At 35.7% G+C, this 71,931-nt stretch overlaps 7 protein-coding genes, 1 non-coding gene and 1 pseudogene across 8 annotated transcripts; 3 read left to right on the top strand and 6 right to left on the bottom strand.

Annotated features, from left to right (window-relative positions):
- Positions 1–17,086: 17,086 nt before the first annotated feature.
- Positions 17,087–19,067, bottom strand: LOC131801520 (ATP-dependent DNA helicase 2 subunit 1-like). Its single transcript, XM_059120278.1, has one exon. The coding sequence runs from the start codon at positions 19,040–19,042 to the stop codon at positions 17,102–17,104; it is 1,941 nt and encodes a 646-aa protein (XP_058976261.1). The 5' UTR covers positions 19,043–19,067; the 3' UTR covers positions 17,087–17,101.
- Positions 19,068–20,514: 1,447 nt separating this feature from the next.
- Positions 20,515–31,703, top strand: LOC101893921 (HIG1 domain family member 1A, mitochondrial). The gene is made up of 3 exons (XM_005181599.4): positions 20,515–20,708; positions 31,010–31,196; positions 31,318–31,703. The coding sequence occupies exons 1-3, from the start codon at positions 20,621–20,623 to the stop codon at positions 31,334–31,336; spliced, it is 294 nt and encodes a 97-aa protein (XP_005181656.1). The 5' UTR covers positions 20,515–20,620; the 3' UTR covers positions 31,337–31,703.
- A 1,309-nt stretch (positions 31,704–33,012) lies between these two features.
- Positions 33,013–36,213, bottom strand: LOC101893752 (large ribosomal subunit protein uL3). Its single transcript, XM_005181598.4, has 6 exons — positions 36,074–36,213; positions 35,533–35,725; positions 35,154–35,322; positions 34,411–34,546; positions 33,671–34,060; positions 33,013–33,466 (listed from the first exon to the last, which is right to left on the bottom strand). The coding sequence occupies exons 1-6, from the start codon at positions 36,074–36,076 to the stop codon at positions 33,119–33,121; spliced, it is 1,239 nt and encodes a 412-aa protein (XP_005181655.2). The 5' UTR covers positions 36,077–36,213; the 3' UTR covers positions 33,013–33,118.
- On the bottom strand, positions 35,402–35,482 carry LOC131801528 (small nucleolar RNA U43). The gene has a single exon (XR_009341852.1). It is a non-coding gene; the product is annotated as a small nucleolar RNA U43 (small nucleolar RNA).
- Positions 36,214–37,525: 1,312 nt separating the features above from the next.
- Positions 37,526–38,687, top strand: LOC131801519 (armadillo repeat-containing protein 7-like; annotated as a pseudogene).
- LOC131801518 (small ribosomal subunit protein mS33-like) lies at positions 38,587–39,197 on the bottom strand. The gene is made up of 2 exons (XM_059120277.1): positions 38,977–39,197; positions 38,587–38,909 (listed from the first exon to the last, which is right to left on the bottom strand). Exons 1-2 carry the CDS (start codon positions 39,097–39,099, stop codon positions 38,691–38,693), a joined length of 342 nt encoding a protein of 113 aa, XP_058976260.1. The 5' UTR covers positions 39,100–39,197; the 3' UTR covers positions 38,587–38,690.
- A 1,175-nt stretch (positions 39,198–40,372) lies between these two features.
- Positions 40,373–45,114, bottom strand: LOC131801517 (protein CLEC16A homolog). The gene is made up of 11 exons (XM_059120276.1): positions 44,688–45,114; positions 44,404–44,543; positions 44,193–44,341; positions 43,988–44,130; positions 43,844–43,930; positions 42,940–43,784; positions 42,569–42,682; positions 42,024–42,491; positions 41,387–41,966; positions 41,124–41,321; positions 40,373–41,058 (listed from the first exon to the last, which is right to left on the bottom strand). Exons 1-11 carry the CDS (start codon positions 44,888–44,890, stop codon positions 40,725–40,727), a joined length of 3,261 nt encoding a protein of 1,086 aa, XP_058976259.1. The 5' UTR covers positions 44,891–45,114; the 3' UTR covers positions 40,373–40,724.
- A 1,290-nt stretch (positions 45,115–46,404) lies between these two features.
- Positions 46,405–48,013, top strand: LOC131801516 (queuine tRNA-ribosyltransferase catalytic subunit-like). Its single transcript, XM_059120275.1, has 2 exons — positions 46,405–47,170; positions 47,237–48,013. The coding sequence occupies exons 1-2, from the start codon at positions 46,582–46,584 to the stop codon at positions 47,887–47,889; spliced, it is 1,242 nt and encodes a 413-aa protein (XP_058976258.1). The 5' UTR covers positions 46,405–46,581; the 3' UTR covers positions 47,890–48,013.
- On the bottom strand, positions 47,925–51,729 carry LOC101892845 (replication factor C subunit 1). The gene is made up of 9 exons (XM_005181592.4): positions 51,578–51,729; positions 50,853–51,525; positions 50,670–50,782; positions 49,976–50,607; positions 49,782–49,915; positions 49,149–49,726; positions 48,945–49,096; positions 48,198–48,879; positions 47,925–48,140 (listed from the first exon to the last, which is right to left on the bottom strand). Exons 1-9 carry the CDS (start codon positions 51,584–51,586, stop codon positions 48,033–48,035), a joined length of 3,081 nt encoding a protein of 1,026 aa, XP_005181649.1. The 5' UTR covers positions 51,587–51,729; the 3' UTR covers positions 47,925–48,032.
- Between the last annotated feature and the right edge of the window lie 20,202 nt (positions 51,730–71,931).

Genomic DNA, 71,931 nt, shown 5'->3' with positions numbered 1-71,931 from the left:
TCGCCAGTTATGGCGGCCCACACTATCACCATGGCCCGCGCTTGAGTTCTGGTGGACAACCGAAGGAGCACATTTTCAGCTGACCTCTTTGGCAAGTAAACACGATCATTTTGCTTGTTTACAAAATGCTGGACAGCGAATGTTTTCTCATCGGAGTAAACCAAATTCGGCAGTTCACCACTTTCGCCCAAGCGAAGCAACTCTTTCGCTCTTTTGAGTCTATTTTCTTTCTGTTGCGGTGTAAGTTCTTGCATTTTTTGGAATTTCAATGGCTTTACCCCGAGCTTATTTTTCAATATTTGCCGAATGGAATATTGCGATATGTTCAGCTCACGAGCCATTTTTCGCTTCGCTTCTTTATTTTTCGAACCATTTCTTCTTGCTCGGGCTATGCTACCCGCACCACGGTAACAAGCGATGGTACGATACCCAAAAGATTTATTCACATTTAAATGCTGGAGTGCTCTAACGATAGCCACTTGTGGTTTTCCAGCCAAATATAAAGAAATCACACTATAACGCTTGAATTCCATTACGAATAACTTTTTTTCTGGAAAATTCACACAAAATGCTTTTGTACGCTTGTAAACAATATAATAAGCTGTCACTGGAATAATTTTAACAGCTGTCGGACGAATGGCTTAGAAATGACAGCAGTCTGAAATTGGTTCTAGTTTTTCATCTCACCCTGTATATGTGAAATTTGAAGAGAACCGGATGCTTATTTCGGATTTTATGATCGTTTTGTTTATTCAAAATTTTGTCCCTTTGTGGGGGAGGTACCTGAAGAAATGGTCCTATCTCGACCATCTTTATAACAGATCTTGTGTTGATAGAAATTTTGAAATGTGCCAAGTCTTAATAGAATCGGATGTTAATTTCGTGTTTTATGAGCTTGATGATTGTTGAAAATGTTGACCCTTTTGTGGGGGAAGGAGAGGACCGATATGTCCCATCTTCACACCAGACCTTGGGTTAATAAAAATATTGTGTTGTATGTAATTTGAAGACAATCGGACTCTTATATCAAATTTTTAAGAGTTATAATTATTCAAACCTCGACCCTTTGTGGGTGGGATACTTAATGGAGTGAATCCATAGTGTTCATTTTCGCAATTGACCTAGCACTGATGAAAATGAAGGAAGGAGTGGTCCTATGACCGAACTCGATCAAAGTTTGATAAAAATATTACGATATACCAAGTTTTGGATCAAATCGGATACTCCCTTCGAGAGTTATGGATTTGGTCATTTCGATGAGGCATATACCATCACTTGCCAAATGGCTGAGGGTATAAAAAGACATAGGTATCAAATGGTTTATGGCCCTTGTAGTGACAAGTCTGAGGGTAGGTGTTTAAAATGCCGATCCTATTTTAACAAAAATGATTCTTTAATCCTTACTCTAACAACATAACATTCCCAATTTTTTCAAATATATTATCCATTTTTAAATTCTCTTTTATATTCACAAAAAAATACCTAAAATCTCATTTGAATACATTTCGGCAAAGACAAAGTACATTTGCACATCTTCTGTGTGAACGCCAAGACAAAAAAAAGAGACAAAATAAAACGAAACAAAACCAGTTTTTTTTCTATTTTTCATATTCAATGGAAAATGTATTACAAATTTGAGACAAATTGTAAAGAATTACTTTGTGAAAACTTTGTCAAACTATGTTTGCAACACACACACACAGATACCCAATAGGAAGGATATCTGTGTGGTGGTGTATGGGTGTGGGTGTGCTTGTGTTTCATATAATGGTGGCTGTAGCATAACGAGGATATGCGTATTACCTTACAATGTGATCATGTGTCTTGCTATCTATCCATCTATGAATGTATATATCTTTAAATGCTTGTGTGTATGCTTGTGTTTATTTGAGTATCTTTCAAAGATGTCCATGAAATAACAACTTGGAAATTGTTAACAGTATCTGCATCACTATTGTTGCAGCCAACACCATCCTCCGCCCTCTGTAAAATCTTTATTATTATCATCAAAGTATTTCCAAAATAGAAAAAAAAAAATAAACAGAACACCGGATGCTCTAGAAATACAAAAGACTTAGGAACCGAAGAAAAAAAGCCACAAAACAAAAGAAATAAAATGCTCGTCGAAGAAGAAGAAAAAAAGTCAACAGAAAAGAACACTATCGCAACGGAATGGCATTTTACTAAGGCATTTTAAGTATTTGTCAGTTTATTTTATTATTTGGTTTTTCTATTTCTATTTCTATTCTGTCTTTTGCTCATTTCTTCTCACACACAATATACAACTGCAATACAGACATCCAAACACACATTTATATAAATCTACATGCATGGGGACCTTTAGTTTTTCCCTTGATTCTGCTGTGGCTTAGGAAACAGGAAAAATATTGAATTTAATTAACTTTATGTGTCATGCAAATACAACATAAATAAAATAAAATAAAATATGCAGTCGCTTACCCGAGTTAAATAAAACCCACAATACCAGTTGGCAGTCGAACCAACATCCAAATATACATAACTACTGCCGAACATTACTGGCGTTGGCAATATCAAATGCTTGTTGGTCTATGACGTTTGTGGTAGTTGGTTGGTTGGATGGGTGTGGATGGAAGTTTCCATTTTCTTGATATTTTTTTTTTTTTTGTATTCAATTGAAAAATGCTATTGCTGTAATATATATATGTTTTATAAAAACAAAAACCTGCAACGAGAGTCGAGCAAAAGCTGTTGTAATAACTAAAATAGAATCACTTTCCGGTAAGTCATTGAATAAAATAAAAAGTATTAAAAATAAAAAATACACTGCCGGATATTTGAAAGAAGAAAAACAGTGAGGTCCCACCACGTAAAGACTTAAACTATCGTGAAATCAATTATCTAAAATTAGGGACAAGTTTCAGAGGCCAAAACTTGTAAAAACTTCTTTTACGGCCAAGACCTTTAAACTGCTTATAACCTTGCAGGGTATGGTCTATCATGAAACATATTATCTTGCATGTGTGAAACTAGTAAGGTACAATTGCACCTTACTAAGTACAAAATGGTATTAAATTTGGTATTTATGGAAGGGATAAAGCTAGAACTCTGAATTTTGGAATAAGGGTCACTGGTGGATACGAGTAGAAGTACCAAAATTTTGAAAATTCGAACCATAACTGTTCTTAAAGTACTAAAAAGCAATAACCATTTGGTATTATGTGAGGGTATAAAACTATAATTTTGACTTTTCGTATAAGAGTTATATCTGGGAAATACATTTGTTAAAAAATGTGATTTTGGAAGTGTAAGAACTGTACTAATTGGTACTAAATTTGGTACAATTCGGTCTTGGGTGAACGAATGGAGCTGGGAATTTGAAGTATGGATATTGGGGTCGCTGCTTGTACTGTTGTGTCTATATGTACTCCATTTCCTAAACGTATGAGTGATTTTGTAAACTTCATATCACTCATACGCAAAGTTTTCATACAAACGATTGGAGTCCACAAAATTAGTTCGTTTAATCGAACTTGATTGGCACACCTGCTCGCTAGTGTGTAGGGTTTTTTGAAAATGCTTACAATAAATAAACGAAAGGTACTTCTTGGTACTAAATTGGATATAAAGTTTAAGAATATGGCTGAACTTATGAAGTTTGCAACAAGGATCACTATGGGTTAGACAATGAACAGTTTTTGGAAATATGATAAAAAATATAATGAGATAAAAAATATATACAGGGTGAGAAAACAAAACTGCAACAAAGTATTTTAATGAAGACAAAAAACGTCGGAAATAGCATTAAATTCTAGAACAAGTTTAGATTTTTTCGAATTGGTCAACTTTGGAACGAATTATGGCCTTCAAACAGCCAGTGAAACCGTCACACGCTGCCCGAATGTTGATCTTGGTATTTTGGCCCATTTCCGGTGAAGCGCTTGCTTGAGGTGATCGACACTTTGGTATTTTTTAGTGCCAACCTTGCTTTCCAAAATACTCGAGACACAATAGTTAAACGGAGTGGTGTCCGAAGATTTTGGTGGCCATTGTGCGCTGGAAATGAAGCGAGGAAACTCATTTTGTAACCATTCTTGGATGGCGCGTACTGAGTGCGATGGTGCTGAGTCCTGTTGGAATGTCCAAGGCCTGCGGCCAAAATGTTTGCGTGCCCAAGTCTTTAATACACCCTCCAGAAGATTTTCGCCATAATATTCGGCATTTATTGTGATCCCATGGTCGATTAATAGGAGGCCCACAACATGACAATGACCGGCGCTTGAGTTCTGGTGGCCATCCAAAGGCCGACCTCTTTGGCAATTAAACACGATCATTTTGTTTGTTTACAAACTGCTGGACGACGAATGTTTTCTCATCGGAGAAAACCAAATTCTTTACCCCGAGCTCATTTTTCAATATTTGCCGAATAGAAATATTGCGATATGTTCAGCTCACGAGCCATTTTCAGCCAATGCGACGCGGGTTGCGATCAAGTCGCTTCTTTATTTTTCGAAACATTTTTGCTGATGTTGCTGTTTTCTTCCGTCCACTTCCTTAACGTCGGGCTACGAGCGGTGGTACGATACACAAACGATTTGTTCACATTTAAATGCTGCAGTGCTCTAACGATAGCCACTTGTGGTTTTCCAGTCAAATATAAAGAAATCACACTACGACGCTTGAATTCCATCACGAATTACTTTATTTCTGAAAAATTCTCTCCAAAATGCTTTTGTACGCTTTTAAACAATCAAATGAGCTGTCACGGGAATAATTTTAACTACTGTCGCACGAGTGGCTTTGAAATGACAGCAGTGTGAATTTGGTTGCAGTTTTTTCATCTCACCCTGTATATCTGCGAATCCCACCCACAAAGGATCGAAATTCTCAGAAAAGTGAGGCTGATGTTTTGTTCTATAGAGAAAAAATCCTCGGAAAATTGAGGCTGATTTTCTCCTATAGAGAAAAATCCTTAGAAAACTAAGGCTGATTTTTTCTCTACGCAAAAAATCGTCAGAGAGACTGATTTTTTATAGAAATATCAGTTGTGAAGATTATATATATATCTGCGAACCCCTTCTGTTACCTCTCCCACAAAGGGTCGCAATTTTCAATACTTTTGCCAGCCATAACACGCGTAACAATTCATCGATTCTTTACAACTTATTTTTATCTAAATATTTCTCGCAACCAGAAACTTAGGATGAATATGGATTTTATGATTTCGCATAAAATTGGATATAAATGTTCGATTTTCTTATAATTTTGCTCATACCAATTTTTTTATCTGTATTAAATGAAGTATGAAAATGGAGAAGTTCTGTCGACTATAAGTGGAACCTTACGCCTATTTAAAATAAAATACTAACATACCTCATATAAAGAGGAGGAAGTGGTCGATATAGGCCAAACCTGGCACGTCGCAATAATTTTATCATTTTTATTTAGGTCTGGTACGAAGTGGTCAATATTGGCCCATTCCTTCGGAACCTGTGCCAAAATATATTTAAATCATCGGCCATTGGCTGAGGGTATACATTTGTCGGCAAACCGACTGATACTTTTTAACTTGTTAAAAGGTAACATCGTTTAAACTCAATAAACGCACGTCAATTGGCCAAACTATTTATTAAAACTGTGTTGTATTTTCATCTTGAATTTCTCCACTCGTATTGGATGTTGGATGTTGTTGGAGGAGCTTCACCGACATTGTTCACCAAGTCTGTATAGGGCGGACTTAACAGTTATCGTGAAAGTTTTGTTACCATATTCCTATTTAAATTTCTACTGCTGTTCCTACTTAAATATCTCACAGTGTAATTGAAACTGTAATAAAAACTACAAGCAACAATTGTTTATGTTACACGTTATTGTTTTACTTTGTGGCACAAATCCATTCTAAAAAATGTTTTTATTTTGTAACACATATATATTTTTATATAGACAATAAGTTGTTCCCTGCATCCGCACACACACACTCACATATAAAATGACACACTTCAGATACAATAACAGAATTACTTTGTTACTCTCCAGGTCTTTTGTTGGTGATGGATGCAATTCTTAGTTAAAAGAGAATTATCATATGTATTTGAAATTTATTTGAATGTTTTTTTTTTATATTCAAGGATACACGTAGATGTGTGTGTGTGAGTTTGTGCAAATCCTTATGTATATTTTATGAACTTTAATTAATACCTGTATTTGCATTATATTGCCATTAGAAAAATATATCTGCCTTTCTATTCTTTATTCAGAGAAATCAAAGAGGGAAAAATATTTAAGTTTTATCATATCTAAGGAAGTAATGTATCTTTATTCTGTGGATATATTGTTTAAAACAAAAAGATTATTATATTCTATGTCTTAATTGTCCGTTTAAGAAATATTCTAGGTTAAGAGTTACACTTAAGCTGAAAATTGTTTATTGTTACTAATGTTAAAAAGTGTCGTCCTTATGCTTTTTGTACAAAATACAGATTTTGTAAGAATTCTTTGTCCAAGGGTTCTATACAAAAATCCTGGGTTTTTATTGTTCGGAATTTTTATATTAAATTTAATTAAGGGAAAAAACAATTTACCCTATTTCATTTGTTTTCAACTCCTTGTCTTCTTCACTTTTGACTGCAGGAAAATTATTTTCTAAAAGTCCACACTTTATTCGACCAAGATTAAATTAATGAACATGAATCATGAAATTCTGTTACAGCTTTAAATGCCAACAACAACTACTACTGTGCACACAAACATATGTAGAAATTGTGGTGTTTTGCCAAAAAAACAAAAACGAAAACAGAGAGAGACGACAAGGACTTATGTTCGTGGGACAAACACACAAACAGATTTTAGCATTGTGTGTATGTGTGTGACTTTTTGATACGTAGCCAGAGACCTCAACACATATTTCGCGCTTATCTTTTATATACACACACTCGCACAAATATACATACACAAACAAATGTGCAACAAAGCTTTACATTCTACACAGGATAGGAGAAAGGAGTAGAATAACAACGCACCAACAAATTGAGACAAAATCGCATATAGAAACAAATTAAACATAGACCCCCACTCACACACACACACACACCCAGGGCACATACAAATGCAAGTGTATTTAGGAAATAATTGTTCAGTGGCGGAATTCGAAAATTCAATGTCTTGTAATATGGCATTTCCGATTCTATGGAGAAATCGTAAAGACCCCTACATTTATGCTACACGATTTTGAGAATTTTCAGGAATTACCCCTTTTCAGGCTATTGGTCCTTCGGATTTTCAGTAGACATTAAATCTTTAGAAATTAATGAAATTGGGAACGCTACAAATCAAGGGTCTTTTAAAAGCATCCGCAGGTTTGCTATAGACAATAGTTCTTCTATGAAAGTTTCGGTAAATAAAATACCTACTGTCAATCCTAAAACCTTCCACAAGCCTTCTATAGATAAGGATCCCGTTGAGATACTGCTATTTATCATGCTATTTACAGCTCTTTGTCCTAGGGTATACCTTCTTTATAAAGAAGTTAAAGTATTTGAAGGAGCTATTCTGGTTTAGTAACAACTCACCGATTTTTTTAAATATTTTCTAAAGGTATATATTTTTCCCAGATTTCGGGAAATTATATTAACCCATCTGAGATATGTCCAAAACCTGCTATACGAACGATATATTTAAAACATACAGCTTTAGACCCCAGGTCACTTTGGACCAAATCCGTTTCTGTACATTTGGAGTCGATCTAACAATGTCCTTCCGTCCATCCACATGGCTGGCTGGTGCGCACGATAACTCTCGCACGGAGTATCCGATTTGATCCAAACTTGGTACATCGTAATGTTATTGTCAAACTTAGATCGAGTTCAGGGATGGGCAATGTCGGTGCACTCCTTATTATAACTTCTTTTACAAAATGACAACATTTTCAAAGAAAATAATTTACTGCACAGAAAGAGAAAGGATAATCCGATTTTGCTCCAACTTTGCAAAGGGTGAAAAGTTGAATCTTGAAGCTCATAATACGCGAAATTAACATCCGATTCCATTCAGACTTGATACATCTCAGTATTTCCATCTACACAAGATCTGTTATAAAGGTGCTATGTATCGGAGTATTCCTTCTGGTACCTCCCCCACAAAGGGTCAAAGTTTTGAATCACCAAAACGATAATAAAATCCGAAATAAACATCCGGTTCTCTTTATTAACTTAAAGTCTGGTATGAAGATGGGATATATCGGTCCACTCCTTCTGGTTGTGGAGCTCATAAAACCTGAAAATTAACATCCGATTCCATTTAGACTCGGTACATCTCAATATTTCCATTCTTTACATTATTTCAAAATCAAAACTTCAGCCAATCAGAAAGAAGCTGGTAATCATTTTACTGAAAGAAAGTTGTACAAAGGGTAAATGTTCTATATTTGTGGGTCCTCAGGTTAACCCTAGCTGAGACTAAGCTTACATCAGAGGAATCACTCCCCCAATCCATGTTCCGGGAAGATTTCATTCTCGACATATGATTTAATAAAAATTATTTTAACACAAATATCTTTACATCGGCCCCTATGGTCCAGCCCTGTCACATTGATATGCAAATGTGTATAGAATTGGTTATAAATACAACCAAAAACCAAGTGGACCAGTTAAAAATGTACGAAAATAACAACAACAGCAAAAACAAAAACAACACCACCAACAGTGGCGAATTTGCTAAATAAACCGCAAATACAAATAAAGCTTTACCACCACTATCAACCAACCGGCAACTACAATACCAACAATAAGTCACCAACAGACTAGAATTGTAAACAACACACATCCCCCCTCACACACACAAAGTCGCATGCAAGCATGTTGACGTGGTTACAAATGCCACAAACACAGTCACACCGACCGACAGACAGACAGACACCTTCCAATAGCCATACTAAGATATCCTGGCAAACAAATGCCAGCAAACACTTGAAATTATTCGCCAAAGGAAGCGGCGACGAACACCGAACCGACTTGTACCCCCACATCCAGTCTTTCCCCCACTCATTCATACATTCGTACGCAAATCACATCTTATGCATATTAAACAGTTAACTAACGGTTTTCGGTTATTGCCTGTTGGCAGTTGAAAACTTTGCTATGTTTTTGTAGTCATTTCTTTGTGGTGTTGGCCGACTGAGGTTGGGGCGGGTGGGTGTGCAGCAGATATCAGCAGAGACGAGTAGACGTAATACATTTATGGTTTAACGAGTGGTTTGTTCAAATGCCGATAACTTTTGTGGTAAAAACTATTGTCAAATGAACGTGAGCAAAACTTCACCTACACACCAACACACACACACACTGTACCCACACATATTCCATCAATGAAACAAAACCGAAAACAACAACAACAGCAGCCGAAGCTGCCTCCGACAAAATTTCCAGATAAAGTTCTGCTCTTCACAGAATTTTATATGGTTTATAACCGTAAGTATGACACCAAATCAAGTTGTTAAAATGGTCGCTTTCCTTTAAGGAAAGCATTTCCATACAGCCAAACGTATGTATGCCTGTGAGGGAGTGTGTGTGCCTACGTGTGTGGAAAGATTTTTAGCATATTCCAAAGATACATGACAAATCACCAGATTTGACATATGCTCCTGTTTTTCCACAGCTAGCACAAATTGTTTTGGTTTTATGCCTGCCTTTCCGATAGTTTTGATTAATTGGACACCATTGGAACAAAATACGGAATACGAAGAAAGGTTGGTGATATTTTTATAGCACGTTTCCATGTGAATGAATTTCGTTTTATTACTGCAACTAGAGGACACAATATGGTGATGAGGCCCACTTTCCACTGTCTAATTGATTTAAGGAAATAATTGATGAAAGAATTCGATTTTCCCGGTCGAAATACCATTTGGCGCATCACAGATGTCTAAAATAGTTATGGTATTAAATTAACCAAAAAAAATCATAAGCCGATAATTTCCATTTTTATACCCTCAGCAATATGGATACAGAGTGTAATATCATTTGATACGGCCAAAACGTGTCTCATCGAAATAACAGTTTTAGAACCTAGGTCTCTTTAGACAAAATCCGTTTTAGGACATTTGGAGTCGATCTAGCGATGTCCGTCCGTCCGTCTGTCTGGCTGGTGCGCACGATAACTCTAGAAGGGAGTATTCAATTTGATCCAAACTGGGTACATCGTAATGTTATTGTAAAACTTAGATCAAGTTCGGAGATGGGCAATATAGGTCCACTCCTTCTGGTACCTCCCCCACAAATTACACACATCACAATATTTTTATTAACCCACGGTCTGGTATAAAGATGGAATATAACGGTCCACTCCTTCTGGTACCTCACCCACAAAGGGTAAAAATATTCATGAAGCTCATAAAACACTACATTGACTCCCGAATTCATTCACATACACATATCAATTCCATTCAGATCTCAATATTGCCATAAGCACAAGATCTGTTATAAAGATTGTAGAGATCGGACTATTCCTTCTTATACCTCTCCCACAGAGGGTCAAAGTTTTGAATAACCAAAACTATCATAAAATCCGAAATAAGCATTCAGTTCTGAAGCTTATATAACGCGAAATTAACATCCCATTCTATAATGACTGGGTACATCGCAATATTTCCGCCAACACGAGATATGTTATAAAGGTGTTAGATATCGAACCATTTCTTCTGGTACCTCCCCCACATAGTATTCACGAAGTTAAAAAAACAAATTGGCAAAGAAAGCAAAATAAGCATCCAACTCTCTTTTAATTTCACACATACACACATTTTTGCTAACAAAGTTATCTTGTGAAGATGATATATATCTACCAACCCCTTCTGGTACCTCATCCACGAAAGGTCACAATTTTCTATACTTTTATATTTATGAATATGGAATTTTTGACTTCGTTTAAAATTGGATATAATTGTTCGATTTTCTTGTAATTTCGCCCATACCAATATTTTTATCTACATACACGAAGAATGAAAATGGAATACTTCGGTCCGCTATATCTGGTTCCTAATGCATATTTCCAAAAATTTGCATATATCTCATATAAAATATAGGAAGTAGTCGATACAGTCCAAATCTAGCACGTTGTAATTCTTATATCAGTCTTAGGTCAGATACCAATTGGCCAACTTTTGTCGGAATCTCCCCCATAAAGGGTCAACAGTTTCAATAATCATAACTCAAGGCTGGGGGTATACATCTGTCGCCAAAACTGACTCTTACTATTTTACTTGTTAATATATAAATTTCGAAGATATTTGTCTTTAAAACGATCATACTTAGTTACATAGTTTATTCTGGGACTTATTGGGAAATTTGGTGTAGAATATTTCTCTTTTGACAATTTCTGTTTTACCCGATGTTTTACGTAACTTTCATGCATCATCTTGATCAAAGTCTTTTGTAAGCAGAAGAGATTTTGTAGATTAAGAATAATTCAATATCTTCTATGGGCTTCTTTAAAATAGGCTGATGGCTTTTTTGGGATGGGATGTGGTCGTCCAGATAAAGAATGCCATATTTTAATCTGCAACAAATAAAATAGATGTTTTAGGTCTTCTATTGATCACTAAGAGGAAAATAAATATCAATAAATATAAATAACTATCAAAGTTCTACCATGGCATTGAATATTGTTTGGCCAAAGATATATATTTTCCCTACTACAACAATACAAAGTTAAATTTTCAACCAACTAAACTTTTCCACAACTTTCCATTAAAATCGTACTTTTTTTGTCTCCTTCATTGACTTTGTATTGGTATGTCTGTGACATTGAATGTTTTTCACAATGCATAAATAACTCACCAAGCCAGTGTCGTATGTCACGTCTAACAGGATGTTAGTCATGTTTGTTGGTAGGCCTGTCCATGCACAAGTCTTATTGTTTTGGTCAATTCCTTTCAACATACGAATAATGCCAGACCACACAGACCATGGGGTGTTTAGAAGGCACACGACACATATTCACACTCGAACACACATTCATACTTCTCAATGGGGGGAGTGGAGAGGGAGAGAGTCATAGCTCATTCATTTATGGGCGATTGTGAAAAATTGCGCCAACAATACATAACACACATACATATGTATGTGTGTTACACGCCATAGCTTCTTAGCATGCGGTATAGAATGCACGTTCCTGTTTAGGTACCCCATGTATACACGTACATATGTGTGTATGCAAATTAAACAGGAAATGAATATTTAAGTGTAATTTCCGTTTTATTTATATGAAACAGAAACACAAACACACACACTCACACATAAAACAAGAAATTGAAATAGACATTCAAAAGCTAAATATGACACATGAATGGTTGGAGTACTCCCGGGCTCTGCATGCCATGGATGACACGACACGAAGTTAAACACTGGCGATTTCAAAAAAAAAATACCATGTCCTGTATACGCCTCATTTTATAAATGGCCAGATAATTGTTATTAAGTACTTTGGCTAACAAGCCGCACGGACTTTGTTGCAAGTTCAAAGAAATAAAAAAAAAAACGTTTGAATTGAAATTGACTGTAAGCGAGCTTTATTTGATAAAAGTTCTTTATGACTCGAAGGGGAGGGGTTGGCGATTTCCATTTGAAGAATGTTAGAAACAAATAGAATAAATGGCTAAGGTTGTTGGCAATTAAAAACAAATTGTATGTGTTGTGAGAGAAAATGTTGTAATTTAAAATGTTTTGCGCTTCTTTTTTAATGCTTTGAAAATATTCAGTTGATTTGGTCGGAAGGTATTTCTTAGTGGCCATATTACGACATATATGAGGACCGTAACGGAAGGTGTGTAAATCAGTGGCCTATCTTCAAATTTGATCTTAATTTAGTACTAATCGAACCGGCCCACAAATACCAATTTTTAGACATATTTGTAAGAAAATATGGCAAAAATCATCAAAACATCGAATATCGGGAGGTACCAATATATGGGGCTATACAAGAACGTGAACCTATACATACAATGTTTCGCCAAGGGAGCCAGAACCCATTAGGACACACAAATACTAATTTTTAGACAAATCCGCTAAGAAATGTGACAATAACCATCAGAATACCGAATATCGGGAGGTACCATTATTTGGGGGCTATACCAAATCGTGGACTTATCTTGCAATGTTTCGCCACCGTAGCTAGAACCCATTATGACTAGCAAATACCAATTTTTAGACAAATACGTGAAAAAAATGTGGCAAAAATCATCAAAATACCAAAAATCGGGAGGGGCTATAACAAAGCGTGGACCGATATATCTCATTTTCAATACCAACCATCCTAGACACAATACAAATTGTTCTGTTAATTTTAACCCACTACGTCAAATAATGTGGGCTGTATCGTAATTTCAACAGACAGACATACGGACATCGTTAAATCGAATTTTATGCTGATTATGAATATATATACTTTATGGAGTCTACGACGAATATTTAGGGATGTTATAAACGGAATGACAAAGTTGGAGGATATATTAACTTTGTCATTCCGTTTTTTCCAAGGTGGAGGGTATAAAAAGAGGGTGGAACTGGTTCATCACTGGTTTCCCTCTTTCAGAAACTGAATTTGTATTCCTTCAGCTTTATGTCGACAGAGGACGAAAATGTGTCTTGGGACGATCCCATTCATCCGTTTCATGATATATGTAGTCCATCCAACCAAATACATCCGTCTATCTTGGTGACGAGCTGGTGTATTTATCTTATATCATAATATTTATAATAGACGGTCATATGCTAAAGGCAAATAATTGTAGGCAAAACGATAGGTGCTATCTAACTTGTTATTCATTAGAGTATGCACAGTAGGAGATGATTCCTACCATATCATATTTATACCATATCATATTTATACAAAATTAGCGGACGAAAGAATAGGTATTATGTATTATGAATAAAAAGAAAGTAAATAAACTTATCGGATTGATAATTTTCCAAACTTTAAATATTTGGCAATATAGGTACATGAAGCTCCCAACATTTCTGGTTTGTAAAAAAGCAAACTTTTCATATCAGTACATTTTTTGGTTCATTATTGCCCACTTCCGTTTCCGACAACACCATAAATTGTGAAAGAATTTCAACAATTACAACAAAGATTGTACGCACAAATAACACGGAACATTGTTAAAAAAATAAAGTTAAACCGTGTGACGCTCTCTCATAAGTGAGTGTTAATTGCTTAAATTACCCACAAGCTCATCCAGGACCCTGTTATACACTTGCTGTTATATCCACACGCATACATGTGTTTTCGATGTAATGCTATTCTCTTCACACACACAGACGCGCGCACGCTCATAGGCGGATATGTGGTTAAATGCCCCCAAGCTACGACAGCGAGTTATTAAATGCAAGTATGAGATACCATGGAACAGGAATACCTACACCAAAGGTACAATGTAATTATATACTCAACAATGAGAATGACCATAAATGAATGACAAATTACTGCAATAAGGTAGCAATTAAAACATTCACAATTATTCAGAATGAGTAGCAGGTATGTGCAGTTTTTTGTGAAGATCCATGGAGTTGTAAATGAATGCCGTTACCAAACAACAAGAATCTTTCAAAATCGCATCAGAAAAAGGGGAAACAACAAGGTTTGGGGAGTTGGAAAAACTTGTAACCTGAAAATTATACATACAGGGTGAGATGAAAAAACTGCAAACCAACTTCAGACTGCTGTCATTTCTAAGCCACTCGTCCGACAGCTGTTAAAATTATTTCAGTGACAGCTCATTATATTGTTAACAAGCGTACAAAAGCATTTTGGTGAGAATTTTCCAGAAAAAAAAATTAGTCGTGATGGAATTCAAGCGTGATAGTGTGATTTGTTATATTTGGCTGGAAAACCACAAGTGGCTATCGTTAGAGTACTCCAGCATTTAAATGTGAATAAATCTTTTGTGTCTCATACCATCGCTCGTTACCGTGATACTGGTAGCGTAGTCCGAGCAAAAATGGTTCGAAAAGTAATGAAGCGACTTGATCGCGTCGCAGTGGCCGAAAAATGTCTCGTGAGCTGAACATATCGCAATATTCCATTCAGCAAATATTAAAAAAATAGCTCGGGGTAAAGTCATTGAAATTCCGCAACAGAAAGAAAATTTACTCAAAAGAGCTAAAGAGTTGCTTAGCTTGGCCGAAATTGGTGAACTGCCGAATTTGGTTTTCTCCGATCAGAGAAAACATTCGTTGTCCAGCAGTTTGTAAACAAACAAAATGATCGCGTTTACTTGCTTAAGCGGTCAGCTAAAAATGTGCACCTTCAGTTAGCCACCAGAACTCAAGCGCCGGCCATGGTGATGGTGTGGGCCGTCATAACAGCCGATGGTCGCTCTCCGCTCGTAATCGACCGTGTCATCAGAATAAATGCCGAATATTATCGCAAAAATATTGTGGAGGGTGTATTACAGCCTTTGGCACGCAAACATTTCGGCCGCAGACCTTGGACATTCCAACAGGACTCTGCACCATCGCACTCAGCACGCGCCACCCAAGAATGGTTACAAAATTAGGTTCATCCCTTCATTTCTATCACACAATGGCCATCAAAATCTGCGGATAACAATCCGTTGGACTATTGTGTCTGGAAATCAAGGTTGGCACTAAATAATACCAAAGTGTCGATCACCTCTAGCAAGCGCTTCGCCGGGAATGGGCCAAAATACCACAGAGCAACATTCGGGCATCGTGTGATGGTTTCATTGGCCGTTTGAAAATCATAATTCATACCAAAGGTGACCAATTCGAACAAATCTAAACTTATTCTAAAATTTGATGCTATTTCCGACATTTTTTGTTTTCTTTCAATAAAATTAAAAAAAAAATGTAAAAATTATGGCGTTTGACTTTTTTGCAGTTTTTTTTATCTCACCCTGAATATCTTATATATGTCATTTCGAACAAATCTAAACTTATTTTAAAATTTGTTATTTTCGACATTGTTTTTATTCAATAAAATTTTAAAAAAATGTAAAAATTATGGCCTTTGACTTTGTAGCAGTTTTTTTATCTCACCCTGAATATCTTATATATGTCTTGTCTTAAGGATGTTTTGTTCCCATAATACAGTTATATATGCCCAATGTAATGTCATTGCTTGAATTTCATTAATATTCAGTGACCAGACAAAAGACTGAAGCTTCAATCTTGAAAAGTTGCAAGAGGATAACTCTCGGTGTTTGTGTGTAATATGGCTATATGTTTGAAAATTCGTACTAAAATGTAAGCAACATGGGGTTTAATTAAAAAAAAAAAACGAGGTATTAAAAATCGCTAAATATTGTACCATCGGAAAGATAAATTGTTATTCCTAGCACTCTCACAATGAACGAAACAGTATACAAAAGGGAGCTTGAAGCATTCAAATAGTACTCAGAGATAAGGAAACGCTTTGCTTCAATGGTGTTTCGTGTTGTCTACAATACCTATAATGGTATACGAACAAGTAAGAAAGTTTCAGTGGGGTGATGTACATGAAGAGATCGGCCAAACTTGTCCATATTTGTACCTAGCCTAAGTCTTATCTAAATATTACGATGTGCCAAGTTTAAACCATATTTGGTACTCCCATCGCTAATATTTATATTTGATTTTTTCCTAAGGTAATGTTTATGTGGTACATTAATAATGGTTTTTGATTATTTTTTAAATTTTCTACAATTTTTTGTCTTTTATCCACCGATTTTGTTAAAAATTATTATTTCTAACATCCCACATTTGTTTAAACATTTTCTTTTTGCGAAAATCATTTCAAACTTGATATCGTTTCAAATATTAAGGATAATCTTTGCAAAGTAAGCCTTAAAATTTACTTACCTTTTTATTCTTGATCCATTTCAATTTTATAAACTAGTATTCCCATTTCTTCATTCATTCATTCTTTACTATGTGACATTTGTAAGCAAAACTATTCGAAATGCCTTTTTCAGAATCCTCCAAGGACGAATTTTCAAAATTGCCAATTTATTCTGGGCTTTTTACTCAATATCGAATCTACTTATCCATTTCCAATTTAAGACCCAATTCAACTAATTTTTTCTTTTGAAAAAAAAAAAAATAACAAATTCATTTTTATTTAAACTCTTTTAGTTATTGTAGATTATATCTAAAATATCCTGCTTTTTAGTTGACTTGGCAACTTTTCTGTTGTAATGTTGTTCCAAAATTTGTAGCAACTGATCCTTAGTACAGGAATCCAGTGCCTTTTTGTTGGCCATATCCAAAACATAATCTTTATTGTTCAAATTGTCTGCCGACAATTTTGGAATTTTAGCTGCATTTGAGCCATCTGCCTTACTGGCGGGGGCTGAACGTTTTTTGGCAGGTTCCTCATCTTCACCAAAGAGCTCTTGAAACTTTGGTAGAATTGATTCAATACGTTTATCTTGCATTTCTGCGTCGGGAAAGTAGCGGCTGCCCGTAGATTCATTTGTAACATTAAATGCCAGACCCAATAGTTTGGTTTGCAGCTGATCTAATTCCGGATCACAGAACATTGTTGGATCGTAGCCCAGGCGGAACTTCTTTACAATTTTACTGCAAATATCAACCTGTTCACTGGATGCACTGTTCTCTATAGAATTCCATTCGGACGGATCCAATTCGCGCACATACGATGCACAGGGAATGTAGACTATTTTGAAGCCATCATTTGTAATTAAAGAGTAGTGCGATCCGCTCTCTGCATCTTCTCTGGATTCTGGCACCAGGGCCACATAGCGGGGCATTGATTTCCGTTTGCTCATAAACAAACATATGGCAATCTTATCTCTAGCCTTACAACGTTCCCAGAGAGCACGGAATAAACGTTTAGACCCAACAATATGACTATCATCAGGATACATGAAGTTACACGTTTTAGAATATGAGAAATTATCCAGACATGAACGTGGCTGAAATCCCAACAACATCATACCAGGCTGATGTAGATTACGGACACGATTGACTTGTTCGTAGGATAGGCGTATGGGCGTATTGCCTAAATTTATTTCGTACCAAGCGTCGGTAATGTTAATCAAGCGTCCATCAGTTAACTCTTCCGTTTCAGGGTCCTTTTTGAATACTTTGGTGAGCCGTTTTCTCTGTATTACTGCATTGTCGGCACGGCGAATTAAAACTTTACGAGGTCCTTTAGCTTTCTGGTAGAAGTTAAAGTATTGAGCAGAAAGCGCCAAATCAGGGCCCAAAGTTAGTTTGAAGTGTCCCAACGAGCGTCTAACAAAATTTTGTTTGAATTTGCGATCTGCCAGCATTTCTCTTGAACGTTGAGGGTCCATGGGCTCAAATGAATCTAGCTCAATGTTATGTACCAGACATATAAATTCCTTGTAAAATACATCATAGTTAAATTCATCCCACATTGGAATAATTTGGAATTCCACCTCTTTGCCACTCAAATCAGAAGCTTTCTGTAGTGCATGTCCATATGCCTCGGAATTAACTGGATGAGGCGTATCTTTATCGGTTAAATAAACGATTGTGGTATTGTCTACGGAATAGGTGCACTGGTCAACCAAATCCAAACATAAACGTAAGACGTGAGAAAAGTTGGCACCATCATTTTCACACACACCATAGATTTCTTCAAAATCTTCGGAAACAGTTTCCAGAAATTCCAAATAATGTTTAACAATGGCCGTATTCAATTGACGTGGAGGCAGGAATACTGCGCAATTTTCGGGCATCACAATGGCGTCCAAACAGTTGGCTTCATTGGGTTCAGGACAATTTTTAGTATTAGTCAATATTAAAGCCATAAGATCTTTGTCATTCACAAGCAGTCCCGACAAAAATGCTTCCCGGATTAAGGAGAACGCTGCCATCAAAAAATCCGGTTCATGGTACAAAAATGCATCAACCACAAAAACAATGGCATCTCGGCCATGAAACGCCTTCTTCAAGCCATCGTCCTCGTCTTCGGAATCCGATATGGATATTTCATCTTCTGGATGCCAGGAACTCATCTCAACCGGTGTTTTTTCTGTTTCTTGTGAAATCAAATTAACCGAAGCTAACAACAAACACATACAACAGATGGTTGCAAATGAACACGTTAGTTCACTGGGGAAAAGAAGGAACAAGTTAAATATGCTTTGACATGGTAGAAGAATACAGGTAGTCGCATCGACACAGCTGCTGAGACAATGAACTGTCAAACCAACCAATTTTGGAATTGAAATTGTTGAATGAAAAATTATTCTAATTTGTAAAAATTGTTTAAAAACGGCATAGGCGATCAGCGCCGTATAGGAAAACATATACAAATCTACTTATTTTTAAAGAAATATTTATTGCGAAATAAATCTTTAAGGTGGAAATACATAAAGCGCTTATTTGGCAGGCTTAAGTTGAAAAAAGCTTCCTACCTGTATGGGTTATAATGTCAGAATTACTATCAACAAATGCAACAATTTGTCAAATAAACAAAGCAAGTTGTTGCATTGATTTTGAATAAATAAACAAAAAAAGCGAAAAATTAATGAAAGGTCAAATTTTCTTTTCAAAATCATGCTCTATAAATCTCTAAAGAAATACATAAAGCGCATATTTGGCTGGCTTAAGTCCTCGGCTGGCTTCTTCGTAGATGAACAAAGGAGTTTTAGGTTGACCTAGTTCGATTTTGGCCCTAGTCTCCTTTGTTCATTTCCGAAGAAGCCAGCCGATGACTTAAGCCAGCCAAATAAGCGCTTTATGTATTTCCAGCTTTAGTCAACGGCTGGCTTCTTCGGAAATGAACAAAGAAGGCTAGAGCCAAAATCGAAATAAGTCAACCTAAAACTCATTTGTTCCTCTACAAATAAGCCAGTTGTTGGTTTCGCCATTGGTTAAGAGGCTAAGGCTGGAAATACATAAAGAGCATATTTGGATGGCTTAAGTTATCTGCTGGCTTCTTCGTAGATGAACAAAGGAGTTTTAGGTTGACCTAGTTCGATTTTGGCCCTAGTCTCCTTTGTTCATTTCCGAAGAAGCCAGCCGATGACTTAAGCCAGCCAGAAAAGCGCTTTATGTATTTTCAGCTTAAGGGCCGTTCTTGAGAATGTAGTATTTACTTCTAAGGATGGGAATACATAAAGCGCATATTTGACTGGCTTAAGTCATCGGCTGGCTTCTTCGGAAATCAACAAAGGAGCTTAGGGCCAAAATCGAACTTAGTTAAAATAAAACTCCTTTATTCCTCTACGAAGAAGCCTGCAGATAACTTAAGCCACCCAAATAAGCGCATTATGTATTCTCACCTTAAGTTATTGCGAATGTGTTTGTACGAATTAAACCACGAACACCATCCAAGTCCGATTCAAGTTCTACTAGCAAATCCTCAGCCAAGTTTGTTCTTGTAGGGATCGCTCTTTTGTAAACGACAACTACATTGCTTCCATGGACAATACTGATAGTGTCTACTCTGCTATAGACTTTTCAAGTGTTATCGTCAAAACTCGAGTTACGTATCCCTATACTCTCTCTCTTTCGATTTGGTTTTATTTTTGCAAAACCAAATTTTTGTATTAGTTTGAAAAAAGCCAGTCAATGAGAGAGTGAACGGGAACGTCTTCGCTTATTTTTTTAAAAAAAATTGTTAAATAAACGGTTAAGTACCTGCCAACGTCATGAGTTCTAAATCCTATTTTGATGAGCCTGGAGATGAAGGTGGCAAATTGTCGAAAAAGGCCAAGGATTCCCCATTTATGGTTGTGGGTAAGTCACTTGTTTTGTTGCCAAGAGCTATCGAACCACATGATGCCAAATATCTGCAAAATTTGTTTCCGTAATCAAAGCACAAAGTGTGAATACTTTTTGTGACGTTGACTAGCTCTTTTGGTGAGCATTCTCTTTTCGCTAAATTTTTCCAATGGAAATTTACAAAAAAAGTGTAGTATCATGGTGGTGAATACACGCCACGGCCATGACCTTGATTGTATACATGTGTCATGTTAGACAGAAGACATTGGTCCAGGAATAGAAGGCATAAGCATTTGACTTAGGACTTGCACTTTTGTGTTATCTAATCATGAGTTGTCTGTATGTCTGACGAGCGAGAAATGACGCGCTAATCTCTTTGGTTGAACAGCCAAGCCATAATTTGTGTATGATGTAATTCCAAATAGAATTTGTTATTAATTACAAAAAAAAAGCTATAAACATGGATTTGCGTTTGGGGAATTGAAATAAAGTTGTTCTGTATTCATTTCTTTTGTAAACATTTTGATGATTGCTTATTTTTGTATATGTGTAACTACTAATTTTTCCAAATGATGGCAATACTACATGTAGTTTCACAATAATTTGTTGTACATATTTAATAAACCTCTGGTTCCTAGAGTTAGTATAATAATTTCACAATATTTAATATAAAAAAAATTAAATATTTTAAAGTTGTAGATTTTCAGCCCTCTAGCATAGTGATATGATAATTTTATATCGAACGCTGGACGCTGGGATTTACATTTTATACAACCAGTAAATTATTACATTTGGGAAATAATGAAAGCTACTGTACTTTACCTCTGTAATAATTTTGCAGGGGATTTACTTTTTGATAAATTCATTTCAAAGCTGATACTAGCGAATTTTTTCATATAAAATAGTTATATTTGGCATTTCAAGTACATATTGTAGGTCAAAATAATTTTTTGTTCCACGTGCAGCACGAAAGTCTGATTCAATTAACTTTTGATGGCCTTAATTTAAAGTAAAAAACATTGTGATAATTTTGGGTATTATTTTTTTTATTTTTTTTATTTATTTATTCAAACTCATTTGTGTAATACAGGGCCTCTAAGACCATAAAATCATATTACATAGCTAGCAAAACCTGAGTATTTAATACTTATAATTAAATACAAAAAAAAATTAAAACTATAAAATAATTTCTCTTCATTGGCTCCCCAGCCATAATAATATAATAAGACAAGAAAAATATAGCGTCCAAGCAAACAATAACTCAAATAATTGTAATACAATGCAATCAATATGAAGATCATTTCACCAAAAGTCAGAAAATCAGAAGCATGGCTATTTAGAAAAGAAAACTACAGCTCAAAAGAAGCAAAATGAATAAAAAGTTTCTTCCTAAAAACATTATTAGAGTGGGAAAATATCCTCAGTTCATAGGGTAATAGATTCCAATTCCGTGCAATTCTAACTAAGAACGATCTCGCACAAACATCTCTATAAATCCTTGGTATAACTATTTGAGGATTTCTTGTTGAATGAGAAAACACAAAAAGACTGTATAGAGATGTTGGTGTGCGACATTTGATAATATTATAAAAGGCAACAAGAATCCTATAAGACACAAAATCGGTAAAAGAACACCCCAGAAAAAGTTTAACATATCTAGATATATGGTTCCTTCGGGGAACGTTGTAAACAAAACGCACAACTGAATTTAAAATTCTCTGTAAACGTGTAAAACTGATCCCGATACAACCCGAGATTACTTCCAAACCATATAGAATGTTAGACATCAGCACAGCATGAGCTAAATATTTTCTAATACGAAGAGGCATATATAATTTGGCGGAATAGATCTTTCTCAACAAAAAGCAAACTCTCCCAGATAAAGCATCAATATGTTGTCTAAAAGAAAGCTCATTATCCACTATAACACCTAAAATTTTGTGGTGAGTAACAAATTCAATATTATTGTAATTTAAATGGACATTTATATCGGAAGCCATATTATTCCCCCTACCAAACATCAAAGCCTTAGTTTTTGACGGATTAATTGTAAGATAATTCGCCGATGCCCAATTAGAGAATTGCTGCAGACATTCATTTACATTGCTTTCGAACAAAGATAAGTTATCACTATCTCCAGTTAAAATGAAGAAAATGTCATCAGCAAACTGCAACGTTTCACAAGATTTGAACTGCATGGTATCACGCAAGTCATTAACATAAAGAAGGAATAATAGTGGTCCCAGTATAGAACCTTGCGGTACACCACTATTTAAACTCACTGGGTCAGATTGGTTACCATTGATAGCAACAAACTGTGATCTATCTCTGATAAATGAATAAATCAGTTTACAGGCAGTTCCAGAAAAATTAAAATTATCTCTTAATTTAGTGATTAAATGAGCAAAGTTAATGGAATTGAACGCTTTTGACAGATCAAGAGATAAAAGGACACTTAATTTTCGATCATTAATATTATGGCGGATGAAATCAGTGGCTTTTAAAAGTAAGTGTGTGGTGTTGTGCCTTTGCCGGAATGCAAACTGTGTGTCAGATATCATATTTGAAGTGTATTCCAAAATTTGATTCTTTAAGATCACTTCCATAATTTTTGAAATTGCTGGTAGGATTGATATTGGACGTAGGTCATCTGGACTATATACGTTTTTAGCTTTTGGTATAGGAACTACTCGGGCATTTTTCCAAGCTAATGGGTAAGAGGAACAAGTCAAGATGAAATTGACCAAATCCAAAATATAGTCATATATGTAAGGAATGACAAGTTTTATAAAGCGGATTGGTATTCCATCAATACCAACCGCATTCGACTTAATTTTATTAACCGCCTCAAAAATCTCAACCACAGAAACACATCTAAAGGAAAACGAAGTAGTGTCATTAAATTGAGTTATATCAAAATTATCATCCGACGTAGAATTGGCCTGTGCGAAAAAAGTATTTATATCATTGACATCAATATCAAATTCTGCGCTATCATGTTGCACACATCCCGAATTCCTGAGCACTTTCCAAATTTCAGACGAAGTCATATTACCAAAAAGCTTTGAAAAATATCTCCTTTTATTCCTACGAATAACTGTCCTTGCTTTGTTACGATACCTACAATACTTTACCCAATTTTCCTGAGACTTATTTCTCTGGAAAGCAGCATATGCTAGATCCCTTACAGATCTTGCAAAAGTTACGTCCCTTGCCATAAACCAACGATCTGGAGAAAACTGTACCTTCTTTCTAACAATTGGTACACAAGAAAAAAGATCAGCAAGCAAAACACCTAAATAAGAACATTTTTCATTTGCATCGATTGAATTAGACATTGCATTATTATCAAAGGACTCAAGAAAGCTAAATAACCTAATCCAATTAATATTGTTATAATCACGAAACTCTATAAAATCGGGCAGATAATTGACATCGAAATCTATAGATGCAAAAATAAGAGCATGGTCAGACACAGACGGACATTGAACCTGATCAAAATATCTCACACATGAACTATCACTCGTAAGCATATAATCAATAAGTGAGGTTGATCTTCTACCTAAGTTAAAATGTGTGGGCATGGAATTATGTACGATAGATATATTATACTGGGCACAGATAGAACGAAAAGCATTGGCTCTGGATGTGTCAAAGAGATTGATGTTAAAATCCCCTAAAATGAAAACTTTGGAGTATTTAGAAAATAGGTATCTATGGTGGCATTCAAATTCAACTAAATTTCCATTGGGCAAATAGACAACACCAAACAATATTTGAATATTGTTAAAATGCACTACGACAAATAACGACTCACATCCTAACTCTGAAACTTTCAACACAACTTTATAAGAAATTCCGCTACGTATAAATATCCCTACACCCCCACCTCTCCCAGGACGATGTCGGTCATTCCGACAGAACTTATATCCAGGCAAGGAAACAGCTTTACTACATATTTCAGCCGACAGCCATGTTTCTGAGACTGCAAAAATATGAAATATGCCATCTCTTAAGATTTGCCTCAACTCTTCAATCTTTGACAAAGGTTTAAGACTTCGGCAGTTTAGATGAGCTAACTTGAAACTGCGGTCAAATGGGCAAAGTACATCCTTTATGTATGAGTTATTATTCACGACTGGACCTAGATTATCACGTAAGGGCATAATAAATCAAAAAACAGTTTGTGGGGGGGAACCAAGAATCGAAATAAAAAACTAATACTATACAATATAAATGCATTTAAAACGAATTCAAACTTAACATACTCATACAGCTGATCATAAAATTCTAAGAAATGAGATCTACTACACAATATTAGGAAACTAATTATTGAAATGCAAGTATTAAAAAAATGTTAAAGTGTCAAATACTGCTTAAGTGGAAACATCTGGGGATTCATTCAAAAGCGAGGCAGCATTCTTGACGTCAGCAAACAATACTTTGCCGTCCGGAAACAATAGTTTGGCTTTCAGCTCATGTGAGTTCAAAATTTTAAATTTTGTAATAATATTTTGTTTTTGAAGTTTTCTACAAATTGAGTTGAGGTAAGCTGCACCTGGCGAGTAATGCTCGTTAAGATACACACGATTAGTTAAATCCCTACAGGCTCCATCCATTATATCACACGCCTTAAGTGATCTAGTTTTGAAGTATTCCTTCATTATACAGTCACGGGCATGCACATTATTAAATTTGACCAGAATCTGTGCCTTCTTGCTTATGTAAGATACGTGGCTAATGTCACTGCTAGAGATTGGTACGTTGAAAAATGTGCCCAAGGATAGAACAGGGGCAAGAAGATCTTCGATTCCCGCTGGCAATCCACCAATTAACATGTCAGCTCTGTTCAGTCTCCGATGCAACAAATTGATCTCAGCTTGCAGATCAGATAGTTTTGATGATGCATTAGATTCCACATGATTAATACGATCGTTGCAAGTTTTTATGTCACTCCTAATTTCAGTGAAACACGAAGACATTTCATTTTTTATATCATCAAGTGCTGTCTTTATAGAATTTTGTTCTGATTGGTTATTCAATATAAACCCATCAAATTTGGCATTTAAATTGCGAATTTCATCAGCAATGCTGTCACTATTGTGATTGGTGCGGGTGTTTCCATTACATTTAGCACAAATGAAATGCGTATATTTCATAGCACGCAACGCTAATAAGTTTTTATCACTAATCTTGGCACAGGGGGCATGTAGCCATTTGTTACAGACTCCACACAATATACTCCCCTGAGTTTTTGTAATAGTCTCATCACAAGCACCACACTTCGTCATTTTTTCTTCCTTAAACACGTAACAGCGCAGCAAACGGCAGCACAGCAACAAGAAATAGCAGCAACAAAAGCAATCAAGAACAACGAAATAAGCAACCAGCAAAATTGTTACGTAAGAACGCCACAATAAGAAACCGCTTGATGAAAATGATGATGATTAAATGATGATTAAATGATGATTAAATGATTTATCACACGAACTCCAGGTAATTTGTGTCGGACTATTAATAAATTGCAAGAATTTAGTGCAGCGAAATGTATAACAACGATCAGTGCGAATAAAAAAAGATAATTTAGCGAATGATCAGCCGCAATGAAAAAAAACACGACTACTCAGGCATAGTGTTGCCAGATTAACCAATTTAATAAGTAAAATACTTAATATCCGGCGGTACCTTTTCATGAATAATGTACCTACCCACACGTGGAGCGCTAAATCCCATTAATAATAGCACACATCCTAAAAGTAATATTAATGTTTGTTAAAAACTTCAAAACTAAATTTAATATGACGTCTGTCCTGATTATTGATTGATTCGTTTCAAAGCAATTCACATATGACTAACGAAATGTGTCATATTGAACAGAAATGTTTGAAATTTCAAGTACATATTGTAGGTCAAACTAATTTTTCCACACGAATCCCGATAATTCGTTTTAATAAACTTGTGACGGGTTAAACGTTAATTAAAGTAAATAAACATGGTGATAAATTTGGGCATCATCTAATTGAAACAAGAGAAATATTTAATGCCGTTTTAAGATGGTTTTTAAAATCACGCATATAACAATTGGTATTAATGTGTGTGCCAAATTTCAAATCTATATTTCACACCTTGAACTATATCGTGATATCATGATTTTGAGATGTCTTATCCGACTTAGATTTTTACGCCTAAAAACATCAAGCGGTATTTTTTGAATCGCGGTTCAACAAAACCCTCCGATTTTTAACATTTCTAAGGGGCAGATCGGACTGTTTAGTCCTTAATAGCTTCTCCTAATCGAGGTATTTTTATGTGTAGTACCTAGGGACTGTTGTACATTTTGCAATCGCCGCATATTATTAATGGTTATTTGGCCCTTGGTTTTTTTTCTAACGTTCATTACAGAAAGTAGTAATACTAAATAAATTTCTTAGGTATACACTGGTGGCCAAAACTAAAGCAACTAAAATGACAAGGAAAATGAATGCCCTGTAACTTTTTTAAAAGTTAAGAAAATGGGAAAGTTTTTCTTGTTTTAAATTAGGTACTTTATTCACTTTTTAAACTCCTAAAACAAAAAACCAAAATTCATTTTTATATAAAAAATAATGTATGGTAAAGTCAATTAACACGATTTTGGCTTGGACAAAACAAAAGCAACTCTGTTGTACATTCATATGACCGCTGCAGTTTCAGTTATTTTTACTGTTGTATTTATCGCTTTTTGCTTACTTCGACAATTTCGCTTGTCATAAATCCTTTTTGAGAAGTTTTTTACAACAGTATGTGTTTTTCTTTTCGTTTTTTAAGTACTGCCAAAAAAAGTTTAAAAATGGCTAGAAGCAAATACAGTAAATGAATAAAACAGCAAATTATCAGTGACTATGGAAACAACATATCACAGAAAATGATTTCCGAGAAATATTTCATAAATATTTATGTGATTTCATAATTATTTCTGTATACTAAGTCGGTTTTCTGAAACTGGATCAGTAGTAATAGTCTATAACGGATGAAGGCCGTGAAAAACTTCAGCCCGTACTGATCAACAAATTGTGAGAGAAATAAAAAACAACTATTTAAGAGTTCAACTGATTTGGTGAGAGAGCAATCATTGGATATAAGCTCGAGATCAGTGCGTAGACTAGTAGTGGTAGCTGGTCTGCATGCCCGTAAGCCATCAAAAAAGCCATTTATATCTAAAAAATCAGAAAGGCTTTCAGAAACGATAATATTAAGTGGAATCCAGCTCAATGGAAAGACATTATTTCTGGGATGAGGCTACGTTTAATAATTAAAGCTCAGACGTGAAAAATTTTACGGTGAGAAGACCAAAAAATTAAAGACTCAAGCCGCAGTGTTGCAAAAGTACAGTGAAGCATGAGGGAGGGTCGAAAATGGCGTGGCGCTGTGTTTCTTTCTATGGACTAGGGCCTATCCATTAAATAAAGGAAGTTATGGATCGGTTTTTTTACAAAGATGTGTTGGACATCACGTTGTTCCCTTACGCTGAGTAAAATATTCGGCTCATTTGGGTGTTTCAGCTTGACAATGTTCCCAAACTTGCGCCAAAACTTTTCAAATATTGGTTGCGGGAGTCAAAAATCTATGTTTTGTCATGGTCGGCACAATCACCTGACCTAAACTCCATAGAAAACCTTTGGAGTATCGTAGACAGGAAGATCAAGCGAGTTTTGAAAACAAATAAGCACAACATTTTCCAAATAATTCGGGGTGCCTGGGAAAGCATACCCAAGGATCAGATTGAGCGTGTTATAGATTCAATGCCTCGTAGGTGTGCAGCTGCTATCAAAAATAATGGATGCTATCGACTACTAGCCAAAATTTAATTATTTTAAAATAAAAAATCAAAAAGTTGCTTTAGTTTTGACCAAACAAAAATTAGGTCATTTTAGTTTTCCATATATTATTTTTCGTTCAAAATTATTATTGTATTTTTATTTTTAGTTTCTTAAAAGTGAATTAAAGACCTCATTTAAAACTGGAAAAATAATTACGTTTTGTTTATTTTTGTAAAAGTTTCAGGACATTTATTGTCTTTGCGATTTTAGTTGCTTTAGTTTTGGCCACCAGTGTATATATTTCAAAATATTAGGAATATTCGTTTATAGATTAATTGTACAAATTATTTCTGTATATTCTACAATGCTTAATTTAAAGAATATATAGTTATAACTGAAATTGTGACTAGATACAATACTACTGGGAGACCTTTTGGTCCACTGTGATCATCCTGCGTGAAGAACAAAAGAAGGAATGAAATTTTGAACAAGTAAAAAAAAAACAGTAAGTTCGGCCGGGCCGAAATTTAAATACCCTCCCCGATTTGGAAATTATCAAAAAAAAAAAATAAAATCCGTTAAAAATTCTGTTAAAATCTTAAAAATACCGAAATGATACCTGCAGGGAAAATTGTCATAGGCCATTACAATATTCAAATACGAAAGTTGAAAAAAATCCTGTGAATACAATCATCAAAATAGCGCATATAGAGAAGTACCGATACATGGGGGCTATACGAATGACCTGGATCGACAATTTCTGTCACAGACAATTTTTTATTGGGAACTTCAAACAATTTCGGTGTATTTTGTACCTAAAATTGTGAAAATTCCGAATATCGTGACGTAACGTTATACTTCGGCTACACGAAGACGTGGGCCTGCATACGCATTTTTTGTTATAGGCTGTGGTACCCATTACGAATTCTAAATACGAAATCTGAAACAACTTCGGTGAATAACACCCCTAAAATCATCAAAATACTTAATACCAGGTGGTACCGTTGTATGGGGCCTATCCGATATCGTGAACCTATTAAACAATTCTCTTCCGTGGGGTAAAGTGCACATATGGATTTTCAGACAATTTTATTGAAAAATTTAGCTACAATCATCGAAAAACCGAATATCAGGGAATCGTTATATGGGTGTTATGATATCGTGGACCGATATAGCCTATCTTCGAACTTGACCTGTCTGCAGACAAAAAAACAAACGGAATGAGGAACTTAATATACCCTCCATACTATGTGTGGTGGAGGGTATGATAGATCTTTGTAGAGAAGTAGAAAGGGAATAGTAATTTTAAACTCCGGCGTAAAGCCTTTGTGGCAAGTTATATATGACCAAGGAATCCGTGTCTGAATGCACACTGAGAGTCGAATGTTCCCCTATATGTCGTAATCGTTGCCTTGATATTGCAGGACATTGGCATGAAAGGTGTTCGATCGTTTTATTCTCTTCAATACCGTCACACAGACTGCCGTATTCGACATTAGAGTTATCCCATTTGGACGTTTTTGATCGGAAGTTGTAGTTCATGCTTAGTAGAAACTGAGATTTAAGCGAGGAGATATTTGTTATGTTTGAAACCTTGCACGGTGGTTCATTGTACCAGCTCACTTTGGTTTTCTCCCTTAACAGTAGTTCTAATGCTCTGTTAAAATAACAAAATGTGGGTTTCAACATGTCGGCAACTTCAAGGTCTGTTGAGTGCGAACCTATCGTTACCAATTCGTCGGTTTTCTCATTTCCATCGATATTACAATGGCCAGGTACCCTCAGGCAAAGCCGGAGAGTAGTGTACAGATTGATTTTAGAGCCGCTTGATTATCCACATAACTGGTCACTGGTTCAGTTATTTCATTTTCCACGGGTTCAATCAATTCTGTCGCTTTCATGATGGAAAAGATCTCTGCCTGGAAAACACTGCATTTTTTTATTCTACAATGACTGTCAATTATCAGTTAACTAAATTAAAATACGGTTAATAAATTAAATTTATTGAAATCGTACAGTAAATGTGGACTGTCCTTTCATTACAAAAACACACGGCTAAATCTCCTCAGTATGCGATTCTTCACTTCAGTGTGACGTAGAGTTTAAAAGTATGAGTCAATGGGGTGTCTGAAACACCTTATTTCATTGTATTGTTGATAATTTTTTAATCAGCTGTTATTTTGCAAACATTTTGCGCTTAGCAACTTGTTACTGTGTAGATGTTACTGCAATAATTAACGAATTGAGGTATTAGAGCATATATCAAAAAAAAATCGTAATCCGGATAAGACAATGTAGTAAACATTGTAAAATTGAATTTTAAATGGATTGAAAAAGCTCAGTTACTGAAAAAGTAATAAGTAAGTTGATTCTGTAGAGAATGCTATTAAATGCATGGGTGGAAACACCAAGGAAAGTGTTTTCAAGATATAAGCATCCATTTAACTCTCTTAGTTAATATATTCAAGAACAGTTTACATAACCAGACATTAACCAATTTTCAATATTCTTTTGCAGGTCTGGCTGGTTTCGTTGCTGCCGGTCTCATTGGCGCCTACAAATACAAACATCGTGGAACGATGAGCACAAGCGTGTTCCTTATGCAGTTACGTGTGGCGGCGCAGGGCACAGTTGTTGGATGTCTGACACTAGGTCTAGCATACACCATGTACAATCAATACTTTGTGCAAAAACCTAAAGAAGAGTAATGTCCCAATATAAATCATAGCCATTATACATTACGAACTAAAATAGTTGTCTCATTTTTTTAAGTTTTAAATGTTCATTTTTTATCATTTGTTTTTATTTATTTTATTTTTTTGCAGTACTAAATTGTCCAGTTGAAATAGTTTGCCCAATTTGTGTTTAGCTTTAGCAAAATTATCTTAACAAACACCCAACACAAAACTCATAAAAATGTAACGAAACGATGAAAACAAACGTACCATTTCTCAGGAGATTTTTGTATTGCCCTGTGATATTGAATTGATGATAAATAAACCTGTTATGTCTGCATGAAGAAGAAGAAGATGAAGCTGTACGTTTCAATACTATATGTTTAACTAACAAAAAATGTATATCATTCTTTTATTTATTTCAAAACCAAACACAAATAGAGAAAAGTATTTTACAAAATAAATGAAAACCAACAATGTACATACTTTACAATATAAATGACGTTTTTAATAAATAAATTGTAATTTTGAGTTTATACATGAGCAATTTATTTCAAGTATTGGGCTTTCTAAACTTTTGGGGAATTTTTTAGCAACAGATGTCGTCGTTTTAGATTGTTTTGCGCTTCTGATTTTATATATTTGCTTCTCTTTCGAAATGGGCTTATCGACCTGAGATTTGAAGTGAAATCTCTATTTGTAAAGACGTTGGATGTCAGCCATACCGCCTATATGTACATTTATATAAAAATCAAGTGTGGTCAAAAAATTACACAAATACGCATTAAATGAAATAAATAAAATTGAAATTTTCTAATTAAAAAAATGTACATTATGGTCTGTTCCAGATCTACAAGAATGTACAATTTTTGTGTGAATGAAAGAAGTTGCTGAGCAACTATTGCAGCAAAAGTAACCAGACAGACCCACTCGACACATATGATTCAAATATTTAGTTGTAAACATTTGTCCCGCGTTGAGACAAAACCAAACAACAAATGGCGAATATAACATGCGTTGACTCACCTAGCTTGATAGAAGAATACAAGTAGATGCATCGAGGCAAGGGAACATTTTTAAAATATTTTTTTCAAAAATAAGTATATTTTTATTAAATTTCAAAGTTGGTTTGACAGTTCATTGTCCCAGCAGCAGTTTCGACTGTCTGTATTCTTCTACCATACTACCATGGTAGAAGAATACCATACTACCATGGTAGAAGAATACAGGTGGTCGCGTCGACACAGCTGCTGGGACAATGAACGGTCAAACCGATTTTGGAATTGAAAATGTTGAATGGAAAATTATTAAATTTGTAAAAATTATTGAGAAATGCATATTGTAACAACCTCCTATTTGCATCGTATAAGAAAATATATAAAAATGTACTTATATTCGCAAGCGTTGATGCATCTACCTATATTCTTCTACCATGCATACTACCTAGGCCTTCATTGTACCACGCTTACACCAAACTTGTTCTAATAAAACATGTATTTAAATATTCTTCCCACCCCTCTGGCTATACGTCAGACGAATCTTCACAAATCGCGTAATTTAAATGTCGCTGCAAAGTAGACACGCTATGTGACGCGTGGTATTTGACAAGCGTAACTTATAGCAACGCGTAGCGCGTCCATTACGCGTTGGCCTCTAAGCAGGCATCTAACGCTTGCAACGTTCATAATGCTTTGCGCTCTGTCTGCTTTGATAATCATTTCATAACAGGAAATCATAACTACTACTATGAAGTCTCCGAAAAAGATACATTGTTTTCCTTATTAAATTCAAATTTTTTCTAATCGTTATACCTATTTTACCCACAAATTAACAAAAATGACAAAGTTTTCTATTAACATCCTTTATTTTCTACCATACGAAGGTATTTTTCATATGGAAAACCATACGCTTCTGGGAAATGTATATACATAATATATGTATAATATTAAATTTAAGCAGAGGTGGTGGTAGCAGTAGCGGTGGCAGCTTGCTCTTCCTTGATACGATCCTTCTTGAGTGGACCCATGAAGGCCAATTTGTCGGCAGGGGTTTGGAAACGACCATGACCCATCTTGGATGAGGTATCGATGAACTTGAGTTTGATTTGTTCCAAAGCAGAACGCTTGGTGTGCTTCAACAAAGTCTTACGCAAGGTAAGGACACGCTTCTTGGAGCCAATGCAGCAACCCTTGATCATGACAAAGTCGTTAGTGACTTCACCATAATGAGGGAAACCACCCATGGGGGTGATGGATTTGTCGGTCAAATCGTATTCAGTGGAAGCATTGTTCTTGATAACCTAAAAAGCAAAGAAGAAATAAGCGAATTAATGAGAGTTGCGTAAATATAAAATGCACATTAAATGCATATATGCAGTCAGTCCTATCATTTAAATATCATGTGGTTAATCAAATATAAGTTTTATGTTTGATGTCGGAACTTTATGAGTTTATCATCACAGATATACAAATATGGAATCTTGAATAACATGAGTAATATTTACCTTGCCATCCTTAGTGTGGATACCGGCACCAATACGGTAGATCTTCTTGTTGATTTCGGTACGGTGATGGTAACCCTTTTGACCAGCACGGGCGACGGTGGTCGACACACGAGAAGGATGCCAGGCACCAATACAGGCAACCTTACGCAAACCCTTGTGGGTCTTGCGGGGCAATTTCTTGGTGTGCCAACGGGAAGTGACACCCTTGAAACCTTTACCCTTGGTGACACCAATGCAATCGATCATTTCGTCTTGGCCGAAGACATTGCTGACGGGGATGGGCTTTTCCAAGTGTTCCTTAACCCATTTAACCTTATCTTCAATGGAACCACCGTTCAATTGGATTTCCATAACATGGGCCTTCTTTTGGCGTTGCTTGATCAAACGGATCTACAAAAGTTAAATGAAATGTTTCATTAGAATCGAATGTTTCAAATAAAAATGCAACAAAATGGATGATGTGGGAATGTCTGTGATATGGTTTAACTGCATGGTCATGACCTAAGCGGCTACAAACAGTTAGTGGAATATATCACAAATCGCCACCCGAAGGGCAATTTGATCTGCGACGTTGCGGTTAATTACTGTGCATTGAGCATCACAGCCAGACCGCCTTTTAGGAACATAGACACGCCGCGTCGCCGCTATACCCGAAGGCACAGCTACAACATAGCGCGTTAATGCCCAAGGACGTCGCGCTATATGAGTCTCGATTTTATACTGAATGTTGCAATAATTACCTGAGTGTGGGCGATAACGCGGATGACTTTGCAGTAACGGAGCATCTTGCGGAAGTCATTTTCAATGCTCTTCTTGCCCAAATCATCGCTCCACTTCTTGCCGGCCTTGGTGAAAGCCTTCTTCTTGGATTTGTACCTGGTTACAATCAATGAAATCTTTTGTTAGCTTTTGGTGTCAAAATGTGGCGGCATTACTGTATGTCGTCGCTTTAAAGCATTGTCAACGTGAGATTTCGATCCAGTTATCCTCTAGACGGGCAGCTCCATTGGTTTCAAAAATAAACGCAATATCGTAGCTGTTTTTAAAATAAACAAAAGGGAAGCGAACCTCATCACGTTAAGTGAGCGGAGATTGCATCTTCCAGTCCGGGCTCGCCACAATGAAATTTTATCCAATTCAAACAAATTGTCAAACTTCATAGCTCATCCAGACACTTGGTATTTTAAAAGCCCTCTCAGTGTAACACTGATCCAAGAACTTTATAGTGACTTTTACATTAAGTAAGGTATAACAAAAAAAATGATCTCATTTCAACGTGGTTCCACTAGTTAAAAAAAGGGTGTTGGTTGCTTTGTAGTATCAGAAGGAAGGCAGGCAGAGATGGTAATACATTTAAATATCCTCATAAGAGCTCTCAGATACCATCTATCATCATTTAACAAAGCGACCAACACACAATTGTTTGGAGGAACACGTGTCGTTGACAGCAAAACAAAATGGCGTCGTGACAATAAATACATACCAGTTCTTGTAGAAGCGACGACGGCACTCTTCGGACAAATGCTGAGCCCAAACATTAACCAAGGCACGCAAACCGAATGGAGTTTCAATGTAGCCAACGGCACCAACAACAATCATTGGTGGAGTTTCCAAAACGGTAACGGCTTCAACAACCTCCTTCTTGTTAATCTCTATTATGTGGGAATACAAAAGAAAAGAGATTTGTTAGAAACTTGCACATAGCGTAGAAATATAGATTTTTCAAGATGAGAGATCAGTCCGCCCTAGTTAAATTATAATCATGGGAATCATTTTTGTTCTAACCATAAAAAATTAACTGTTTCTCATCATAGAAAAAATATTAAATTGATTAAAGAATCTGTCGATTTTTGTAAACTTACTTGAGCCAGGACGGTCAGCTTCACGGACAATGTGAGTCATACCAGCCTTGTAGCCAAGGAAGCAAGTCAAATGGACGGGCTTGCTGGGGTCATCCTTGGGGAAAGCCTTTACCTTACCACGATGGCGAGCAGAGCGCTTCTTGGGGTAGAAGGCCATGGAACCATGGCGAGGAGCCGAGAATTTACGGTGAGACTGAAATAGAAAAACAAATGGGAATGTTACAATTTGGCAAATGAAAAATGCAAACGTTGAGGTTATGTTTGTGAAATAGTCAAAACGTGGCAAGTCAACATAAACACACAAGATTTCGAGTATAGCTTATTTTTCCAAAAATATGTCAATTTCACTGATTTTTAAAAGAAATTTATGGCACGAAGACAAACACGTGTTTTCTTAAGACGAAAGGTATCGCCATTTATTTTATTCACACAACTTCATACCAGTTATTTGTGTGTGTATATATTGTTTGCCACTCTAAAGAGATCAAAACGTTCAAAAACTTTATTTCTTTAAATAAATTATTACTTAATAATTTCTTACCATTTCTCGAGTTCTATATACCGACTGTTCTTCTCAGACGGCGAAGACAAAAAGAAAGTTGATTACCGGAATTGAGCTTAAGTGAGGTGCAGTTAAAGGCCAGAGTTGTATTTACAAGCATGTATACAAAAGATAAATATTGTGAAAGAGAGTGCGTTTTATACAAGCCACACACGATACAACTAGTTGTACAACTGGAGAGGTTGCATTCAAGATTGTATCATTAGTGGGCTGGTTGCACAAAGTTGCGTCTATACAGAAAATTTTTTTTTTTTTATTTTTTGGCATGTTTTACAAACCGATTGTAAAGGTTGTGGGCATGTCTCACAGAATTTAAATTCGTGCTTATTTTCGAAGGGACAACACCATCGTTGAGTGCTTCTAAACAAAACGGAATCCGATTAAATATGTGATTTTAATCGACACAGCTGCTGGGACAATGAACAGTCGTACCAATTATGGAATTGAAAATGTTGAATGAAAAATTATTTAAATTTGTAAAAATTGTCGAAAAACTCGAATTATAAACATATAAACTATTTAGGTTTGAAGCGTCGATGCGTCTACCTGTATTTTTCTACCATGTGTTGTACCACGGCACAATTAAACCAACATAATGCTAGGAACACAATTGGAGCGAACGACGAATTTTTTCGCGGCGTATGTTCGTCGTCAAAAATAAAAACCATATGTGTATATGGAAGTGCACACAATCACGGCGCCGGCGAAAATTTCGTCGGTCGCCGCGAACTCAATTAGCTTTATTTCTATTTCATACGCCGGCGAACGGCGACAAAACAGTACAAGGTGGCCATACTTGTACGAATTTTATGTGTTTTAGTAAATAAAGTTACTTTTTACTTAAAAATTTGTTATGGTCACTCTACTATCTGTTATTCGTATAAAAAAAAACATAAATAATTTGTTTATTTATTTGTGCACTTGCGCCTGAGTGAAGATGGATATCAGTGAATTTATAATAGAAAAGGTGGACATAACTGAAATTATAAAGAATTATGAGTTCTTGTATAATTTTCATTGTAGTCAACAAATGAGCAAAAAGTAAACAACTTCATCAGCTGTTTTATAATTTCGTCGGTATTGTGTTCCATACGACGAATTTTCGCGGCTCATTTTGTCGCCGCGTAGGGCGAAATTCGTCGTTCGCTCCAATTGTGTTCCTAGCATAAAACCGTTTCAGTTATGATTTCCAATTGTCTTTGCAAATGGCAGAACTCTTCGTCACAAAAACAAATTGTAGTATTATGACCATAAACTATATTGTTCTGTGTGCTTAAACGCAGGGTAAAGGACAATGCATTGAGAATAGTTTTTACGACAAAACAATTAAATTAATTAAATTAAATTTATTATTATTCGTGTCATATTTTTAGGAATAATAATACGGCAATAATAATAATAACAGTATAAATTCCGATTCAGTTCCGATAGTTCCTTTCAAAGAATTGTTTCTTTGAACAAGTTCGATCGATCTAAAACGATACAACTTCGGAACAAATTATGTTCAGTTCCCATCAAAGTTTGAAAAGAAAGACCCCGTGTCCTGGAATTAATCGCGAAGAGTTTATAGAACACCTGGTGGAAGAGTACTACACTACAACGAATGTTGGTATGAAATTTAAACGTTCTGCTAGATTCCGATTTAAGTTACTTAACTTTATAGAAGCTCAAGAACAAGTTACTGCTAATCTTGCAAACTTTGCGTATGATCCCATTAATTGGGAATATTTGAAAAAGAAGGAAGCGGCTCAACTGTTCCTAGAGTTGTTGCGAAGCAACAATGACAGACTGAAATTGCATGGCATCGCTGGATTGTCCAACATAAGTTTGGGTATGTATAGGATTATTCGACTTTCAAAATATCACTAACTCATTAAGTTTTCAGACCACGAAATATCGTTGCACCTAAGCAATTCCGTTAATTTTAAAATTATTCAAGAATTGCTTTTGAATTCGCAGAATACTGAAATTCTTCTGAACTGCTGTACAATCATATATCAGCTCCTAAATAATCAACAAGGAGAAAGAGGAGACATACTCTCCAGAGACACAGTAAAACGTATCCAACACATCAATTCCCAATACAAGAACAACAAAAGACTGGCCAATATTTCGGAATTACTGCTATTAGATTTTTGTAGACGCTATGAATTTACTGAGGAGCCAGCTAAATAGTAGCTTTTTTAAGATATGCTTGAGTACTACACCCGCCGCCCAACAAAAGCCTATCAAACTGGTAAAAATATTTTCTCAACAAGATCTCGACAATTTTTCACGTTTGACCGGCGACCCAAATCCTATTCACAGTAACAGCATTCCCGAGGAAAGTCGTATGGTACATGGCGCCTTTTTAAATGCGATCATAGCCGGTCTCATTGGAACTCACTTTCCACCAGGAACAATTGTTTTGGAGCAGAGCTTTAAATTCCCCAAACCTTGCCGCATAAATGTTGAATGTGAATTTCTCATTCGAACACAAAACGAACGCAAAATTTCCACTGTTACTTATGAATGTAAACAAGGCGATAACGTTGTATTTGAGGGACTTGCTAAGCTACTTATTTCCAACAATAAATTAGGAAAATAAAATGTATATCTATTTCTTTGAACGTTTGCCCTCGCCTTTCTTAGGCGGAGCTTTGCCTCTCAATTTGCGCATACGTTTCATTTCTTCTTTGAAGTCTTGATGTTCGTCTCTGAATAGACCATAATCTCTAAGGTTCATCATTAGAAGATGTGTTTCAACATGTCTGGGATACCAATTTACGACATAGTCGCGCTTGTCCACCGGCTCCTCGCTGAACATTCTCACCACCTGCATAAAACGAGCACATTGTAAACAAAAACATTCATCTTTCACAAAAAGAGTTCGCGTAACAAACCTTCATTGATTTATCATTTGTGGTGCGAGCCACTTCTCCAAAAATGCGGTTGGACAAATAATTCATTCTGCGGGCATATTGTGTGGTCAATTTAACCAAGTCGGTGTACTTTTTCGCAGACATGTTTAATTTTTAAAGACACCGTCCAATTCTAAAATAAATAAAATGCACTCTTGTTATGTCACTAGAGCTGTGTCGTTCCGAAATGAACTAGTTCAAAAACACTTTTCAGGAAAAAGAACTATCGGAACTAGATGTAGCTCGTGTATTCCTTTAGTAACACTAGTACTTTACGACTATGCCTGATGTTTATGATTCTTGTTCTGTTGCAGATACTGCCCAAATCTTCTATTTTTGCAAGTTTGGGAAAATCACTACAACTTCTACATTAGCATTTTTTGGTCAGATTATCCGTCTACGTTTTCGTACAGCCCATGGTAGAAGAATATAGGTAGACGCATCGACACAGCTGCTGAGACAGTGAACTGTCAAACCAATTTTGGAATTGAAAATGTTGAATGAAAAATTATTTAAATTTGTAAAAATTGTTGAAACACTAATTATAATAACCTCCGAATGACGTCGTATAAGAACACATATAAAAATCTACTTATGTTTAAAAAAAACATTTAAAATTTTTTGACATATCAATGCTCCCTAGCCATTAAGAGTTTGTGATGCGTTCTAACTCTGGTGATAGGTTGTACAATAGCACTGTGCCTCCTGTGTTCCAATTCGGTATTTCAATAATTTTAGCCCCATTTTTTAAAGGAATAGTTTAAAATTAGCTACTGAGTGTCCGTAATGGTTTCTTCTTCTAGAATGGGCATTTCTGGAACAGACCATCACTGTCATATAGGTTCACGTTTATTTTTGAGATTTTAGCCATATTTTTTAACAGGATTTTTTCACATTTCGTATTCAAAACTGGCAATACCACTATAACAGAAACCAGTTACTATCGGCTGTATGGAATAATGAAGAATTTTCATTAACCGATTTCACTGAAAAAATGGATCCAATATTGAACTCAGATACTTTTATTTTTCTTCGTCCGGCCTAACCGGCATTTTCACTTGTAATTTTCAAAATAATAAATACAAACAGGAAATTGGCAGAAGTGAGGCACAATTAAATAAATTGAAATCAGTATGTCTGCCATTCCTTTTTATTGTACCAAACTACTATCCAGAAAATACAATAACTAAAGTATTCAAAATTTATTCCCAATCATTCAATATGAAGTTATCAGGCGATGCATTTGATTGCCGCTAAATAGCCTCGTTCCAATCAACATATATTATTTAGAAGAAGTTTTATTAAATTCGATTATGAGCTGGGTGTGTGATACCAACTCACGATCAGTTTCAATTACGTTTTAAATAATATTAAAAAAAATGTATTTAATAATGTTAACTGTTATTATTTTAATTTTTAATATTTCAATATTACCCACGATTTCGCTTCGGTTATTAGTATTCCTTGTTTAGTATTAAAATAACATACAATTGTATTCTAAATATTGGTTATTTACAATCTATTAAATATATATATATATAGGTAGGTATGTATAATCTATTATTCTATTGTTTTAGTCAACATGTTTGTAAGTGCAGTAAAATCAAATCTTTTGTAAATAAAACTATTATCAACTATTAAAACAAATCACCATTACCGTGCAACAATTGTTCAATGTTAGTCTAAATTTTAAAAGTATATGCTATCGAAAAATATGAATATGAACTGATTTAAACAGTTTCTATGGTTCCTTTACGTCTAGCAGCACTAGAACCAGCTGTGCAATTCGAGGAATTTGGTTCTTCCGTAGCTATAAACGACGTTTCCTCCGAAGACTTTTGAGTTTGTAATACATTATCTTTACTGCTTGAAACGCCATTGGTTTGATTAGACATTGCACTGTCTCGTCGTGGCGAGGCATTGTGTACTGACATTTGATCAAAATTTAACACTCTTGACGGTGTATGTGAACGTGAACCAGCATTAGAGGATGATGAAGGCGTTCTTCCATGCGGACTGTTATTACGCGAATGCTGAAAATCCTCCAAAGGAATTTCTTCGGACCTGCAATTAATGCAACGATATTATTTGATAGGAAAAAATCGCATATAATAGATATATTCACATACCGAGGTCTTTGAGTCAGAGGGCTACCTTCGCGTGATGTCCTCTGTAATGAGTTGTCTCTTGAGTGAGAAGAACTTTTGGCACCTATACTGGGAGAATGAGAGTGTTCGCGCTGCGATGAACCTGTTTCTCCATTACTTGCAACAGCACTGGAAGTTGGGCTACGTCTGCGAGAACGCCCCGAACCTTCATTACGTATGCTGTACATATATAGAGACCAAGTTTATATTACTTTTACAAATACATACAAATCATTTAAAATTACCCTTCTATGGAACGATTTTGAGCCATTTGAATGCGACTAACACCACCCGATACATTTTCTCTTCGTAAAGCAGCTGCGAAACCAGGAACTCGATTATTAGTAGAAAAGATTGGCCTGTGATCACGTGAAGATCTAGAACTACTACTACTGCTGGGCCCACTGGCCGACCTTAAACCAGCAACAGCATAAACCGGCGAATCTATCACCTGGCCCGGAATTTCGATCATCTGTGCTATTTGATACATTTTCTTTTGTCTGGCCTTACTACGGCCTTTCGTCAACCTTTGCTTTGCTGCCATGCATCTAATATGATCGTCAAATAAAAATTTGGCAGATATTAGAGGTGTGCGGTTGTGGCTAGCACCACCGCGATGTACAGTTATGTGCAAGCACCTGCTGTCATCTTTATCGCCAATAACTTCAACATCTTGCAAAAATCCTACAAATTTTGCTACGCCCCAACCCAAAAGTTTGGCATCGGGTTCAACTAGGATCAGCTGCAGCGAATCAATGACCAGGAATCTGCGCTGCTTAACGTTATCCTTTGCAATAACCGTGCATGCTATCAAATCACTGTTGTCTGCAAAAAATAAATAAATTTAGAAACATGTGATTTTTACATTTTTAAAAAACTGACTCAAATCCAAGACATTGTCAATTTGCACCAAATTAACGGAGTTCGTCAACGGCAGCATATTTTCTTTTTCATTCAGATATTGTTGGCACGTTTTGCGTAGTAAGAAAAATACTCTTATGGCTCTCCTTGCCTTTTCTACTTCACCGCAGGGAAGACGTCTAGTAAATGGTATACCAGTCAAGGGAGTACCGGTGGGTGGCAATAAAATTGCCGAGTCCATGCATAAAAACTCGACATTCAAATTGGTTTTGCGCATTTCATTGTATTCATCTTCAAATAGATCGAGAAAAATATCTTCGGATTTATAGAAATTTCGCAACACAGACATTGATTGATTTCGAGCTGCAAACAACAAATCCTGTTGAGCTTCTGTTATACAGGTTGTGGCAGGCGAATCTTCTGTTGGCTTTGTAAAGGTCACCAGTAGATGTAAAGCTATTTCAATAGTAATGAGACGAATACGACAAGCTGTAATGAGAAACGAAACAGAGTATTTGGCAATTTTCTCTCTATATTTAGCATGGAAAATAAGTTATGTTACTTACATGGTTGATTGGACAATGTAATAATACTCAGTAGGCGTTCAATTATCTCCGATTTATAACTGAGTGCTCCATTTGATTTGGATAGCACCTGATGGAACCAATCATTTTTGACTCCTAGAAGAAGATAATTTAATGTTAGTTATAGTACCATCAAATATAGCTTATATAAATGTATCCAGTGCGAATGTCTTAGATTTTAAGAAATGTTTGGAATAAGCATATTGAAGAGCTATTGAAATGAGTGATCATTTACATACCATCTACTCAAACGTAATAATTTAAAGTTAGAAATAGCAAGCAGCATGAATAGTAAGATTGGAAAAGAAAATATGAATACTCTTATGGGTAGTTCGATTTACAAAAAATACAACCTTTGTTAAAAGTCATGGCATATATTAAACACAGAGCCAAAAGCGCCAAATAGTCATTTTCGGAGCAGTCCAACGCCGATAGGACAGTATCCAAAAAGGGTCTGTTTAATGTTGGATGGATCACCGTCACTGCGGTGGGAGATGTTAGTTGCTGTAATTTTTCCTTTTCTTCGTCGGTGATATTTGCCAATTTCGTTGCATTGGACAAGGTCGAAACAGCATTTTCTAAGGCTTCAGTAGAGCTGTGGATTTCAGTTTCTTCTACGGGATGGATATTGCTAGTTGTTGCTGAGTCATTGTTAGAAGCTGTCACCAAACTATCCTCGGTGGTTTCTTCTCCATATGAGTAACCGGAGAAATTAGCCGCTGTGTCCAATGCCTGTTCCAAACTTTCACGGGGTTCTGTAAAACTAGGCACCACAACTTGACGATGTTCCTCGTACAGAACTGATGCAGCACCTTCTTTAAATACGCTATTATCACCATTCAATATAACCCATGCCAGGGCGTGCACCAGTGGGGAGTGGGTCACCACCAAAAATACCAGTGATAAAAGATATAGAGCAACTATTGAAGATACTCTGGGATTTTGCATCTCCTGAATGTCAATATCGACATTGCGATTTAAAACTGCAGCCAAGTTCTGTGTAACCAATGCCAGTGATGGTGGAGGTGGTGCCGGTGTTAATGAAAATATATATAGAGGTACAAAAAGTTTATGTAACAGATGTTCTGTTAGCACTGCATTCAAATCGTTTATTTCCAATAGGAGTATATCGTTTAAATAATGCAGGTGATCTAAATGTTCGGCAACCAGGTTTGAGAGTTTCTGATTCGATTGATGGCTGAAAAGAGATTTTAAACGTTTATAATTTATTACAATATTAAATACCTTACAACTTACTCTATGTCTGTGCGTACACAATTGTCCAACTCTAAAATATGTTTACCAATAAACCATACCAAATTACTAAAATATGGAGCAGCCGTTCTAAACGAAGATAAAAATTGATCAATATTTTCCACAAGAACACAAATTTTAACTCACTTGTCTCTTATAAAACGCAACATGCTAGCATTTTGTACTTTGTATACATTTAAAGAAATTGTTCGAACTGCTATTCGCACCATACTCTCGGGATGATTAAAAAATTTAATAGCCTCCGTATAGAGAGGGAAATCGTTTGTATGCTGAAATTCGAAAACAAAATATATATAGTTAACAACAGGTAGTTACGTATATTAAACTCTACCTCATTGTAGAAGAAATGAATGGTATGGGTGTTTAGTTTCAAGCTTAGCGTTTTGAGAAACAATATGTAGTAGCCCATGACATCCTCATCGGAAAAATCGAATTTGTGTACAATAATCGAGTTGACATGATTATTACTGAGAAGGTAATCTAAAAATAGTTAGAAATACAAATAGAAATAATATTTACATATCGTTCTTGACTTGACTTACACAAAGAAGTTTCATTGCGAATGTTTTCGAACAGTATATTCAATGTCTGCAACAATTGAACACACACAAAACTAGAGCCCCCACTTTTCTGCCGCATTATATGAAGAAAGTAGGACAGCATATTCTTCTCCAAGAAGAAACTGAAAGAATGAGTTTAGAGATAAGGAATATGCATATTTATAGAATAGCAATTAGAATATCTAATAATAGTTGAGTGTTTCAGCGCTTCACATTTTGTGCTAGTTGACCGGGCAGGGTCTGATGACTATGGGACCAACACTTACTCAAACACTGAGGAATCGTGCTGATCACCCCATATCAATATCTCGGCAATACTTCGCAAGGATTCCACCAGCAAGCCTCTATTATTCTCTGATACTGTTGTGTTCTTTTCCAAAACGCTATACAAATATTTCAAATGATCCAATGATAGACGGTTTTTTGGTTTATTCCAACCGCCACCAAACCAGCTACGACTGCGAAACATTTCTTCCGAATTCCCAAACTTTTCAATATCAACAGTAGCGATACGACGCAAATTGCTGTTATTCCAAACCGATCATCAATTGTTGATAGTTTTTTTCATGTGAACTTTTTGTTTATTGACACTATTATGAAAGGGAAAATTACAAAACAAATATATACTTTCTCCCTCTATGTTAAGAATTTTTTGTCTTTTTCAGGGAAAATTAATAAATTAATGATGACAATCAGCTGTTTGTCAACATTAATTGACGTAATAATCGAAAGGAAGCTTTTTAAAATAACTGGTTACACAACATCAGTTTTGAATGACAGCTATGCTCATATGTTGATTGTTTAGTTATGTTGGGTGGTTCGCAGGGGCCACATTGGTAAAAAAATGAAAAATATGTAACATTCCCTACGACCTCTACCATGGTAGAAGAATACAGGTAGATGCATCAACGCTCAGGAACATTGATATGTCAAAAATTTTAAAAAGTTTCCTCAAAAATAAATAGATTTTTAAATGTTTTCTTATATGACCTCATTCGGAGGTTATTATAATTCTCGTTTTTCAACAATTTCTAGAAATTAAAATAATCTTTCATTCAACATTTTCAATTCCAAAATTGATTTGACAGTTCATTGTCCAAGCAGCTGTGTCGATGCCTACCTATATTCTTCTACCATGACCTCTACTTTAAAACAAAGCCGAACGTGTAGACTACAGAAAATTTCGCAAATTAAAAACGGTGGTTATCGATAAATGTCATTAATTCTGTCATTGACTAGTTAGATAATTGCTTGTTGGTTTATCGATGACGTCTAACACGAAATGGATGGAACCATGGCGCAATAATACGTGTGTCTGGATACCCTAAAATTTGTAACAATTGTTACAATTTTTTAATGGAAGTCGTCTGTTAAGCGAAAGTTCTGCAAAAGAGAGCGGTTGGAGAGAGATATTTTGACAGTTCTATCATTGAGAGTTTGCAAATTTGTGCTGGACAAATTTCTTCTTGCAATCACTTGCAACTCTTCTTCTTCTCATTCATCGACATTTAATCAGATGTTTTCTATTGTTTGTTTATTATTTTTGTGCTTTCAATTTGAAAATATATATTTTTTTTAATTAGCAAGACTAATTGTTTTTTTTTTTTAATTAGCAAGACTAATTTTTTTACTCTCTCTGAGAAAGATGTTGCTGGACAATTCCTGCAGGAAAAGAAACCAGACTGGCTGCTGCAAAGGGTTGAAGCAAATAAAAGCATTCGGCTTTCGTGCTAAAATGTCAGTTCTTATTAATAGTGTGTATCCTACTTAAGAATTGTCATCAGCAGTTGGTTTCGTTTTCAAGGGAGAAGTATTATGTAGTCGCATCAGCACAGCTGACGGCACCGTGAATGTCAAAATAAGTAGTAATATATGAAATAATTATAGAATAAAAAAAATTAATAATTAACTAAATAAATATAGAATTACTTTGAATAAAGATGTTTTAGACAAATTTCTTTTTTGCAATTAAGGGGGCAGAAGTTTGACGTTTAATGGTAGTTCATTGTGGTAACAAATGACTGATGCGAGTACCCCTAATACATCAGCCTTGCTTTTGTCTTCACAACACATGTTGACAGTTCCCTCCTAATTTGTGGGCGAGTGGGTCTATTTTGTTTTATTGCCGAGTTAAATAAAAATTATAAAAACTTACTGATTATGGCAACGAATAAAGTTCCACCGCTTACGTATAAAGTTATTGCAGAATGTTCCGCATCAAAGGCACGAGCAGGACTGATGACTGTGAGGCACAGCGAAGTAAACACTCCGGTCTTTATGCCGGTCGGAACTCAAGGCACCATGAAAGGAGTTCTTCCAGATCAACTAATTGATTTAAATTGTCAAATACTTTTGTCGAATACTTACCACTTGGGCATGCGACCTGGCATTGATATACTTAAAAAGGCAGGAGGCTTACACAAATTTATGAGCTGGCCCAGGGCAATACTAACCGATTCGGGCGGTTTTCAAATGGTGTCTCTGCTGCAATTAGCTGAAATTACCGAGGAAGGCGTAAATTTCCGTTCGCCATTTGATAATTCGGAGTGTATGTTGACTCCCGAACACTCCATTGAAATACAAAATGCCATTGGTGCTGACATAATGATGCAGCTGGATGATGTGGTGAAAACAACAATTACTGGGCCAAGAGTAGAGGAGGCTATGCATCGCACAATCAGATGGGTGGATAGATGTATTAAAGCTCATGCCAGAGACGATGATCAAAGTTTATTTCCAATTGTTCAAGGCACGTGAGAATAACACTTACAATTATCATGAACGTTTTAATCTGATTGTTACTCTCTATTAACAGGTGGCTTAGATCCGGAACTACGCAAGAAATGTGTGAGCGGTCTTATGGAGAGACAGGTAAGGGGATATGCTGTTGGTGGTTTGAGTGGAGGTGAGAGCAAAGATGAGTTTTGGCGAACAGTTCATACATGTACCGATCTGTTGCCCAAGGACAAACCACGTTATCTTATGGGTGTGGGTTTCGCAGCGGATCTTGTTGTATGTGTGGCTCTGGGTATAGATATGTTTGACTGCGTTTTTCCGACACGCACAGCTCGATTTGGTTGTGCATTGGTCATGGAGGGTCAATTAAATCTGAAGAATAAAAAATATGCACTGGACTTGAGGCCAATCGATGAAGATTGTGAATGTAGTACCTGCAAACTCTATACCCGGTCGTACCTCCACCACATCGCGACAATAGAAAGTGTATCCTGTAGTCTTTTAAGTGTGCATAATATAGCATTTCAATTGCGTTTGATGCGCACAATGCGTAAAGCAATTGAACAAGATCAGTTTCCGGCATTTGTTAAAGATTTTATGAGCAAACACTTTGTGGATGAGCCCGTACCAAAGTGGATACGAGAAGCTTTGACCGCAGTTAATATACAATTGCCAAACAGTACTGAGGACACTGCAGAAAAGAAACATAAACGAGCTTCGGAATCCCAATAATAAAGTAACAATATGCTGACAATGCTGATCAGGCCTTTTTGATTTTTGTGAGAATTTTACACAATTCAATGTATACACATATATTTCAATCAAAAATAATCACAAGAATGCAACAAAATTCAAACATGCAATTACAAAATAAATTATTTCTTCGATTTGGCTGCTGCTTTCGGTTTGGTAGTTGTGGATTTTTTGGCTGCTGAGCCTTTCGACGTAGAAGCCTTTGTGGAAGATGCACTTTTCTTCTTCGCCTATAAGAAAATCAATTGAATGCAATAACTTCTAAACAATTATTCAACAAAACTAACCTTAATTAAACCATCGTTTTCCAAGTTATCATCATTTTCATCCTCGGATTCGACGGCGGCATTGGTTGTTCCCTCTTCACCCTCTTCCATTCCGCCGCCCAATGCATCAAGATCATCTGAGGCCTCGGCACGTTTTTTCTTGACACCTGCTGTTGCTGAATATGAATATGCCAGAACCTCCTTATTGTAAGCTCTTGTGAGTGCAGCCTTAACCTTTCCATCTACTGCATCCATTGGACTCTTCTTACCCGGCCATGAACTTAGTTCGATTAAACTTTCAATATCTTCTCGAAGCAAATGATATTCCTTCAATGTTTCCAGAGATTCTTCAACTCCCTCCTGACCTTTGTCTACCAAAGGTTTTACAATCTTATTCAATAAGAAGGGCGCATAGTCTAAACGAATGGAAAGACGTGAGCCAGAGGTTTTTACACGCGTATGATCGTGAATTTCTTGAGCCAAACGGCTACGTTTGGTCGAGCGTGAATTTTTTCCCAGCCAGCCGGGAAAATTTATTTGGCCCGTGAAGTGGCCGCTCATATATTCTCCTGGCAAAACTGAGCTGAAAATCGCTTGTGTAGGCAAAAGGGCCCAGGCGGAGTTGGAACGAATTTTCTTATCTACGAGGTCTCCCAAACTCAAGGAGTCTGCTGTGTTGGCAACTTTGCTTATAACTTCAGATCTAAAAGGATAAAGTTTTTATAATCAAGCACATATATGGTTATAGAATCTGAATTTTATACTTACTTGGGTCCGGCTGGACTTACAATCAAATAATTCTGTTGGACAAACAATGGAGCCAGACTATAATCGTGGAAGAAAAGATCACATTTGTCGTAAAATGACATAGTTTTATGTTCATCCGCCGAAAATACTTTACGAACGACATCCCAGGGACCCTTGAATTAAAATATAACTTGGTAATGTATAAAATTATGTTTGAACTTTTACCATTTTCAAATCCTTTTGTGCTGTTTTATCTTCCTCTTTGGACAATTTTTTGTCCGAAGTTAAATTCAATTCCTTGCCCGCACTAAGCAATGAGATGTGATTAATAGACTGTCGTATATCATTGTTAGTTGCCGATATTATCTCATCTAATTTAGTGGAGTCAAGTTTAATATTCTCCTTGGCACAAATACTTAAGATTCGACCCTTGATTTGTTTCAATTGGGGTCGATTAAAACGCAGATCATAACAATAGTTAACAAGCGATCGCATCTTCTGATGGTTGCGATCGTTACACATACAAATAATAGGAACAGAGGACTCTTTAATGAGTCCGATTAATTCTTGAATACCCCCACGATCTTCGTTGCCAGCCATGCCGTCTACTTCGTCCATAATAAGAACATGCTTCTTGGTAACAGCCTGGGCATTACCATAAAAATAGCCATAAAGTGATTTATTCGAAAGCAGCTCGGAGACTTCTTCTTTCAGTAGTCGTTTGCTTCGGGTGTCCGAAGCATTAAATTCCACAGTATCAAATCCCAGTTCCTTGCATACCAATGTTGCAGTGGTAGTCTTTCCTGAAATGCGTTATTTCGGGTTAGATTATTTTTAATTTTATTGAAAACATTTTACCTATTCCAGGTGGACCGGAGAGTAATGCGGCTTTATAAAAACTACCATCATCATTTTTGGCCCATGGATTTGGCTTTTGTAATTTTTTCTTCCCATCATGGTTAACGTACCATTTAGAAAGCCAATTTGTTAGCCTAGCAAAGATAGGTGATTATTGTATTACTAGGAAACTAATACAACTAGGAAATACTCACTTTGCCACATTACTGGCCGGTCCCTGTTGCCCAATAATCTCTTTGACCGATGTTGGTTTATATTTGTCTACCCAGGCCATCATATCTTCTGTAACAGGTGGTGGTCTGGGAAATTCTTCCTTTACTGATTTAATCTGCTGCTTTTCCTCTTGGACTTCTTTTTTAATTTTTGTTTCAGCTTTGTTGTTGTTCAATTCTTCTTTTTTAGGTTTCTTCTCTGGAGGTGATTCCAATTTTTCCTTTTTAATTTCGATTTCTTCCATTTTGTGTTTCTTTTCTGGAGGGGTACTGTGCTTTTCTTTTTTGATTTTAACATCTTCTTTTTTCTTGGGGCTTGTGGTAGGTTTTTCATTGTCTTCATGACCACCATTTTCAACTTTCATGCCCGATTTTTCTCTGATGAGATTAAGGAAATCATCTTCTGTTATGATTTTGACATTAAACTCATCGGCCTGGGCAAGCTTTTTGGGACCAGAATCCTCACCGGCTATAAGATAATTTAAACGTTTACCCACAGTGGTCATAACCTTTCCACTATACTCCTTAATTATGGAACATGCTTCATCCCGCTCAAGTGATTCTAATACCCCGGTTACAAGGAATGTTAATCCAGCCAAACAATTCGGTTTGCCCTGTGTATTTAGTAAGGCTAATTCAATTGCAAATATGGTTTAATACAAGTTTTTCGAATTACCTTAGGAACCTCTTTACATCCGTGGTTAATGACAGATGAACGATTTTTATATTTTTGATACAAAATAGCTGTCATGCGCTTACGTTCATGACGTTCTTCGTCGGTTAAAATACCTAAAAAATTATCATATGGTTGCAATTGATTAGGTATACAATATAATAATATATTTCATAGCTCTCTTACTTGAATCCAAATCAGCACTCGATTTTCTGGCTGATTTTGGTTTTTCATCGTCATGACCAGCAGAAGAATGTTTTTTGCTCCTTGGAGTTTTTTCCTCCTTGACCTTGACCTCTGTTGGTGTTCGTTTTTCTTCTTTAATTTTTTTATGATCGGGAGTGTGTTTTTCCTCCTTGTTTTTATCCTTCTTTGGGGGCCTTTCACTAGCATCGTTCTTGCTCTTCTCTTTGGTAGTTTCCAACACACTTTCCTCCAAATCGATTTCCATTAGACTTTTATCAATGTCATCATCCTCAAGTTCTTGTAAAGCCCGATCTTTGGGTTTTGGCGGTTTCTTGGCTTCAATGCGCTTTGTTTCTCCACCAAACAACGACATTGGATCAACTGGTTTTACAGCGGTTGATGGATTCTTCGAAGGTGACTTCGATTTCAATTTGTCCAATTTTAACTTCTTTGGGGAAGTGGGCGATGTTTTCGATGTTCCTGAACCATTACATTCAGTTTTTGATTTCTTGCTATGTTTCGTTTTGGAAACATGAGGGGACGCCGGGACAACTTCATCGTCCTCATCGCTTGAAATTACCCGAGCTTTGCGCTTCTTCGGCTCTTTTGCTTCAGCTTCTTTTGGTTTGCTTCCATTACTCGAGGATGCTTTTTGAAAGAACGATGCAATAGTCTGCAAAGAGAAGTTTTTAATAAATAATTTATTTGAAATAATTTGTTCTTACCGGCTGCATTGTATTGTAAACAAGTTAATTTGCGGACGACAATCTATTTCGCCATTTTGGCCATTTCTGATGAACTCTGCCTAACAGATTGAAAAACGTTCCAAATGCCGCAAAACATTAAACAAGACCAGCTGATATCATGATTATCTGTCAAAATGAAACAATGAATCGAATATAACAAATTATTAATTTAACAACCGATTTTGAGCTAATTTGTCCAACAACGTATAAAGACTCAACATAGGCTTTAACTGGGTATATTTATATAAGATATATGCCTGACATGCATTAACAACCACATAGAAAATAACACTGTTGTAAGTGATTATTTGTCAATGATATTATTTCAATAACAGAATACTTCCAATTATTTCCGAATTACTCTTATTGGTAAAATGTGGCAGTTTAAGGTTGCTTTCTTCGTTTTTAAGCGAACTTAAGGACGGGAAAAAACACTGTCCCTCTGTCGTTGTTGTTTCATTGGTATTGCGTAACGTATAGAGCGGCCTTATCGACTATGAAATTTTCTTTATGGTTGTTGTGAAGACGCGTGGTCCGTTCCATGGTAGAAAAATACAGGTAGATGCATCAACGTTTGGGAGCATTGATATGTCAAAAAATATTAAATATTTTTTCAAATATAAGTAGATTTTTAAATGTTTTCTTATACGACGTCATTCGGAGGTCATTATAATTCGCGTTTTTCAACAATTTTTACAAATTTAAATAATTTTTCATTCTACATTTTCAATTCCAAAATTGTTTTGACAGCTTATTGTCCCAGCAGCTGTGTCTATGCGTCTACCTATATTCTTCTACCATGGTCCGTTCACTCTGCTGTGACCATTAAGCATAGAACACAGTTGAGGTCCAAGCAAAGTATTTAAAAGTGGTAAAGGGAAAAACATATTAGAGGATAGGTGTGACCATGGTACAATAAGTAGATAGAACAGCTTTATAAAACTAGAGAAAATTTTGTTTTCATTTATTTTATATTTTTCCTTATTTCCAAATTAGTTAAATTGCGCGAAAGCTTAGTGAAATGCCCCCCGTTCAACCAAACTTTTCAATCTGTCAATTCCATATTTTCATAGCGACATGCATTGTACGTTTCTTCCAATCATTAATTTTGAAAATATTTTGTTCTTGTTTTTCAAACCAAAAAATTCATACACAAAATTGGCAAAAGTTGGGCATACTTAAAAATTGTATTCAGCTGAAGCTCTAACATACCTTTTTATTGTACCATGTGTACGACTTCATCGACTCTGTAAATCTGTCTTTTTGTTTTATAGAAAACTTGTTGTCCTCACATGTCTAAACTGCTTCGCCTATTACAATTTTGTATTACTTTTAAGAGGAAAATATATAGTCGCCTGACATCTATTGACAAACAACGGTGTTCATCTCAACTATGCGTCGATAATGTCGTTTTATTTTAAGCTTGGGGTTTGTGCTTGGAATTTAAAACAGTAGGGTAAAATAAAACGATATATAGATGGCGCTATCACTAATGTTGTAGTCGTTTTCATTCACTAAATGAAAGAAAATTACGTGGTGGCATAGAAATTACAGGAATAATCAAGCGAAATTCTTCAAAAGCAATGAAATGGGTTTTCGATGTCGAGTAGGTCGATCGCGTAAATCGGCATGTTGACTATGCAAAAGTGTGCTGAGAGCCACCTGCTCCACCACCTACACTATTGATCGATGTAGGATGGAGTTGCACTGTTTCCAACATCTTTGTTGGGTTTCTAACTGAATTGAGTTTCCCGATGCTGCCAACTGAGTTGGGAGCCTTTGACTTCGCTAAATATAACTGCTGTGTTGATTTTTTTCACCCATTTAATCTCACCATTGCTCTTATAGAAATAATGGATTTTTTTCGGGTCCATAATGAACATACCCTGCCAGACATTATGTCTACCAGTTTCGATACATCGATATGTGATAAATGTTAATTTTACACATGGACACACACGTTGTATTAATTCTAATTATATTTTTTTATTTTTCAAGTAGAAACTCTATATAGATTGGGATTAGGATGATAATGAAGACAAAAATAACGTCACATCCAGTATGGCGTGAAAATTACAATTACATACTTAGGTGTGAAAACCAAAAGTAATTCCCAAAGACTCTCTGCATACGCTTCATGAGCTAAGCGTATAGAATAAAAGGCTTTTTAAGGCGTACAAATTTGTACTTCTTATAAAACAATAGGTGTGTTTTTAAACTTTAATCAATCATTAAATCACTGCTCTGTATGTGTGTGTGTATCTCGTCTTATCGACGTCACTATGTCTCTCCCTTTCTTTGGTGGGGTTTTCTTAATGGTTTTTCAATTTTAATAACGGTTGAATGACTTGTCGGTCGGATCAGAGAATCGAAGTGAAGGAATTTATAATGTATATGCTGGGATAATGGAAACGCTATTGAATTGGGGATAATGAAAAATTGATACTTGGAAAATCACATTGAATCGGTATCGGATGTTGTCTTTCAAATACCTGAGAGGATGCTGCTGTGTGTAGATCCAACAAATTAGATTTTATAGTTCAATTATAAAAAAAATTAGAACTTCATGCTTACCTCCTATAAAACTCAAGGTAGTAATATAAAGTGAATATTTAAGGTAGGAAAGTGCTTGATTTTTTTTTGGAACCATAAAGGTATATTGTACTTCTTATATCATGTATTCCTTATGTAAACCCAGACGTTCCCTTTATAAGTTAATATTGAAGAATTGATTTTTATTTGTATGCTGTAGGTCCCCCTCTTTTAACCTCATACGGCCGAAATGTGTCTCATCGAAATAATGGTTTAAGACCCCATGTCTCGTTGCGTTAGTCTGTGTGCAAATAATTTTCGAATATCGGAATAACCAGAAAGCTAGGCGGCACATAGTAACATTTTAATGGGATTTTGGTCAGATCAGGAAAATCGGCAATACAGGGTGAGATAAAAAACTGCAAAAAAGTCAAACGCCACAATTTTTACATTTTTTTTTACATTTTATTGAATGAAAGCAAAAAATATCGGAAATAGCATCAAATTTTAGAATAGTTTTAGACTTGTTCGAATTGGTCACCTTTGACACGAATTATGGCCTTCAAACGGCCAATGAAACCGTCACACGCTGCCCGAATGTTGCTCTGCAGTATTTTGGTCCATTCCCGGCGAAGCGCTTGCTTGAGGTGATCGACACTTTGGTATTTTTTAGTGCCAACCTTGCCTTCCAAAATACTTCAGACACAATAGTTCAACGGATTGGTATCCGAAGATTTTGGTGGTCATTGTGCGCTGGGTGGTGCTGAGTCCTGTTGGAATGTCCAAGGTCAGCGGCCAAAAACTTTACGTGTCCAAGGCTTTAATACACCCTCCAGAATATTTTCGCAATAATATTCGACATTTATTTTTATGTCACGGTCGATTAATACGAGCGGAGAGCGACCATCGGCTGTTATGGAATAATTTTAACAGCTGTCGGACGAGTGGCTTAGAAATGACAGCAGTCTGAAGTTGGTTACAGTTTTTTCATCTCACCCTGTATTAGTCCAATTCTTATAATATCAACCGCACAAAGGGTGAACAATTAGAACAATAATCAACAAATCATCTTCAAAATCAAATTATTGGCTGGATTCCAAGTTAGAATCCGGGTTTATTGAAATTTCGCACATGGGAAAATTTATATCAGTTTAAGTCAGGTGCGAACATCTGGAGTCTCTCCCAGAAATTGCCAGAATTTAAAATAATCGTAACTTCCATAATAGGTGAGATGATTCTCCTCTAGCCACTAGGTCTAGATTTCGACTCATGGTATCTCCATAACAAAAGAAATAGTTTCGTTTATATTTTAAAGTTATTTATATATACATAAATCTGCTAATGAATATTTATGATTTAACAGATTTTCTTACGTTCCTAATCCGCTTTGTTCCCCTTTTTCCTGGACGACATATAAAATTAGTTTACTTTCATTAAATTTTAAAGCTTTGACAGATTGTTTTAAAATCTTCCCCCTTTAAATGACAAATTTGCTCAGAAAATGAAATATTGTCCCTTTAAAGTTAGTCCTTTTGGCAAACAACATCCCGCCCCAAAAAACTCTTTGATTTCACAACTAATACAAATGTTTTTCATGATTTCAGTATTTAAAATTTAATTTGTATGCGGTTCTGTAAGAACATCGATCATTATTAGCATCAACATCGTGGCATTTCATTAAATCATTACAACATTGACTTTTGGCCAGGCCATCACTCCCCCTAAAACATGGTTGGGTAAGCAAACATCGTCAACCCCACAGACTCGCCATTGAATATTTTATCACCCAATCGATGAGTGTAAATTGATTCAAGAGAACTTTCCACCCCGGATTCGTTGTCATTACACGCAGAAACATATACACTTGTTGTTGTTATCCTTTTTTCATGCAGGGATTATTGTGAATATTTTATTTTGGTTTTCTTTTTCATGATGCCCATAAAAGTCTAATGGACATGCGACCAAACATAAATAGTGTTGATGTGATTTGGTATTATATTTGGAAGAAATAACTTAGCTTTGACAAGTACAGGGTGAGATGAAACAACTGCAACCGACTTCAGACTGCTGTCGTTTTCCAAGCCACTCGTCCGACAGCTGTTAAAATTATTCCAGTGACAAACAAATCGTGATCATGTTTACTTGCCAAAGAGGTTAGCTGAAAATGTGCACCATTGGTTGGCCACCAGAACTCAAGTGCGGGCCATGGTGATGGTGTGGGCCGCTATAACAGCCGATAGCCGCTCTCCGCTCGTTCTAATCGACCACGGCATCAGAATAAATACCGATTATTATCGCAAAAATATTCTGGAGGGTGTATTAAAGCCTTGGCACGCAAACATTTTGGCCACAGACCTTGAACATTCCAACAGGACACAGTACGCGCCACCCAAGATTGGTTACAAAATGAGGTTCCTTGCATTATTTCCAGCGCACAATGGCCACCAAAATCTCCGGATACCCATCCGTTGGATTATTGTGTTTGCAGTATTTTGAAAAGCAAGGTTGGCACTAATATATACCAAAGTGTCGATCACCTCAAGCAAGCGCTTCGCCGGAATTGGGCCCAAATACTGCAGAGCAACATTCGGGCAGCGTGTGACGGTTTCATTGGCCGTTTGAAGGCCATAATTCGTGCCAAAGGTGACCAATTCTAACAAATGTAAACTTATTCTAAAATTTGATGCAATTTAAAAAAAAAAAAAATGTAAAAATTATGGCGTTTGACTTTGTTGCAGTTTTTTATCTCACCATGCATATGAATTGAAGCAGATCAGATGTCTTTTAAATTGGGCTTAAGTTCTCCCACATCATTTTTTATCGAGAAAGCAAACATGCAAGATAGGACATTACAAATTTATTGAATACCTCTGATTTCTTAATTGTTTCAAATGTTTTCTTAAATATTTATCTCACTTGTGTTGGTAGTGAGAACATGTTTTGTTCACACATTAATAATTTTGCAAAAAAAAAAAACAATTTTCTGTTCTCTCATTAAAATAATCCTTTTTGTGGCCATCCGAATTCTTTTGGGATTCATTCATATATGAATATAAATGAAAACAAAAAAGGTTTTCCCATCATTGTCCTTTATTGTCAACCTTTCCAATTATGGGCCACAGCATTTTGACTTCGAAACACGTGTACACTTTGGTCGGATTATTTAGTCGCCTCACATTGCAACACTTTCATGCAATATTTGTGCAATTCGTTACACCATCAGAGCGGACGGCCAAGTCCCAAATCCCATAAAAATTAAATCTATTTAAGACTCATTAGCCAGATTGTTTACACAATCAAAGCGACAAACAAACAAATGAAAAATAATGAAATACAATTTTTCCACCATCTCTGGGGGATCAAGACTTGAGAGAAGCAAACCCAAAGCACAAGCCATAAAGGGGGTTGTTTTACAGTCCAACGCTGCTGCTGCTGCAGCAGTAGCAACAACACCGACGACCACGACCACATGTTTATGTTCCCATGATGATAAACAAACCATGAAACAACAAAAACAACGAATGATATTGCAAATATTTGACTTTAGCGTTTATGAGAGAGAAATCAAACAAACGAATGTGACAAAAGGATATTTTGGGGGAAAGTTGAAAAGTCAAAGTGAAATAAAAACAAAATTACAAGTCAAGGCAAATGAGATTGGGAGTCACATTTTTTTTTTGCATAAGATCCCTTCAAGGGAGCTTATGGTAATGGGTTTTTAGCCGAAAATGCGATTACATGCCTAAATGTTATCAATGCTAATAAAAGGTTTAAGTTCGATGAAAGACAAAGTGATGAAGTCTTCTTTAATTAGGCATATTAAAACTGCATAAATTTTAAATATAAAATCTTATGCAGTAAATGCTAACTAATTACCCATAATCATCAATTAAAATTAAGTTGTCAATGCTTTTACTAAATAACAAAAAAAAAAAAAACCGTATTGCGTGATGAAAATAATACTAGAATGCTCCCTTACGGATCATATTTCTTTATTTTTCCGGAACCATTATAAGGGGGATAAATCAAAACGTAAATAGATTTCGTTTTTTTGTACAGAGTTGCATTTTAGCAATTCTAAATACCAAACGTACCCTGCGTTTTCAAAAGACAGTACATAGAGTTGTGACATTGGCGTCCCGATAGTTGTGGAAAACATTTCCAAAATCATCAATGAAAAGCTACCACTTTTGTTTTTTTCCGTTCCCTCATTCATTTGTTTATCCCGTTCTTTTGTTTTTTTTTTTTTTAATATTAAATATACAATACAATTCTAGACAGTTTGTCCTATGTGAACGCCAGGCTAATCTACAGGTTGAGATAAAAAACTGAAACAAAGTTAAACGCCGTAATTCTATTTTTTTTTAAATTTTATTGGATAAAAGCTACAAATGTCGGAAATAACATCAAATTTTAGAATAAGTTTAGATTTGTTCGAATTTGTCACCTTTGGCACGAATTATGACCAATGAAAACGTCACACGCTGCGCGAATGTTGCTCTGTGGTATTTTGGTCCAAATTCGGCAGTTCGCCACTTTCGGCCAAGCGAAGCAACTCTTTAGCTCTTTTGTGTCTATTTTCTTTCTGTTGTGGTGTAAATTCTTGCACTGTTTGGAATTTCAATGGCTTTATCTCGAGCTCATTTTTCAATATCTGCCGCATGTAATATTGCGATACGTTCAGCTCACCAGCCATTTTTCGGCCACTGCAACGCGGGTTTCGATCAAGTTGCTTCTTTACTTTTCGAACCATTTCTGCTGATGTTGCTGTTTTCTTCCTTCGAGCGATGTTACAAGACACAAAAGATTTATTCACTTTTAAATGCTGGAGTGCTCTAACGATAGCCACTTGTGGTTTTCCAGCCAAATATAAAGAAATCACACTATCGCGCTTGAATTCCATCACGAATAACTTTTTTTCTGGAAAATTCTCAACAAAATGCTTTTGTACGCTTGAAAAGAATAGAGTGAGCTGCCACTGGAAAAATTTTAACAGCTGTCGGACTAGTGGCTTAGAAATGACAGCAGTCTGAAGTTGGTTGCAGTTTTTTCATCTCTCCCTGTAAATGTTCGATTTTCTTTTAATTTTACCCATACCAAAGTCTTTATGAAGCACATTTGAAAATTTTCTAAAAATTATCACATATTTCATGTAAAGCAAGGGAAGTAGTCGATATAGTCCAAAGATTGAGCGTCGCAATATTTTGTACCATATTTATTTAGGTCCGATACGAAATGGACAATATGGACCCATTCCTTTGGAACCGCCTCTATAGAGAGTCAACCATTTGAATAATCAATCAAAACAGAAGTCAAATTTATTTAAATACTCGAACATTGGCCGAGGGTGTACATCCGACCGACTGCTACTTTTTAACTTGTTTCCATGAAAATAGGGCTCCCTGCGATGGAATAAGTACATTTGTACTTTACTTCACAACTGAAATGTCGTTCATGTATCATACGATATGTGCAACTTGTATATATGGAACATTTGACATTACATATGCAAAAACATTTCGTCTTATAGAAACTTTAACAGATGACCAACATTAGTGTAGTTCACATTCAAAGATTTATCGTTGCAAAAACATTTCAATAACTTAAAACAATGAAACCACCATTTTCTTCAAGTTAATCTAAACCATAAATAATATTTTTCCCATAAATATATTTCTGTTTCCTCATTTAAATGTTAACAATGCCAGTAATGTTAATAACCAAAATTATTGCGGTTCAAGGAAAATTTGCAAGTCATAATATTTTTAATATTTGGCGCCAGCTATAAAAAGTCTATTGCGCGCGGTAATTTCTTCCCCGAAAAGTACCCCATTATCATTTCGACTATTTGATTTCATTGCCAGTTATAATAATAAAGAAAATTGTCTTGCAACAAATGACAATGTGTGGGACACTTTTGTAATTTCAACTTCCTCCGGCTCTAGAGCCAGAGTGTTATTACTTGCAGAGGGTACATGATTTGAATATTGCCCCATAAAAAATAAGATGGTTGGATCATTAAATTCCTAAGCGCCATTTAATAAAAGTTTAGATGTGTAATTAAAGATAAACTTTTATATATGTCGTTGGGATCGTAAAATGGAGAGGAGATGGTGTTGTGGCCTGCCTGCCGGTGAAAGCAGGAGAATGTAATTAAAATTGTTATTTTATAGGCTGTAAAGAAATGCAAGGGTTTTTTGGGAATTGTTGGTAATAATGTCCCAATATTTACAAGGACAAATTTGTTATTAAAACATAAGTGGGAATCTGTATAGAAAGCCATACTCCTTTTCAAATTATTTAGGGATTTTTTAGGATTTTATATTTTATAATACAAATATGTTGCATTAACAATTTTACTATACATTTCTTCTTCTTTTCCAAGAATTTAATGGCAATATGGACCCATTTATCTTCTTCGAAGTGTAATTATTTTTATTGTAATTTAATTGTAAAGTGACACTAAATGCCCAACTTTATTAAATCTGTAAAGTCAAAATAACTTGTGCAGCTTTCGTATCTGAAATTTGTTAATAATCGCCTAGGATACGTTGTTAAAATTTTTTTATATCTTTTTGTTAATTTAATAAACGATAAAATTTATAGCAAGGCATAAGTTTTTACCTGAGAAAATATGCCTATTATCGGTTGCAAGCAATACCGAGGACGACGATTATTAAGAAACAATATACATGATAATTTCGAAATTTATTGCCCCAAAGGGACATGTGCACAATTTTAGTACCCCAATTAATGTTATATTAAAATATTAATTTGTTTTTAATTATTTATTTCATATATATTTTGTCAAATGTAAATCTTTTGAAATTTCAATTGGTTGCACGCATTTGGTTTGAAAGCTAGGATGCTAAATTTTGAGTAAAAAATTAAAATTTCAGTGATAATAGAGGGCGAGATAAAAAAACTGCAACAAAGTCAAATGCCATACTTTTTACATTTTCTTTTAAATTTTATTAAATGAAAGCAAAAAATGTCGGAAATAGCATCAAATTTTAGAACAATTTTATATTTGTTATGGCCTTCAAACGGTCAATGAAACAGTCACACGCTGACCGAATAATGCTCTGCGGTATTTCGGCCCATTCCCGGCGAAGCTCTTGCCTGAGGTGATCGACACTTTGGTATTTTTAGTGCCAACCTTGCTTTCCAAAGTACTCCAGACACAATAGTCCAACGGATTGGTATCCGGAGATTTTGGTGGCTATTGTGCGCTGGAAATGAAGTGAGACACCTCATTTGGTAACCATTATTGGGTGTCGCGTGCTGAGTGCGATGCTGCTGAGTCCTGTTGGAATGTCCAAGGTCTGCGGCCAAAAAGTTTGCGTGTCCAAGGCTTTAATACACCCTCCAAAATATCGCTATAATATTCGGCATTTATTCTGATATCACATTCGATTAATACGAGCGGAGAGCGACCATCGGCTGTTATGGCGGCCCACTCCATCACCATGGCCGGCGCTTGAGTTCTGGTGGCCAATCAAAGGTGCACATTTTCAGCTGACCTCTTTAGCAAGTAAACACGATCACCATTTGTTTGTTTACAAACTGCTGGACAATCTCATCGGAATGTTTTCTCATCGGAGAAAATCAAATTCGGTAGTTCACCACTTTCGGCCAAGCGAAGCAACTCTTTAGCTCTTTTGAGTCTATTTTCTTTCTGTTGCCGTGTAAGTTCTTGCATTCTTTGGAATTTCAATGGTTTTACTCCGAGCTAATGTTTCAATATTTGCGGAGTGGAATATTACGATTTGTTCAGCTCACGAGCAATTTTTCGGCCACTGCGACGCGAGTTTCGATCAAGTCGCTTCTTTACTTTTCGAACCATTTCTGCTGATGTTGCTGTTTTCTTCCGTCCACTTCTTTGATGTCGAGCTACGCTACCAGTGTGACGGTAATGAGCGATGGTACGAGACACAAAAGATTTGTTCACATTTAAATGCTGGAGTGTTTTAACGATAGCCACTTGTGGTTTCCAAGCCAAATATAAAGAAATCACACTATCACGCTTGATTCCATCACGAGTAACTTTTTTTCTGGAAAATTCTCACCAAAATGCTTTTGTACGCTTGGACACAATATAATGAGCTGTCACTTGAATAATTTTAACAGCTGTCGGACGAGTGGCTTAGAAATGATAGCAGTCCGAAGTTGGTTGCAGTTTTTTCATCTCAACCTGTATAGTGCGATCGATGCATTCTAAAATTGTCTCAGATTTCGAACTCTTCTAAAATTGAGATTATATCTAAAATATACACATTGCAAAAAAACACGCATCTAGTATTAGCCAAAAAATATAATATTTCTATATTTAGTTGACTTTATTTCGTCATGTATTGAATTTTTTTTACTTATTTAGTTATTTATTTATACTAATTTAATTTATACTAATTATTCTATTACTAATGCTCTGCTTCAGAACTGCATGACTGTAAAAAATGTTACTAAGATAAACGACTTTTACTTTATGATACTGAAAAAAAAAATCAAAACTAGAAGATTCTGCAGCAGAGTAAATGTATTTATTATTTACTATTTACTTTTATGTATTAACATTTTATTACTTGTTTGTTATGTTATATACTTACTGTTATTTATTTATTTATTTATTTACATTTGCTACATATCGAGATCTCACTATTTTTTTCCTTTTTGTTAATTTTTAATTAATTATAGTCTCATACTTATCTTCCCCACCCAGAATCAGCTCACCCATTACACACCACCTTAATAGATTATCTCCTCCAAACCTCAAATTATTAAACAAACTAAGATCTAATCACCATCACCTCACTGTTATGAATTTCATTTAATGTGACAGCAACAACATAAACAAACACACAAAACAAGAAAAAACCAAATACAAAGAAACAAACAAATCAGCAACAACATTAATTATACATAATAACAATGACATTAACATAATTTGACATTTAATTAACAATAGCATGAATCAAAAAACGTTCCATAGCCAGCCGCTGCTTTAACGCGCACCTTACAAACAGCAGAAAGCGCATGACATGACAATTTCGGGTGACATTTGCATGTAAACAATTTCACTTAAATGACAAAATACAAAACGTTAACGAAGAGTTTTCTTTCTTTATGTTTTTCTTTTTGTGGATTTTATTAACAATGCGAATGAAAAGTCGTTATGTTTTCCCTCTCTCTCCCTCCTTTGTAGGTGTTTTTATTTTTTGGTGGAAAAGCAAAAATGCAAAAATGGAAATTGAAAATAAACGACAAGCATAGCATTCGTTCGTTACAAATTCTGTGATTTAATGAGGCTTATAATAAAAGACTTTTAACGATGTAACTGCCAAAGTAGTTACTGGCATCCCAGTAGTGGCAACTGGCAACTGCACCAACATTGCAATTAATTTGAAATGGTTTCTTAAAGAGAGATGGCATGAAACTGTGGTCATACCTCTTTATACTGTTGCAAAAAGAGGGAAACAATCTGTGGTAACTTCTTTGTTACAGGCGATATGGGAAACCCTATTTCAACTGAACTTTTCAGGAATGTTTTCTTTTTTCATTAAAAAAAAAAAAACAGAATATTAATTTATAGTCCATGGGCTTGGATAATGTGTTTAAGACCTTTATTAAAGTAGTACTTGGGTATGAGGCAACTACCGGTAAGGGAACTATGAATAGGGGATTTTACCGATGTAAGGGAACTACTTCAACACTTGTATATACATTGGAATTTTTTGGAAGAAGATTGTTTACCCAATCCAAGTGAAACTGTAAAACATATTTAAAAGCTTCACGTGAAGACTTTTTAAAAATATACTTCAAAAGGGCTTTATCTCAAATGAAAATAGTAAAATAGTATCAGTCGGTTTTGCCGGCAGATGTATACCCCCAGCCTTTAATTGAGGATCCGAGGCAGTTGGCCAGTATTGACTAATTCGTATCAGATTTCTGGTTAAGAGAAATATTTAGATATAGCAACTAAAGAATCGTCGACTTGTTTCGCAAGTTATGACAGATAAAAGTATTGAAAATTGTTACCCTTTATGGCTTAGGTACCAGAACCCCAGATATACATATATCATCTTCACAACAGATTCTGCGTTAGCAAATATATTTGAATTTGTGAAATTGTGAGTTGGAGGCTTATCTCGCTTTCCCCGAGCGTTTTATTCTTCAAAAATCTTGAACCCTATGTGAGGAAGGTACCAGAAGAAATAATCCGATCTCTACTATCTTCAAAACAGATCTTGTGTTGATAGAAATATTTAGATGTGCCTAGTCTGAATGAGATCGGATCTTAATTTCCCGTTTTATGAGCTTCATGGATATTCCAAACTTTGAGCTCTTGTGGGGGAGGTACCAGAAGGAGTGGACCGATATATGCCATCTTCACACCAGACCAGAAAAATATTGCAAAGTGTGTAATTTGAAGACAACCGGATGCTCATTTCCGATGTTATGATCGGTTTGGTTATTCAACACTTTGATCCTTTGTGGGGGAGCTACCAAAAGCATTGGTCCGATCTCTACTATCTTTATAACAGATCTTGTGTTGATAGAAATATTCAGATGTACCAAGTCTGAATGGAATCGGATGTTAATTTCCCGTTTTATGAGCTTCATGGATATTCCAAATGTTGACCCTTTGTGAGGGAGGTACCAGAAGGAGAGGGCCGATATATCCCATTTTCAACAGATCTTGTGTTAGTAGAAATAATGGAATGTGTGAAATATAAAGAGAACCTGATGTTTATTTCGCGCTTTATGACCTTCATGGATATTCACAATTTTGACCCTTTGTAGTGGAGGTACCAGAAGGAATGGTCCGATCTCTACCTGTTGATGAAAGTATTCAGATGTGCCAAGTCTAAATGGAATCGGATGTTAATTTCGCGTTTTATGAGCTTAATGAATATTAAAAATTTCGACCTTTTGTAGGGGGTACCAAAATTGGACCGATTTAGTCAATCTTAACACCAGATCTTGAGCTTATAAAAATATTGGGATGTGTAAAATTTAAAAAAAAAATGGGATTCTCACATCACATTTTATAAGAGTTGTAATTGTTCAAAATGTTGATCCTTTGTGGGGAAGTACTGGTTGTAGTGGGCCGATATTATCCATTTTTGCACCACCCTCTTTAGCCATATGGCTGAGGGTATAAAGATCCAAATTTATAGCTTTGAAGTTCCTTGGAAAAATATTTTTAGCTTCTTTTTGGAAAATATTTATAAGAAATTAGAATGTCAAAATTTGGTTATGGCCATGCACATTTTCATTTGGCTTCGAAAATCATTTTAGGACCCCATTGGTGATCTCCAGGCGTATTTTATGTTGTTACCTATCGACCCCCAAAAACCACAGTTTCCATATTTTGTCCGAAAATAACAAATGGAGACTTTCTTAAGAGCAAAATAAATGAATTTCATTGATTTTCATTTTGTATCCACTGCCCCCTTTGGACGATCAATTGCTAGTGGCCAGTGGTGGGGATGTACAATGCCAACAACATCGATGGCTGTGATGATGAGGATGGTGTCGTCTGTTGGCCATTACTTAAGTCTCGACTAAATTACCAACACCATCAGCAGTACTGTTTTCATGTCTCTTTTTTCTCTCCTTCATTTTCAAGAGGTTGGTTCAAACTGTCTCCACCTTTGTCTTAGCCATCTTAAGTGTACACACACACACATACGCACAGACACGTTAATATATTCTTCAGTTATGGCGCAAAGACATTTAAATGAATATTGTCTTACATGTTTGTACTTAAATGCTACAAAATTGTCTGCTTACATACGGACACATAAATATGTAGGTATGTATGTACGTTTAGGCCAACAAATCTGGGTTTTTTGTCGGGTTGGAGTCTTACTTCTGAATGGTGTTGGTAATACGTTTTAATACCATCCAGACACACAAATACAAGTATGTGTAATAAGCTCTGGTCGTTCTTAACCCATATCCTTGACTTGACCAACAGCAATAGTCTGAAAACTTAAGATGGTCTTTTTTTGGTTGACTCTCTTGCGGTGGTGGTGGTCAAAACAACGGCCATCACCAGCACCGGCAGCAGCAGCAGCAAAAGAAGACATAGAAATTAGTTATGTACTGCCGTTTGCCGGTTTGTGTCATCATTGTGCAGTCTTTTTTGCTTCAACTTGATAGCCTGCTGCGCCTGGTTTATGGGAGAATGAACCTGACTTTCTATGGGTGAGTGTGTGTGTGTGCGAAAGCGTCTTCAGACTAAATTTTATTTACTGTTTTTTGGAGGACCAAAAAAAGAAATTCATTAATTTTCTTGTAGGCGGTAGTTGTATGATTCCTGCTTTGCTTGTAGTCCTTTAAGGTAGACTCCTTGCGATGTTGTAGGTATTGAGATGAACACATATACCTTTAAGTTCAAAAAAGACAACAGCAAACTCTACACGTTCTTCGCGAAAATATCACAGATTTCAAATTATATTTAACCTTCTACAAGCCTTCTCTTTACGTTCGTTTCTATTGAAACCATCTTGGTCCTCAGGAGACTTTTTGGTTTTCTTTAAAAAGGATGTATGTTTTTTTTTACAGTTTTAGTTTTCCATAAGTCGACAGTTTGGCCTTTTACAAGAGGATTTTAAAAATTCTATAAGAAATCATTTTAGTCTTCTCCCATTCCGTAATCCTCCTTTTTTTAATATTGAATTCCTTAAATTGTTTGCTGCTTACCTCTATAAATTTCTAACAAATTACATACCCCCGAAAATAAATTATAAACATTAATTTTTTAATAGTTGACAGAAAGGTGTAACCCTTTTTATTGGCCATTGGTTAAGTAACACAAATGTTCTCCTCGTAATCCTTATAATTAATGGCTAATAAAACATGTGTGCACACACACACACAAAATGAGATAGCATCGAACCTCTTCATAGCCCGAGAAAATAGTTGTAATAATAGACTAATTATGTTATTTATCATTTCACTTTGAACTGACAATATACGGTAATATGGAGGAGGAGAAAGGGGATTAAAGGTGGAGTAAGAAGTCCTGAGAGAAGGTTTACTATATCCAGCTTATTAAGGGATTCCAGGAATTGTTGTGGGTTCGATGTGTTGGGAATTTTAATTGGGTTTGATATTGAAATAAAGGAAAACCTTTGGAGATTTTTTTCCTGTGTTCATATTTATGATAATTATTCAATATTGGATGTAATTTTAAAAATTTTAATTTTGATTTTATTTCTCGGGGATTGAGTTAACTTGACTTTTCTTATATTTAGAAACTTCTCTTGGGGTTGTTTGCTTGTCTTTCTTTTGCTCCTTCTTCGGTGGACTTTGGGGTTGCTGTTGGCATCATTTTTTTTTTTGTCATTGTGTCCCAACTCAGAGACGAGAGTACTTTTGCATGCATAGTAACACTAACTAGCTAAGTTCGACCAGGCCGAACTTTTTATACCCTCCACCATTTGGAAGAAACTTGAATATTTTCAAAAAAATCCGTCGAATAATTTCCGTGAATAATGTCGCAAAAATCATGAAAATACCGAATATCTGGGGTACAGTTATATGGGCGCCATATAAAACGTGGACCTATTTAGACAATTATCTTTTAGGAATCAAAATACTCAGAAGGAACCCTTTGTGTGGATTTTAAGACAAGTCCATTAAAACAAGTTAAAAAGTATCAGTCGGTTGAGCCGAAGAATATGGAATTTATGATTTACCCTTAGCCAACGTTCTATTACTTAAATATATTTTTACTTTTTTATGATTATTTAAATTGGTGACCCTCTATGTAGTAGGTTCCGAAGGAATGGACCAATATTGTCCATTTCGTATCGTACCTAAATAAATATGATCTAAATATTGCGATGTGCCAGGTGTGGACTATATTGGTAACCTCCTCCACTTTACGTGAGATATGTGAGAATTTTTAGAAAATATTAACATGTGGTTGAGCTACCAGGCATAGTCGACCGAAGTATTCCATTTTCATGCTATCTAATAGAGATACAAATATTGATATCGGCAAAATTAGAAGCAAATCGAACATTTATATCCAATTTATGGAAAATCATAAATTCCATCTGGTTGAGATGCATATATTTATATATGGCAAGTTGTAAAGAATCGCTGAGTTGTTTCGCAATTTATGGCAGATAAAAGTATTGAAAATTGTGACCCTTTGTGGGTGAGATGTGTGAAATTTAAAGAGAGTTTGATGCTTATTTCGCTTTTTCGCTTTCTTTGAGCGTTTTGTTTTTCAAAGTCTTGAACCCTATGTGGAGCAGGTAGCAAAAGAAAAGGTCCGATAGATCTTGTGTTGATGGAAATATTGAGATGTACCATGTCTGGAATGGAATCGGATGTTGATTTCGCTTTTTATGAACTTCATGGATATTCAAAATTTTAAAATAGTTGGAGCAAAATTGGATTATCGTTTCTCTTTTTTTGTGCAAAAAAAAATATTTTTTGAAAATTTCGACCTTTTATGGGGGAGGTACCAGAAGAAGTGGACCGATATTGCCCATCTAAACACCAGATCTTGGGTTATTAAAAATATCGTGATGTGTGAAATTTGAAGATAATCGGAGACTTACATCACATTTTATAAGAGTTGTAATTATTCAAAATTTTGACCCTTTGTGGGGGAGGTACTTGATGGAGGGAACCAATATTGTCCATTTTCGCACCTGACCTAGCACTGATGGAAATATTACGATTTGCAAAGTTGGAGCAAAATCGGATTATCTTTTTCTCTTTCTGTGCAGTTAATTATTTTCTTTGAAAATATTGACATTTTGTGGGGAGGTACCAGATCGCTAGATCTTCGAACTCGATCTAAGTTTGACAAAAATATTACGATGTGCCAAGTTTGGGTCATATTCTTCTATATTCATCGTTCGCACCAGCCAGACAGACAGACGGACGGACGGACATCGCTAGACCGAATCCAAATGTCCTAAAACGGATTTGGTCCAAAGAGGCCTAGGGTCTAAGCCCGTTATTTCGATGAGGCACGTTTTGGCCGTATCAAATGATATATACCCGCTGTAGCCATATGGCAAAGGGTATAAAAATATATTTTTTGAAAATTTCGACATTTTTTGGGTGAGATACCAGAAGGTTTGGACCGATATTGCCCATCTCCGAAATCGATGTAAGTTTGACAAAAATATTATGATGTACCAAGTTTGGATCAAATCGGATACTCCCTTCTAGAGTTATCGTGCGCAGCAGTCAGCCAGCCAGACAGACAGACGGACGGACATCTCTAGATCGACTCCAACTGTTCTGAAACGGATTTGGTCCAAAGAGACCTAAGGGTCTAAAACAGTTATTTCGATGTAGCCATATGGCTGAGGGTATAAATATAGGTTATTTTTTCAATTTCTCTATAAATACCCTAAATTTAAAATTTTAGGAAAACTTGCTGACTCCTATTCAAATGAGTTTGCTAAATTTTTTTTTATTTCTGCTCGCAATTTCTTTATAAATTCTCTAAACGTAAAAATTTCTATTTAAAATACAATTTTTTTTTTCATTTTAGCACATTTCTCTCCGCAAAGCTCCCACGTTCCAATTATTTGTGTGATACTGACAATTAAAATCAATTTAAAAGACAATGACACCCACCCACCTACCAACCAGTCAGCCAGCCAGTCAACCTATCCATTTCACCTAACTGACGCACAGATAGAAGACCCAGTGAACCATCATTTCAAATATATCCAAGGGAATATATGTATGTAAGTATGTATTTATGTGCTCTGCGTATTGGCCCCACTTCTATGGCCTTTGACTGCTATTGTTTTTGTTGTTGTTGCTATTTGTGTTGCTATCTCTCCTTGCTCCAAATCAAACTGAGAAAACTCATTAGGTATTCGAGAAGCGTATTTTGTTTGGGAACATCAACTATGAATATTTATCTATGGGCGTAGGAAGGTACAACACTTGGGGTGAACAGAAACAAAAGGTTAATGAAACAATTACAGACACATTTAATTAATTTACTTTCATTAATTAAATGGCATTACAAGCCAATAATGGCAAGTGGAGCGAAGAAGAAGAAGAGGGTGTAGAAGTGGTTTAATGCCGTTGCAAAATAGTTTTTGGAAGGCATTTCCATTTTAGGTGAAGGTGGAATTCCAGTGGAATTTTTAATGAGTTAATAAAAAAGGGATTTTTGTTAATATTGTTAAACAAGGACTTTTGTTTTCATTTGGAGAGAATTTACACTTGTGGCATGGTAAACATTTTGGAAATTCAACATTAGTATTGTCTCATGCTGGGGCAGTGCTATATTGGCTCTTTTAAAGTTTGACAATTTCAGACAATGTTTATTGCAAAATATAAATGTGAATGGACATTGTGTTAACAAAACTTGCCCTCATTATGTAAGGACAACACCCATAAAATCCTTTGAACTTAATTGCCTGAAAATCCCGTGTCCCATATTCTATAAAAATAATACTAATTAGCAGATCCCAACATTAATGACAAGGCTCCTTTGGGCCAAAAAAAAGTTACGATTAACATGTTCTTAAAACATATTCCCGAATAATAAAAATAACAAAAAGTACAAAACCGCAACGAATCACAAACAAAAAGTCATTTCATAAAAATTATCGACACTCTGTCTCAATGGAAAAGCAGAAAAAAAAAAAACAAAATGATGCTGGCCATAAACTCATAACTATCGGAACAATATCGCTATTGTGACCGTAAACATAACTCCCTATGAAATTCGATTAATAAAATCAAAAGCCCAAATACGAGTTGAAATATCAACAATGCAGCGCGATCATCATGTGAAAGAAACCACGAAGCAAAAGAATAAAACAAAAAAAGTAACAGAGAGACAGACGAACAGACAAACCGATTCCCAATACAAAACGTTTACAAATCAGAGACAACAAATGCGACATACAGAGAATTCAATAATAACAACAACAGCAACAACAAAATCGCCTTAAATATTATTAATCCCTATGAGAAGAACGACAGCCAGACATGCCGATGGAGTGGAGTGGTGGAGGGATGCAAATCGTGTTGTAAGTAGTGAAGTGGGGATCGGAGACAGCCAGTTGGGAAAGGGGGAGAATGTAGTCGATGGCCCTTGAATTGGGAAATTTAAGAAATTTTTAAAGGGTTTTGTCTTTATTTTCTCAACATAGTGCATATTTTCATAGTGCATATTTTAGAATTTTTTTTAATCGGAACAATCGGAGTAATGATCGCAGGTTTTTCATGGATACCTTCTTAAGGAATAGCGTGGAGTAATAAAAATGGATTTTTAAAATATATTTTCTCAAAGGCAATCAGGCCAAAATCGTGGTTTCCTAAGAATATTTTTATATCCTACACCACAAGGTGGTCAGGGTATTATGTCTTTGTGCATTTGTTTGTAACAGGCAAAAGGAAACGAGATAGACCCATAGTTCCTTTTGATGATCTGCATAGAATCACTTTCTGAGTTGATTTATGCATGTCAGTCCATCCGTCTGTCCATGTATTCTTGTGAACAAAATACAGGTCGCATTTATTATCCGATTGAGATGAAATTTTCCAAACAACATTTGTTTGGCTCAAGGACGAACCCTATTGAAATTGGAGATAATCGGTCAAGATTGAGATATAGCTCTCATATATATATCTAAGAATATTTTCTCAAGGACTATCGTGGATTTTTGGCGAATTTTTTGCCCATGGATTTCAAGGATTTTAAGAATTTATTTTCAAGGACTATCGTGGATTTCTGAACGAATTTTTGCCCATTGGCTTTCAGAGCAAAAATAACGGATGTTTAAGAATATTTT

The sequence above is a fragment of the Musca domestica genome, unplaced genomic scaffold, assembly GCF_030504385.1.
Source record: "Musca domestica strain aabys unplaced genomic scaffold, Musca_domestica.polishedcontigs.V.1.1 164, whole genome shotgun sequence".
Lineage (NCBI taxonomy): Eukaryota > Metazoa > Arthropoda > Insecta > Diptera > Muscidae > Musca > Musca domestica.
The sequence above is the reverse complement of the archived record's forward strand: the minus strand, read 5'-3'. Positions and strand labels throughout refer to the sequence as shown.

Coding starts and splice junctions, on each gene's coding strand:
- LOC131801520 (XM_059120278.1), bottom strand. CDS start 19,042: ATGTGTTTGTTGTTAGCTTCGGTTAATTTGATTTCACAAGAAACAGAA.
- LOC101893921 (XM_005181599.4), top strand. CDS start 20,621: ATGAGTTCTAAATCCTATTTTGATGAGCCTGGAGATGAAGGTGGCAAA. Junction 20,709..31,009: donor TTCCCCATTTATGGTTGTGG/GTAAGTCACTTG, acceptor ATTCTTTTGCAG/GTCTGGCTGGTTTCGTTGCT.
- LOC101893752 (XM_005181598.4), bottom strand. Junction 35,323..35,532: donor AGCTGACCGTCCTGGCTCAA/GTAAGTTTACAA, acceptor CCCACATAATAG/AGATTAACAAGAAGGAGGTT. Junction 34,061..34,410: donor GCGTTATCGCCCACACTCAG/GTAATTATTGCA, acceptor TAACTTTTGTAG/ATCCGTTTGATCAAGCAACG.
- LOC131801518 (XM_059120277.1), bottom strand. CDS start 39,099: ATGTCTGCGAAAAAGTACACCGACTTGGTTAAATTGACCACACAATAT. Junction 38,910..38,976: donor CAAATGATAAATCAATGAAG/GTTTGTTACGCG, acceptor CGTTTTATGCAG/GTGGTGAGAATGTTCAGCGA.
- LOC131801517 (XM_059120276.1), bottom strand. CDS start 44,890: ATGTTTCGCAGTCGTAGCTGGTTTGGTGGCGGTTGGAATAAACCAAAA. Junction 42,492..42,568: donor TACATTGTCCAATCAACCAT/GTAAGTAACATA, acceptor TTCTCATTACAG/CTTGTCGTATTCGTCTCATT. Junction 41,059..41,123: donor CCTCTGACTCAAAGACCTCG/GTATGTGAATAT, acceptor CATTAATTGCAG/GTCCGAAGAAATTCCTTTGG.
- LOC131801516 (XM_059120275.1), top strand. CDS start 46,582: ATGGCAACGAATAAAGTTCCACCGCTTACGTATAAAGTTATTGCAGAA. Junction 47,171..47,236: donor TTTATTTCCAATTGTTCAAG/GCACGTGAGAAT, acceptor CTCTATTAACAG/GTGGCTTAGATCCGGAACTA.
- LOC101892845 (XM_005181592.4), bottom strand. Junction 50,608..50,669: donor GATGTAAAGAGGTTCCTAAG/GTAATTCGAAAA, acceptor CTAAATACACAG/GGCAAACCGAATTGTTTGGC. Junction 49,727..49,781: donor CTCCGGTCCACCTGGAATAG/GTAAAATGTTTT, acceptor AACGCATTTCAG/GAAAGACTACCACTGCAACA.